The sequence below is a fragment of the Mobula birostris genome, chromosome 4, assembly GCF_030028105.1.
Source record: "Mobula birostris isolate sMobBir1 chromosome 4, sMobBir1.hap1, whole genome shotgun sequence".
NCBI classification, from domain to species: Eukaryota; Metazoa; Chordata; class Chondrichthyes; order Myliobatiformes; family Myliobatidae; genus Mobula; species Mobula birostris.
Window position 1 is genome coordinate 74,966,621 of NC_092373.1, and position 72,089 is coordinate 75,038,709.

The 72,089-nt window shown below is 40.7% G+C and overlaps 1 protein-coding gene across 4 annotated transcripts; it reads right to left on the reverse strand.

The window, feature by feature from the left end:
- Positions 1–20,631: 20,631 nt before the first annotated feature.
- Positions 20,632–29,891, reverse strand: LOC140195951 (solute carrier family 35 member G2-like). 4 transcript variants are annotated; one of them, XM_072254645.1, is made up of 3 exons: positions 29,802–29,891; positions 29,017–29,113; positions 20,632–22,065 (listed from the first exon to the last, which is right to left on the reverse strand). In XM_072254645.1, the coding sequence occupies exon 3, from the start codon at positions 22,040–22,042 to the stop codon at positions 20,795–20,797; it is 1,248 nt and encodes a 415-aa protein (XP_072110746.1). In that variant the 5' UTR covers positions 22,043–22,065; positions 29,017–29,113; positions 29,802–29,891; the 3' UTR covers positions 20,632–20,794. The 4 variants fall into 4 exon arrangements, with proteins under 4 accessions (XP_072110746.1, XP_072110743.1, XP_072110745.1 ...); XM_072254642.1 differs by having other exon boundaries at positions 29,703–29,891; XM_072254644.1 differs by lacking the exon at positions 29,802–29,891 and adding an exon at positions 29,563–29,690.
- Positions 29,892–72,089: the final 42,198 nt, after the last annotated feature.

Genomic DNA, 72,089 nt, shown 5'->3' on the forward strand with positions numbered 1-72,089 from the left:
CTCTCGTATCCCCTTTTGCCAATCACCTGTCCAGCTCTTGGCTCCATCCCTCCCCCTCCTGTCTTCTCCTATCATTTTGGATCTCCCCCTCCCCCTCCAACTTTCAAATCCCTTACTCACTCTTCCTTCAGTTAGTCCTGACGAAGGGTCTCGGCCTGAAACGTCGACTGCACCTCTTCCTAGAGATGCTGCCTGGCCTGCTGCGTTCACCAGCAACTTTGATGTGTGTTGCTTGAACTTCCAGCATCTGCAGAATTCCTGTTGTTTGCTGGATTATGCTATTCAGTCCCATGTGTCTGCTCCTTCTTTCAATAAGATCATGGCTAACTTTGGTTTTACTTCAGCGCTGTGTCCATGAATTAACCACAAATGCTCTTACTATTCAAAAATGTACCAATCACTGCCTTGAATATATTCAAAGATTGAGCCTCCACAACCCTCTTAGGCAGAGAATTGCAAGGGTTCATTAACCTTTGAGAAAAGAAATCACCTCCAACCTCTGTCCTGACTTTGAGACTGTGACACCCTAGTTCTTGACACCAACTGCATGTCAGAGTAATCTATCAAAAACTAAGATTATTTATATGTTTCAATGAAATTGCCCTTCATTCTTCTCATCTTCTCGAGAGTATAAAGCAGCTGGTTTAAACACCTCTAAAATCTTCATCCCAGCAATCAAGCTGGAAAACCTCTGTTGCTCTTCATTAATCACAAGAATGTCCTTCATAAGGTTGGGAGATCAGAATGATGGGCAATATTCCAGGTGAAGTCTCTCTAAGGCCTTACAAATGATTTACCATCTTTACTCTTACATTCAAATCCTCTTACAGTAGAGCTCAAAACACCATTAATTTCCTGAAGGACATTAGAGGAGGAACCCTGCCGTGCACACCTGCTCTGGCCTATCTGTGACTCCAGACCCACAGGAATGTGGTTGACTCTTAAATGCCCTCTGAAATGGCCTAGCAAGCCATTCAGTTGTACCCAACTGCTAAAATTAAAATAAGGTGGTTGTGGTGGTTGGAGGTCAATCATCTCATCCTCGGGACATCACTGCAGGAGTTCCTCAGACCAACCATCTTCAGCTGCTTCATCAATGACCTTTCTTCCATCATAAGGTTAGAAGTGGGGATGTTCACAGATGATTGCATGATATTCTGCACCATTCATGACTTCTCAAATGAGGCAGTTCCTACCCAAATGCAGCAGGACCTGGACAATCTCGAGGCTTGGGCTGACAAGAGGCAAGTAACATTCGAGCCATGCAAGTGCCAGGCAATGACCATCTCCAACAAGAGAGGCTCTAACCATTGCTCCTTGACATTCAGTGGCATCACCATCACTGACTCCCCTACTATCAACATCCTGGTGGCTACATTTGACAGGAAACTGAACTGGTCTAGTCATATAAACACCGTGGCTAGCAGAGCAGGTCAAAGGCTAGGAATTCTGTGGTGTGTAACTCACTTCCTGACCCCAAAGCCTGTCCTCCATCTACAAGGTTCAGGTCAGGAGTGTAATAGAATACTCGTCACTCGCCAGGATGAGTGCAGCTCCATCAACACTCAAGAAGCTTGACACCATCCAGTACAAGGCAGCCGACTTGATTGGTACCCCTTCCAATCCTCCACCATCAATGAACAGTTGCAGCAGTGTGTACTGTCAACAAGATGCACTGGAACAACACACCAAAGTTCCTAAGGCAGCACCTTTCAGACCCATGACCACTCCCATCTAGAAGGATGAGAACAGCAGATACCTGAGAAAACCACCAACTGGAAATCACTCTCCAAGTGACTCACCATCCTGACCTGGAAATATATCGCTATTCCTTCATTGTTGCTGGGTCAAAATCATGGAATTCCCTCCCTAACCGCACTGTGGGTGCACCTCCTCCTCAGGGGCTGCTGCGGTTCAAGAAGGCAGCTCATCACCACCTTCTCAAGGTTATCTAGGGATGGGCAATAAATGTTGGTTTAACTGAGGACACCCACATCCTGTAAATGAATAAATAAAAAAATTCAAATCATAAATTCCGTTCTTTCTCCAGAGGTACTAGCTGTCTTGCTGAATATTGATAGCATGTAGTTTACTTTTTAACCTCCTATAGAACTGATCAGCAATATCAATAAATATCACAATACAAAAGTAAAAACATTTGAAATTGTTCAGATCTTACATAGTCAAAGGACGTAAACTTTGTTTCACTATACCTGCCAAAGGAAAACACAGTGAAATGAACAAAGACATCAAAGACAGCGGGTAGTAAGACACAACTGTTGCTACCTGCTATCTTTGATGTCTTTGTTCATTTCATTGTATGCAAAGGGAAAATCCAACACAGAGATATAATATACCAGTTAGGAAATTTGTCTCAGCCACTTAGCGGTGCGTAAGTGCAGAAGGTGGTGAAAAATATAAATGCTTCATGCCAGTGCGTTCAGCACACCTTCACTGATAACTTGTTGTGTCTGACGTAATTTGCGAATATCAAAAATGAATAACTGAGCAAGGTTTGACTTGGAAGTTACTTTCACCAAATACCATCAACATTTTTGTTCAGGCCAACAAATTAAGACAATACAATTCTAAACTATGATGCAGTTTCATATCTCACTAATATCTACAGGAAGGAAGATGAGAACAGGAAAAGACCATTAATCCTTTTTGGCCTATTTTACTATTCATATACAAAGACTGCAGTCTAACTTCCTTCCATGTACCCAGTTTGTCTTCTGATTCTGAAGATACCGTCAAGCAGAAAGCTATCAATCACTTTTTCCAAACTTCCAATTGATCCAGCCTTAGCAGATTTTTGTGAGGTAATTCTAAAGTTGCTCTTCCCTTAGCAGAAAGAAATTATTTGGGATATTCTTCAAAATACTTTTATTTAGAGATATAATGCAGTAATAGTCCCTTTTAGCCCAAAGAGCCCACACCACCAAATTACACCCGTGTAACCACACATCCTAATAACTTGCATGTCTTCAGAAGGTGGGAGAAGATGTGGTCATGGGGAGAATGCATTTTATAGATAGTGGTGGAATTGAACCAGATCTCTGGCGCTATAATAACATCATGACAACCACTATGCTTTGTGCTGCCCTATCGCATTGCTTGTCACAGTAGAGCTGCAGGCACTATCTATCATTTCTTCAGTTATTCACATTTATAGCTCTAGAAAAATATGCATTAATTTATTTGTCTGTCTAGGTACCATATCCGATGCGGACTTTGGTGTCCATGGTTTTCCATATAGATCTATCCTTCATTTTTTGGATGACTTTTATTTCCTCGATGTGTAGCCACCTGGCTATGCTTTTGATGTACATAAGCCAAGGCCTTCCTCTAGGTTTGGTCCCCTCAATCTTTCCAGAGAGTATGAGTTTTTCTAGTTCATTCCGCATGATGTGTCCCAGGAATCTGAGTTGTCTTTCTCTTATTGTTGGTATGAGTGATTGAACTGCTTGTGCTCTTCTGAGAACTTCTTTATTTGATGTGTGTGTGGTCCATGATATTTTTAACGTTCTCCTGTAGAACCATAATTCAGCTGCTTCTAGTCTCTTTTCCACTGCTGGAGAAATGGTCCAGCATTCACTTCCATAAGTCAGGATAGAATAAATGTAGCACTGAAGTATTCTGTTTTTAGTGTGCGTGCTCATCTTTCTGTCTGTTAATATGGTCTTCATTTTTTGGAAAGCTTCTTTCGCCATTGCTATTCTGTATTTGACATCTGTGTCACACCTGCCATTACTTGTTATCAGCCTGCCAAGATATTTGAATTTGTTGCCTGGTTTGATGTTTGTATTTCCGATCTTGATCACGCATTGTGGGATGTTTGTCTTTCTGGAGATAACCATGCTTTCTGTCTTCTTGATGTTGATTGAGAGGCCTCTGTGATTACTTTCTGCTGCCATTATAGTGAGTAGTTCTTGAAGTTTTGTTTCTGAGTCAGCTATTTAGTACGTCATCAGCATATCTGATGTTATTTATATTATGGCCTCCAATTGTGAATCCTTTGATGTCTTTGATACTTCTCAAGATATTTTCACTATGCAGGTTGAATAAGTCTGGCGAAAAGACACAACCTTGCCTGACTCCTCTCATGATATTCACATACTCACTCACTTCTCCTTCTATTCTGATGGATGCTGTGTAAGTATAAGTATAAGTTTCTTAAGAAATGTATATCTTTCCCATCTATGTCAAGATCTTGAAGCATTTCCAGAAGATCTTGCTGTCTGACAGTGTCAAAAGCTTTTGTATAGTCAATGAAACATAGGTAGATGTCTTTTTGTACCTGGATGGCTCGTTCACAGATCAATTAATTATTTACATGTTCATTAAATATTGCTTGTCTTCTGTCCTTTTCCTTAAAGTATGTCATGAGCTTGTCTCATAGCTCCAGTGACCTGGGGTGAGTCGTGTCTTCCATTGCTGTCTGTATGGAGCTTGAACATTCCTCAGATGCTCCATTTCCCTTCCACACCCCAAAGAGGTGCTGTTAGATTAATTGAGCACTGTTAATTGCCTCTAGTGCAGACAGCTGGTGTGTGAATCAGGGAAGTTTTGACGGCAATGTGTGAGAGAAGAGTTAGGAGGAAATGGGTGGGGTATAATATTGATAGACAGGCTGTGAAAACCGACAAGGGCTGGAAAGGATGCAATGAAATTTGAGATTTACATCACTTTGTTCTGAACTCTACCCAAGCAGAAAAGCAATCACACCCTCCACCACCACGATCAAATCACATTGTCTAGAGTTTAGAGTAAAAGAAATCACTAAAACAATGTCAAGCAGCTGATTGCATTAGTGCAGATATTGCTTCAAAGAACCAGATGAATGCCCATCTAAATATATATGAGCTGCACCCTATCTTTGCTATGCAAGATAGTGAAAGTTTAACTCTTGTGTAACTGCTGGACCATTCCTTAGATGTTTTATACATAGGTTCCGTGAAAGCAGATGGAAGTTAATCCAGCTGTGTGAGCCCAATCTATAGGGTTACCCAGTCTGTATTATGGAGCCTGGCAGCAGAGAGCTAGTAATACTGCCAATGGTAGCCTGATATTCTTGTCTTTCCCTTCTGTTTGATGATTTACTGGATAAATTGACCAATGGATTATGTTGACTGACCATAAAAGCAAAGTTTTCTCAGAATTGCAGTATAAAATGATGATATAAGGCATCTAATGCAATAAACAGCGATTCTTCAGGTAAATTAAGATGCCTTTAGAAATTGAGGATGTCCCTAATTTTGTGGCAAAACTGCAATAACGCAATTAATGTGGCAACAAGGAAAATGGGACAAAAATCTTTCAAGGAATATCAAGAACAAAACAAGTTTGTATACTTTGTGACTCATTCTTTACTTTCTCAAACCCATTGCCAAAATCAATTACATCATGGGCAAGATTAACTGAGTGTTACATTCATCTTAGTTTTTAAAGTTCCACTCATGAGTACATCAGTACCTTGTTCTAATTGTATTACATAGACTGTTACTACAGTTCTCAGTTCAGTAGCTAAGAGAAGTATGGTAGTTGTAACTCAGTGTTGTTTACAAATTTTGTATTCAATCTCAGCTGACTGATCGACTTCATTTCTCATAGGCTGCTAATGAAGACCATATCTTAATACAGACTGAACAGTGTTTAGATTATAATCTGATAATATTACTTTATCTAACAATTTATGGGTTTTCTGTGGTCATGGAACGTGCAACTAGTGGAGCACAATAATAAGAAGAGATTGATGTCAGCATTTCATTTTGTATCATTCACAAATGCTGCAAGAATATATGTTCAAGTATATCATGAATTATTTTTCTGAGTTGCTACATTTTGCCTTTAACTGTGGAATTTTGAGATTTCCAGTAGGTACTGAAATCATTATTTTGGAGAAGCTCTTGACCCACAACACCACACAGTGGGCCTCCTCATTGCAGGACCTATCCCATGTCTTGCACTTGCTTCTCATTAACCTTTGGCAGCTGCGTGACCCTCAATGTCCTGATGTTTGTGCTGTTCCAGAAGTGGAAGAATTCACAAGTAGCTATGAGGGTGCAGGTGGAAGCCAAGGCCTTATAACAGTGTATTTCCTCTGATTCTAAATATTTCTGATTATCAGAGACATGTAGAAACAGTTCAACTATATAGAAATAATTTATATCAACTTAAGTGGGAGCGCCGTGACAGCGTAGCGGTTAGCTTGACGCTATTACAGCTCGGGCCATTCTGGAGTTCCGAGTTCAAATCCAGTGCCGCTCTGTAAGGAGTCTATGTATGTCCTCCCCATGGAATGCATAGGTTTTCTCCATGTTCTATGGGTTTCTCCTTCAGTCTAAAGATGTACTTGTTATCTTAATTGGTTATTGTCCAGTGATTAAGTTAAGCTGATGAATTGGTCGGGGTTTGCTGGGGCAGTGTGGCTTGAGGGGCTGAAAGGGCCTACTCCATGCTTTATCATGAAATAAATAAGTAAAACATATAAATAGTAAGTTTATTTAAATACACATGAATTAATTGGAAATAGTCATATTAATTAAAGTAAAGCAAGATCTTAAATTGAGTACATTCACTTACCTTCTCAGTCAAAACTGAAGAGGGCAGCAGCAGATATGGCCGTGATAGCTGTTGTGAATCTGAGGAGCCAGACAGGAAGTTTATCCTACTCTTCGGCGATCTATGGACAGAGTGGGAAACCAGATGTCTCCTGCATGTGCATATTTCCTCACTGCAGTTTGCTGACAGGGCGCTACATAAATTCTGGCTTGCCAAGTAGGAACTGAAGGTATTTTTCCCTCTTCGCCTACATTACCGCATTTGGTCACCATCAGCTTTTTTTGGTTTTACATTTTCATTTCAACCTCTTGGAAATACCCTTCAGAATTTGTTGGTCTGTTTTAAGAAAGACTGTACAAGAACTACTGCTTCAAACAAAAGTGTAATCTTTCCCAGCAAATATCAGTTCTACTGAAAACCAAAGAAGAGCCTGGTAATTCTTTGCAGACTTCACTGGAGGCTCATGATTCTCCTTATCTGCTTCCCATTGGTTAAACAAATTCCCACCAGACGCACCATGCTTACATCCGTGACCAAAAAAAGGATACAAAGTTCAAAGGAAGTTGGGAGTAACACTTGCAACATGACAAGTATTGACTCTTTCATGTAAACCACATGCTGAATGGCCATTCAAAGATTTGACTCTGCTCAATATGTACTTTAAATCTCCATACGTTTCATTCCAACCTGCTGAACGATTTCCAATATGGGTGCATTTCAGGCACAATTCACAAATTTTAGACGTGTCTAGTCATGGTAGCTCCACAGCAGGGCAAGAGCAGCAGGTCAAACAATTCAGGAGGATCCAGCTGTGAGTTAATAAATTGTAGATGGTATGGATTTGAAACAAACAGAGATAATGTTGAAACACTCAAGTTGGTCTGTCTGTGGGAAGAACTGCTGACTTTCTGTTTCGTATTTAGGTCATCAGTCATATGGCTGAAGTGAAATTCCTCTTGAAGATAGCAAGGTCCCGAGAGCAGGTACAGGGATAGACAAAATGCAGAATTTCCCATTAGCTCAAGCTAATGTAATGGCCACATGAAAGCAAACTCATATGATGTGCTTTGTTTCCAGCTGCATGCCCATCTAGGTCCCACAAGAAACATCTCAAATCCGGAGCTGTGTATCTCCAAACACAAAGGCCTGCTAAAAATGTTTCTGTGCATTGCCCTTCCCACAGGCACTGTGCAATAATATAAATTTACTCCTCTGAGATATGGTTAATCTCTTCAAAAAAAAATTAAAATGAAGGTGGTGTGCATCTTTGGCTTAAAATTGGTAGTTAGCTAGCTAATATCTAACTAAGTACCTGAACGTCTAGGAATCCCGAGTGCAGTTTCCCCAGAGCTGATCACAGCTCCAGAGACACCTGCAGCCTACTACTGGACACCCCAAGAAATGCAAGCCTCCACTAATTTGTCTGCACTAATGCAGGGAGATCTACCCAATGAATTTGTGCCAGGGTCCAGAGTGCCCATTGATTTCAATGGGAACAAATGGTTGCTATTCCTAAAGTAAGTACAAGAAAATTCTCTTTGATTTGGTTTGCTTTTTATAATTAAGTATAGTTAATTGATTTTAAATATATATTATATTTTAAAGAAATTCACAATATTAAAATTAAAGTATTTCTGTAATATTTACATTTTGAATTCAGAGTATTTTTCTAAGTGAATGTCAAAGATATATATATAGTCATTCAAACAATTGGACACTCTGACAGCCAGTAAGTCTGATAACTTATCTTCAGTTGCTCTTAGGACATCTCTGGGAGTTGATCAACCTGGCTGGCGTCCCAGCTGAAGACTGCACCCTGTAGACCTTTGTTAGAAAGCTGTAGACTCTGTGGGCAGTTGAGCAGAGGGCTCAAGAAGGTGGGGCTGGGATGGTCTGTGACAGAGTCTCCCTTTGAAACATTTATTATCTGTGCATCTGTGCATCAATATCACGGAAATTGCCATTTATTCTGCTTCTGCATATTGTTGCTATAGATCCTTCATTAAAGGATGATTCCACTTTCCATTCTCAGTGTACAGGTCGATGATGGTTTATATAAATTTGCAAATGTAGTTGGGGCCAATTTTCTTTACTAATTTACATTTCATCAGTGTTTCATAAATTATGCGTGGGTATATTTATTGAATATACATCTTAAAATGAGAAAGCTGCTTCAAAATGAATTAAAGTTATATCTCCTATTTCAAATTTGTTAGTTCGGCATTTGTAGAATGAGAGAATAAGTTGTGAGATAACAGGGAAATGAAGGAGGACATACTGTAGGAATAATGAGATTAATTTCTTGGGAGCTGGCACTGGTCTAATGGGCTGAATGGCCTCCTTTGTCTTTTTAAGTATGAGAAGTATATTACAGGGATGATTCCAAAATAACTTGATCTCACGAAACAGTTTGTGGTTTATCTGTAATGAATGACACAGCACTTTAGCAGTAGACTGGTAGAGTTTCTGACCAAACTTTTTTGGGCTGTGAAATGGCTGGACTCTCGACACACTTGTGACTTTCTGATCAAATAAAGTCATTTTATGGCTGCTAATTGACCACAAAATAATCACAAGCTCTTCGATGATTGGCTTTTGTGCTTTTTTGCCATTGCTAATAATCTATACTTGGTTCTATATTTAAGCCCAGGTTTGTTTTGCACTGAGTGTGGTTCAATCACAAACTACTTTACTATTTGTTGGTATGATGTAGAAAAGGGCAGGCCCATACAAAGTTCTGCAGTTCATTTCCTGGTCCCTAAAACTAAATGTCCCTATGTGTTCAAACATTTTCCACAAAGGTTTCATGTACAAAATGGGTAGCTTCATTATTTCTGATGCGTATGACATAAGCATCTGCTTGTTATAGGAACTTCAATCACTTGAGTCAGACTTAGTTGAGATTTCTTTGTGTAATTTTGGTTTTGTCAGTAATGCTGTATGTGGCTTGTGACAGTTAACAGCTTACAAAATAAAACTGCAGCACCATCTGGGGATTTGCTTTGGTAAAGCACACTCTCGAGAATACATTTAATCTGATTTATGAGGATACTGTAGCTATTAAACATAGTAGTTCATTCGCTACTGATAGTTCTTTAAGGTATATTAAATAGAACCAGCTTCCATTTACAGAAGATTTTGGAACACAAAAATAGAACTGTGTGTACATCAAATGTAAAATGGTCACCAGATCTTTTTTTTTTGCTGTGATGATATTCTAGGATGGCATATATTAAGTTTTTCAAACTCAGAATCTGCTAACGACAGAAAAAGAAACTTATAAAATACATTACTGAGAAACGTTCTGATGTCAAGGAATGAAGACTTTCATTTTAAAATGAAGAAACATTTACAGAAGTGATTCAATCTCAAGCCGCCATAGAAATTCAAGCTGCAATATTTCTCAGGTCTTATTTCAAGCTCTTGTAATGATCTGATGCAGGCACAAATTGTTGGTTAAAAACATTTCATATTCAGAGTAGCCTCAAGCTCAGTATTTCACAGTTAGCCAAAGTCCAAAGTCCGCACCAAATGACTGGAAAGATAAAAACATACACATTAGACAAATCGGCATTATAAATACACACAAGCTGACAGACACATCCAGGAAATTGTCTCACATTATTTCAACTTTCTTATAATTGATAGAAAAAGGTAGCACATTTTTTAATTTATTCATTTATAGGATGTGGGCATCACCAGCTAAGCTAGTATTTATTGCCCAAAACAAGTTGCCCTTGAGAAGTTGGTGAGAAGCTGCCTTCTTGAACCACTGCAGTTCCTGAAGTGTAGATACACCCATAGTGCTGCTAAGGAGGATATTCCATAATTTTGACCCAGCGACAATGAAGGAATGGCCGCAATATGTTTCCAAGTCAAGATGGTGAGTGATTTGGAGGGGGATTTCCAAGTGGTGGTGTTCCCAGGTATCTGCTGTTCTCATCCTAGCATGTTCTCATGCTAGCTCTGGAAAGTTCTTAAATGATTTTGTTTGAAGTAATTGAATGCTAAGATTGACCGAACAATTCTATAGTATCTTTTAAGCAAACTTTAGCCTGTATTTGAATTTTGTTGAAAAGACTATAATTGTACTCCCACAAAGATCAATTCATATCCACACCTCTGTAAATTCAAAGCAGTCTGAGCACATTTGATTACAAGTAAACTAGTAAATGAACCAGTAACATAAAGCAACCTGATTCAATGACCTCTCCCTCAAGAGTACCATCAAAGACAAATCAATCCAACTTCAAAAATTGACGGTAGACCCACTTAAGCAATTCACTATATGTCATCATGCTCAATTTATTTCTGTGATTAGATTCCAAAATTGTGATTCCGTATGGTTAGAATATGTTTTTGCTGAAATTATGTCAGCAGCTGACCAACTATTACCAAAATTAAATCTATTAACTTGTGAACTTTTCCATAATCATGAACAGCAATGAATTTTGAAGGAATATTACTTCACTAGTTGCAACATACTTAAAAAGTGATTTATTTTTTGCTAAAATACAAGCATGCTATAAATAAGACTATTATTTATTGTATGATTTTAGTGAAAGGGGTTCATTAATTCAGAACAGAATATATGAAAGGTAATAGCTTATTTATTACTTATTGCTTGAATGAAAAACAGTCAAGGACTTTGTTAAGTCCTTGTACAATTTTAATTCCTTTGAGACATCCAAGTGTGTAGGCTATTATGGGTTAGTTTCCAAGCACGGTTCCAAATTCCTGGTATGCAATGAGTCAAAGCAGCCTGTTGAACTCACTTGGAACTGAGATATGTTTTTTCCCTTTGCAATGATTTCACATTTCTAGTCTGCGTTTGTTGTTTCAAAGTTTATCTAAGCAATTTCACTTGTTTATTTTTTTGTTGCCCATAGTAATTTACTTTGTTTTAGCGCAAAAACTTTTGCACTCTTAAATAGCTGGTGATGGTTGGTTAGTGAGGCTGAACCAAAAGAATTGTGAAAGATACTGGGGAAATTTGGGATGATCGCTTTTACCAGGAGAAGGAAGACAATTCTGAGATTTGAGTGGGAGAAATAGTTGTTAAATTTCATTTTTGTTTTCCTTCTTTAACAACTGTTGTTCAAAGCAAGTAGCAGAGTGGTATGGGGCGTAGGGAATGGTCGTATTGGAGGTGAGTAGGGATGAGATGAAAGTCAGCAGTCCGCATTTGAGAGTACTTTTTGCCTGAGTGTTTCATTCCTCTGGGATTTAACCTTTTATAAAGCTTGAGCCGTTTTCTTGGCTACCATGAACTCCCGAGGATGAAGCTATTTCTTGAATACGTCCGCTCAGGATGATGACATTATTTTCCTTTCCGCTTAGATCTTGAAGGGAGTAGATTTCCTGTAACAAAGTCTGATCTTTTGCTTAAGATTTTAGTTTACTGTTTAAATAGCTGATTAAATCTCTTGTTACTTCTGGATATGTCACAAGCTCAGTCATTGTGGAGGAAAGTTTGGTATTCGTGGGGAAAATAAATCTTCCAACCCTATCTGCTTCTCCAGCTCCACTTCCCTGACATCCCTACTCCTGAACCAGCTGTCGTTCAAATGCTTCTCCATTCCCTTGTTGCCTCCTGACCAGTCTCCCACCTTCATCATCCATTGGCCTGATCTTGACAAAATCCCAGCTCTTATACTCTATCTTCCACCAAGTTCCATTCACCTTGTTGTGCCCACTATATACATGTCCTCAGCTCCACACAATATTCTCATCTTTGTTTCAAAACTTTCCACAATCTTACCACTCCTTTTTATTTTAAACTTCTCCAGCTTTACAGCCCTCTGAAGTTTTTGAGGATTCGATTCCCATTAGCTCTGTGATTCGTCCCCCAAAACTTTTTGCCCCCTCTTCTTCTCCTTTAAGATGATTTTAAAATCTATTGCTTTAATCAACTCCTGTCAAATTTCCTAATATGGCTTGATGTGAAATTAAGATCAATCACATTCTCTGAAGCACCTTATAATTTCTGATTGTGTGCTGTGCTGTATCTTCCTGAATGTTGGTCAGATCCTGGCTTCAAAATATCTCCATCTACTTGTCTTCATTCTGAATTCACATACATAGACACATTGATCATGAGGCTGGCCTCTCAAAGTGGCTTGCAGGAGTGTATCACTGTCAGTGAATTTGAACTGGTGTTTCCCCACAGAAGTACAACCTTAAAGTTATTATTGTTCACATTCACTCATGATGACAGGTACCAAAACTTATGTAACCACCTATGACATGAAGGATGTTGGCGTTGTGGATACATAGAATTACAATGGGACATAGACAGGATGCAGAGCTGGACTGAGAATTGGCAGATGGCATTCAATCAGGAAAAGTGTGAAGCAATATGCTTTGGAAGGTCAAACTTGAAGGGAAAATACATTGTTGATGGCAGGATTCTGCAGTGAAGAAGGAGAAAGGAATTTTGGGGTTCAAGTCCATGAATCCCTCAACATTGCTGCAAAAGTTGATAGGATCATTAAAAAGGCCTGTAGTGTGCTGGCCTTCAAGAGTCAGGGGACTAAGTGCCCGAGCTGTGAGGTAATGTTGCAGCAAGAGGACAAAAGAAGATATTGTTATGATCCCCGAGAAGGGAGTACTAAGTGATTGCAACAACTGGCGTGGCATCACACTTTGGTTAGTGCCCAGCAAGATTCTCGCCAAGGACATTGTCCAATGGATTACAGATGCTGTCAATGTGTGCTTGAGGAAAGAGCAAGCTGGCTTCAGGAGAAACAGAGGCTGTATTGACCAGATTTTCACACTGCGTACCATCATAGAACAGTGCACAGAGTGGCAGTGGCTATAATGTGTGAATTTTGTGGACTTTGAAAGAGCTATTGAAAGCTTCAGATCACATGAGATCCCTTCCAAAATGGTCCAGCTTATCCAGAGCTTCTATGCTAATTTCACCTGTACAATTGGGGACTGCAATTTGAGCTTTGAAGTCAAGACAGGAGTCAGGCAAGGCTGTGTGATGTTGGTGATATTATTTAACCTGGTGATTGACTGGGTTATGAGGCAAACAACGAAAGATAAGCAGAGAGGTATTAGATTGACTCTATTCTCCACTTGGAAGACCTTGACTTTGTGGATGAACTCACACTTACATACCAGCACATGCAATAGAACACTTGTGTACCTTTGCTGGACAGGTTGGACTCAGAGTCAGTCAGAAAAAGACTGAGACCATGACACACAATGTAGAGTCTCCTCCTCCCATCAAGGCACATGGCGTCGACTTACCCAGTACTGGCAGATTCACCTACTTGGGCAGCAGATTCAGCAGGATGGAGGGACCAAGGACAGCAAAGATAGAGATGTCTTCAGAACAATGAGCAATATATGGGGATCAACCAAGTACAGCGTCCACACCAAGGTGAGGCTGTACCAGAGATGTGTTCTGTCCACACTCTTGTACGGGTCAGAATGCTGGCACGTGATAGAGAATGGCCTTGCCAAGCTGTCGTCATTTCAGACCAGGAGTCTCTGGAAAGTCCTCTGTATTTTCTAGCCAAGAAAGATCTCCAACCACGCCCTACTCATTCAGTGTCACAAAGAGGACATGGCCACCATCATCTTGAGGAAACGCTGGAGGTGGATTGGGCATGTGATGAGAAGAGGGGCCAATTCCATCATCGAGACAACACATCACTGGACCCCTGAAGGGCAGAGAAAATGCAGGACACCAAAGACATCTCGGCACCATACCATAAGGCAGAAATGACAACTCTGAACCACACCTGGGGCACAATAGAGAAGATGGACAAGGACCATCAGAGATGGAGGACCTTCACTGATGCCCTAAATGCCAGTGGCGAAATAGGCTTGGAATGAATGAATACAGAGGAGATTTACCAGTATGCACGTCTGTTGAGGAAAAGCTGAGCAAGATAGGGCTTTTCTCTTTGGAGCAGGTGGTTGAGAGGCAGCTTGATAGAAGTGTATAAGATTATAAGATAGAGTGGTCAACCAGTTCCTTTTTTGCAGGGTGGCTATGGCTAGTGTGAGAGGACATCCTTTTAAGGTGAGCGGAGTAAAGTTTAGAAGAGATGTAAAAGGTAGATTATTTACACAGGAAGTGGTAGGTTTATGCAATGTACTGCCGAGGATGGTGGTAGAAGCTGATACCTTAGGGACACTTAGGCACATGGATGAATATAAAATGGACAGTTATGAACTGTGTAGGAGGGAATGGTGCAGCACAACATTGTGATTTAAAGCATCATTCTATGCAATACTATTCTATGTTTTATGTTCACACCTCAGGAAAGATGGAGAAATGGGAAGAAAAACAGTTGTAGACAAGGCAAAACCATGAGCCTGAAACATTTTGTTACTGTTAATAAAAATATTACAGAATCAATTGTTATTATTATGCCAAATCTGTGTGTGTTTTAAAAAGGAGATAATAAGCCTGCCATCAAAATAAGATAGATGTAAGATATTGTCTATGTGCCTGGAATTTGATCCAGCTTTAAAATTTCTAAACTTCATGCAAGACTAATGCTTGGAAAAAGAATTCCCTCACATAGCACGCAGTGTGAGAAGCAGACTTTTATCTGTGTTGATTAACTGTTTATTTGAAACCCTGAGGTGGAAGCTAATGCAACATTTAAGAGAAGGTTGGATAACTACATAGATGAGAAGAATGTGGAAGGCCTATGGTCTACTTGCAGTTTGATGAGTCTAGACAGAATAATACTTCGTGCTGAAGGGCGTGTTTCTGTGCTCATGACTCTAATTATCAATGGGAATTACAGTGCTATATGGAGAAGTGATGATTCGGAAACAATATGTTAATTATTTTCTGTTGCTTTTATCAGATATGAGCGGCTTAGCTTTTCTGTTTAAAAGCTTCTCATTAGGCTTTCTTCCCAGTTAGGAATATTCAATTCCTTAGAAACCATAAATATACTGAATTCTTAATCAATATTTGGATTTTGATTTATTACATAGTAAAAGAGTGAATCTGTTGCTTCTGAAATTTGGCAACTTTTAATTTTTTAATATTTTATATTTTCCAAGGCATAATAATTTCTAATGATAGCATTCATTGGTGGAATACAATGTAACAAGGTTGGTTGTTTATTTTTATGCTGTGAAAATAAGTATTAAAATTATACCTTAACTATGAGATTGTATATGTTGTAAAAGTTGAAGCAATCAGTCCTAGACATGGCAAGCTTACTCAGAGCATTTGAAAAGACAAGCTAATGAGCATAAGTAGATTTGACAGGGACAATTGCTAAGTCTACACATGTAGCATACATGCCTGTCAGGAATTTGCATACAAATATACCACAACAGCTGGATGATGCCTTTTTCCAATGACAACACATGTAGCATACGTGCCTATCTGAAATTTTTCATCCAAATATGCCACAACTGCTGAATGAGAAATTTTAGCACTTGCCAAATCTGTACATCTTCCACTAGAATGACAGGGCCACAGGCACATGGAAACATCAACATCTGCAAGTTCTCCTCATAGTTACGTAGCACCGTGACTTGAAAATATATATCACCTTCTCACTTCTGGTGGAATTATATTCTAATATCTCTTGATACATTATTTTTGCATTGGTAGAAGAGCTTTGCTGATTGATTACCTCTCTGGTCTCTTCATCATACTCTTAGCTCCCGCCTCCCATTTTTCCCCCTTAATCAGGGTATGACAACCGTTGAACAAGAACACTCAAGACTTACCACTTTTCCCAGAAACAATACTGATTGCTGCCTCCGTATTTCTGAGTAGCTCACTCATCATAATTCAAACAGTTTGTCCCTCCTATCTTCCCTCAGCTGATGAATCATTGAGCACCACCCAGAAGAAGTGCCGATTCCAGCAAGGGCATGTTTCCTGAGAGGGGATTTCAGCGCAGGGTTTGATGGCATCCCCACTGGCTGAGTAGGCCAAGTTCAGAAAAATATGGTGACGTGGTTTGGTGACAGATTGTGAGAAGACCAGCTTAATAAAAACTGATTTTAACTTGCCCTTCCTAATTTACCTGTTGCAGCATTCATGGTTGGAATGGCAGAGTAACCAGTGCCAGCTTTTTCCCACATCCTAAAGACATGCTGGTCAGACGTGCTGCCTCCTATAAATCAACTCTACAGTGCATGGTTGATAGTTAAATAAAGGGGGGAATTGATAGAGAATAGGTCACAGGGAAATAAATGGGTAAATAGGACTGATTGAATGTTTTATAAGCCGCAATAGGGAAGTATAAAATATAAATATATAGAACTAAATACATTAACATAGTGGCAAAGAAATGGAAATAAGTTGAGCAAAAGAACAAAAGATGTCTGGGTCACTATTTAGGACAAATTAAGGGGTGGTAGTAGCTCAAGTCTTTTTTTTTGCAGCTTAGAAGAACACAAATTTGAGCCCAATACTCTATTCTACCAAAAAGGTTATCACTAAATGAGAAATATCAGCTTGTTCAGTTAATGGGTGAAATTGCATCTACAGTATGTTTTACGAAACTGAAAGGACCTCCAATCATGAGGCTCAAGCAAGAGTCCCAAACAAAACAGCATGTTAAAGGAGCTAAGGGACAAAATGACCTGTCAAATTTAATGCCTGAGTTTTAGCCCTTATTTTCCCATGTTTCTTCCTAGTAAATGGAGTAAGTCTTTTTTTATTTTATGGTAGGTTAGCATGGAAGCTGTAAACATTAGGAGAATCTTCTCAATGTGTCTAAACCAAACATGAATTATGAACTACTTCTCACTAACCAATTCATATCATAGATTTTAATTGTTAAAAAGAAAAAAAGCATTTAGAAAAGTGCTTGCAATCTGACCCCTTAAATTATTAAGGATGATCTAGCCTAGTGTAATATAAGGTACGTGCCTTTAATTTAAATAATATTTTAAAGTTGTATAAATTTTTTATTTACTTCCATCCATAAAAAAAGTAACTGGAATACTGCCATTTTCATACATTTTGGAATAGGCCCCATCTTGAACATTGTTATTTTTATCTAAATTTCCAACAACTTTCCCATATCAATTTCTCCACTACCATTTCTGTTCCGTGAGTATTAACTCTAATTGGCATCTCTCTTTGATGGTGATTATTCATGTGCTGAGCTTGCCAATGAATATCGGGTGGCTATTTTACTGTGCAGGAAACCTGTTTTTATTTATGTTTAAAATACGTATTGCCATAGAAACTAATTGCATTCAAAAGCAGGGCCCAGGTATTTTTTGGAATTGAATTCAATGACTGTGCCTTTATTATCGTCCATCAGTAGCTTCAACACAGACGAGAATCCAGCATAGGATTCTGCACCACCCCACTGCCCCCACCTTCATGGCTTGGCTACTTATCATTTTTTTCTGGCGAAGAGATCAGATGTGAAATATTAGTAACTGTGCAATGATCCCATGCCAGATCTAAGATGAAAATGTAAGGTATTTATACCTCCATTTTAATTTTTCTTGGAAAAATTACATAGCACACTGATGCAAAGCTGCAGAGTAAAGTAAGACCATTGTGCAGGATACTTTGAATATCAGTTCATTAAACCTCAGCTTATTGAGTGTAATGATTGTAAAGGAGTCTTTTGAAAGAAGACAATGCATTATTCTTGATCTTTGTCACATGATTTTATCTTCCCTGCCAAACATTGTAGTTATTTTCTGCCAGACCTTCCCTTTGTCCCTTGAAGCAGGAGAGTGGAAGTAAATGTTGAGGTTAAATAGATGTCCAGAACTTTGCTGACATTAACCAAAAACATCCTCAAGAAATTTGCCGTATTGGTATAAGCAAAGTTTTTTTTTGTTCTTCTTCTCAGAGAAAAGCATTGCATTCAAATTATCACTTCTAATGTTGGTTGAGGTTAAGAAAGTACATGATACAGAATCAATATCCATTAATATACTCACAAATAGCATAATATATCATGCCCATTCAGTTTGCATTTGTTCAATGCAAATGAGAATTCCAGGGTAATCACAACATGAAGACAAATCCTTCATCAACATCCTTACTTAATAAATTAAATTTAAAAGGAATGAAAATGTTTAAAACATAACAAGAGGTCCACATCAGAAAAATAATCAACAGAATGAAATGCTTTACATGGATATCCGTTTGTCCACCCATTCGCTTATTACGTTTATGAGGATTACATGGATAATTGTATCAAACAATCAGAAAGCATAGTGAGTAACAGGAGGCTTTTGACTGAAGTGTTCACAGTATTGTGCATAGCATTTTCATCTACAATCGGTTTATTTGAAACATGAGTGGGAATAGTGCAGCTGGACCATGAGGCACATGCCACACTCATGATGAGCGAGGGATCACGATTAGATATTTCCTCAACTCTACCCCCACTGCCACCCCCTCAGTCTCATATTAGTAGCCATGCTATCTGCTGACAAAAATTAAAACACTCCTGTGTTATGTTCAGGGTAATAAAGGCAATAAACACTCTGGAAAATCAGGTGATCATACGTAACCTGTAGATCTGACTACATTAAGAGGAGGACATCAAGTGTTGTGCAATAATAGGCTTGGAAGACGTTTAGTATATTCTAATCATCAATATTATCTCATCTTTTCCTCATGAATTAACATAGCCTAAAATCCAAATGTGTGATTTTCCAATATGTTGACTTGATGGACTATGCTCATATAGGACCCTCAGCAGAGCAGATTGATTGTAATTATTTAAGTTAATGGGACATACCTTATATTACACTAGGCTAAATATGATTTGAATCTATACATCATGACTTAATCTGGTACCAGCATGGAGAGTCATCAGCTTTGTTCTCTAGTTGAATAACTGAAGTTTGTATGCTATGTTGAATGTAGCATTTTATGGAGGTGGCCAAGAAATAAAATAGTACTAGAGTTATTGAACTCATTCACAGATGATTGATGCTGCTAACAAAGCCAATATTTAATGTCCTCCCTGATGTCCTGTGTAGTTGTTGGGCTAATAGGCTATTCTAGAGACAGATATCAATCAGCCAGATGGGTGAACAGATTGGATAAGAATGACCGATTTCCTTCACTGAAGTACATTCGTGAATCAGATGGCTTCATAATAATCCAGAGGTTTCAAGGACATCATTAATGGGAAAGAGATTTATTATGGATTTAGTTCATTTGGTGGGATTCAAACTTACATATGTCTTTGCATCAGTAGCCAAGGTCATTTAATATCTACTTCAGTAATGTAATAATTATGTTATCAATCAACATCTGTTAGATGTTGGTTCTTAAGTTGCTGTCCACTTGAAATGTGATTTTAAAGTAGACAGCGATATGATCTCATTGTATGAACCAAATTCATTTCAGATGACGGTCAAGGAAGATGCCACAACTGGACTCAATATCTTCTGTCAGCGTGAGATAACATTGTTCCAGATTGTTTCACAGTGACACTTGCTCTGAAAAGACTAGGACACCCATATAATTGAACATTCTGTTGGCTTTCACTCCTATGGTTCAAACATGGATACCAAATATTTCCAGAACTCCTGCATACATTGAATAGAAAGGGAGAAAAAAATAGCTTTCTGAAGAAATGTTTTAGTTAATCGTTTCAAAAAATGCTGCTGAAAGAGGCAATTGTCCATTCATAAGACACCATATTCAATGAAGAATGAATGAAATTGAAATTTTGTACTTTTCATCAAAAGTGAGCCATATGTGCATTGTTGAATTTTGGTGCAACCAGAGGGATTGATGCTCCAAAATTATGCTCCAGTTTGCAGGAAGCTTACCCAGTGTTTATTCAACCTGATATAATGGGAAGCACAGGGATTAAGAATTCTTCATTGATTCTATCTGCAGATTCTTTTTACATTTTCTGTACATGCAAAAATAGAATTAGAGCTGCAGTATTAAACAAACCCATGAACAAAGAATTTATCATACCTACAGTACTTCTGAGTTAAAACAGATGTGATGATTCCAAATAGTGGGTTAACATAATCTTTTATTATGAAATATCCATGGCATTCGTTTCCTAGTCTAAGATAATAAAAGATTTATCCTCTCAGCTCTGCATATACAATAAGTTATTTTCATTAATAAATACAAACACTTGGTATTATCTGCGGCACATTTTATTCCACAAAACACTGAGACGTAACACCATCTTCTGACATCACAATACCAAAGAACATTGCACACTTGACACTCATAAAGTAGCTTGCTCACATTTAATTCCCCAATATTTCACAACAGTCATTTGATGGGGGAATTAATTATCTCTAAGTAATCCTTCCTCTTATTCCAATTCACCCAGTATAGCTTGTAACCAGTCAATGCAAAGACACTGAAGATGATTATTGATCCACCAATAAGATCATACACAGATGGAAACATATGGAGAACAAGCAACTGAAGAATCATGGCCACTACAATTTCTAAGTGTTGAACTGTACTAACTAATGCTGGGTGGAATTGATTCAATGCATAATAGACACCTAAGAATGCCACAGTAGAACAAATACAAATCCCCAATAGATATCCCCAGGTTTCCCCATCTAACGGTATAATAGGCTCTTGCAAGATAAACATTGTAGATACACCCCACACTGTACCTGTCCATCCAAAGGTGAAAAGGGCAGTCCACATACTAACCTTCTCCTTGATAGCTCTGTAAATAATCATGGCCAGAGCTGTTGTCAATCCCGCCATGACTGTCATGGTATAGCCAAAGGCTTCCTTCCATCTGCCCATCAATGAATCATCTTCATCAACGATATTGGGGATCATTACTAGACAAAGACCAAACACGCTGCAGACCACTGTTACAACATCAGTGTAGTCCAAACGTTCGTCCACCAGTAGAAAGGCCAGAATAGCACTGAAGACCGTAGTGGTGGCCCTCCACATGATGGTCCCATTGCTTGGGGGTACAATTGAAAATGATGTGTAAGCACAGGTGATGGAAATGACATTGCACACCCCATAAAGAAACAGACGCATCCTGTATCCTTTGGGTCCAAGAGGATGCTCACTGCCATAGCACACAACCACAACAGCAAATACCTGGAGTACAGAACGAATGAACAACAGTTCCAGAGACGGCACTTTGGACCGATCAGCGGCAAGTCTAGTTATTAATGCAACACAACCATGAGCCAACGCAGCCCCAAACAAAGCCACCCAGGTTATTCTTGGAGCTGAAACTATATTCTCTCCAACATTTTCTGTCTGCTGTACCATGCCTTTATCTTTCTGCTCATCTGAAAAACTCCGATGAACATTAATTGTCCCAAAGAATGATCGTCCTCGTTTTTTGGTGTCACTCAGAAGTTTTTTTTGGGGGTTGTCTTCGACATAATTTTCCATATCTTGATAGGAGTCTTCGTAGCCGTCTTCATCAGGTTGCGGATAATGTGCTGTATATTTCACAGTCACTGTGTTTGGGTGAATCTTCACTCGCTTTTTCGAGGGGCATGTTGACTTAGAGGGCGAAGCTGCCATTTCTCTGCAGCAGAACCTCTGTCCTGCATCAAATTTTACAGAAAAGTTAAACTTTTACTTTATGCATAATTGGTATGTTCATGCCTTAACAAATACTGTTTATACTTATTTGATAGTGGCACATCAACTGGTGTATATACTTGCACATCCCTGCAATCTACTTGTAAAGTCTTTAAATTTACTTAGAATCCTTCCATGCATTGATGCAACCCACACTTTATTCAACAATGTTTTAGGGTATTTTTAAAAAGCATAGTATTTAAGTGTATCCATTTACCATTACCCCGAAGACTAAATACCAAAGGTACTAGAAACTTGGAATAAAAATAGAAAATGCTAGAAATATTTGGCACTCCGAATTTTTAAAATGTGCTTCAGATGAATGACTGTTTCATTGGACATTAAAAACAGCGATAAAGATGTGGTGGAAGAGTTGAGGGGAGAAGGAGCAAAACATGTCTGTAGAACTTTAATAAGGAGAAGAATGGGAAAAATAGGAAGTAAAAAAAGTTCAAAATGAACAGATAATTAGCCTCAAGCAAGTATAGAGAAAAAAAAAACTGAATCATTGTTTGAACTTGGAATTTGGGCCAGAAGGCAGTAATATATCTATGTGAAGGAAGAGCTAATCATCAAACTCACTGAGCTGTGTTGAGGCATGGCTAATGGTCGAGGATAGAGAGGTTACAAGGGGAGTGGGAAGAAGAATTACAGTGACAGCTGACTGATAGCTTAGAATCATAGCTGCAGGAGAAGATTTTTTAAAAAAAACAAAAGACAGAGAATTACACTGATCCAAAAAAAAAAATCCTGTCTTACACAACAGTTCTTTGTTCAGCAAGATGTCTTTCATAGAGTGCAGAAGTAGAAATTGCCATGGCGTTCAGGAGCTTCAAAATTAATTCCCAAGCCATATTCTCTATTCACAACAGAGATTTTATGAAAACCTACTTGTCAACAATATGCAAAAAGTCATGTTCTTTTAATGTGTTCAACCTGAAAAATTCAGTCTAAATGATGACTGCTCAGTGATGTGTTAAGTGATGTATATGTGACAAAAAAGTTTATATGCTTTTCACTGGGCATGAGGCGAAACTATTGGCTACCCAGGCGCATATCAAATGATAGTACATTTGTGCAGTGTGATAAATGAATTTGAGGCCTACAAAGGACTAATGTGACTTGCATTATCAAATGAGCAAACAACAATATTTTTAATCATCCGCTGGGATAAAATTAAGTCCTTGGCTTCAATAAGGCAAAACAGGTTAGTACATTAACAATCAGTGCACTGCCATTTGCAGGAGAGAATAGAATGTTGATACATTTCAACCAAAAAAGTGATGATGTGAGGAGCATCTCACCCAGACTCCTGTACATCAACATGCTTGGTTTTGAGCATGCAACTTCAAAAAATCTCATGGACTAAACAACCACCGATTTCAAATGGACTTAGAATAAAATGAATGCTGAGTAGAGAGTGATTTATTTTGTTGCATAAAGGTACAATGCTCTGTAAATGTGAAGTTTTGACGAAGTTTGTTGCACTGATACCGAAGAGCAAATCTTTTTTACTGTAAAAGAAATGTCCCTGAGCTTTCTGGATGATGCTGATTGGCTTTGTGATATTTCCTTAGTTTGCTGTCCAAATCAATATTTTGAATGCTCAACTTCAGCAAAAGGAACAACTTGTCTACAACATTGCCATCCAAATCAAGTCTTTTCAATCAAATTGGAAGGAGTTTTGTCTATAACTGCAAAAAGATAACTTCCCTCACTTTATCTGTAAGCACATATTTTTCTGAGCCCTGATTTTATGTCCTGTTTTGGGGAAGCTTGGGTATTCATTTGAAGAGCAGTCCCTAAGTCATGGTAGAGCTTCAGCAGAGCTGCTGTCATTTGATGACTCGTTTTCAGCTGATCCAGAAGCTGTGGGGTCAATTATTCAACATGAATTTATTGACTTATGACATTTTGCCCTGCCTTGCAGAAACTACAACAAAGGAAATATCACACATCAAAGTTGCTGGTGAATGCAGCAGGCCAGGCAGCATCCCTAGGAGGAGGTACAGTGGACATTTCAGGCCGAGACCCTTCGCCAGGACTAACTGAAGGAAGAGTGAGTAAGAGTCCTTCAGTTAGTCCTGACGAAGGGTCTCTGCCTGAAACGTCGACTGTACCTCTTCCTACAGATGCTGCCTGGCCTGCTGCGTTCACCAGCAACTTTGATGTGTGTTGCTTGAATTTCTAGCATCTGCAGAATTCCTGTTGTTTGCATTTTCACAAAGGAAATATGCTTGGTTTCTTTAGTTGTTGTCATTTGAAAATGGTTGCAAAATTATGGGAAGGAATTAGGACATTTATTACATCGGTAAGCATGTCATTTCTCTGCTTGGTCTCATAAATCAAAACAGGGCAATTGATCACAGATAATAATTTTAGAGCATTTTTTGCCTGGTAAAATCAAAAATTAAAATGTGGACATACTCAGAAAGGTTTCCACAATGTACTTCATATTTTTTCTGGAAAGCATCCATAAGTTTTTAAAAATTATTTTAGAAATTAAGATTCAATAAAATTTGTTTTAAAATCAATTGTTTTGATAGTTGGTTCCGTAATGGTTAAGAGAAACAAAAACAGTTTCAAGCAAATTATTCTGTTAACAACAATTAAGCACCAATCACAATTACTTGCATTTTAAGTAAGGAAACTATTACCAACTTGTTAAGTATGAACAGAAACTGTTTACAAACTGACATTTGTGTCTTCATATAGGTACCTGGTTCTGCATGGCTAAAATAAAAATGTTCCATTTCAGTGGCCCCAGAAGCATTTGAAACAAAAAGATATGAAAACAGAAGCAACACACATAAAAATTGCTGGTGATTGCAGCAGGCCAGGCAGCATCTATAGGAAGAAGTAAAGTCGACGTTTCGGGCCGAAACCCGAACGGCCCGAAACGTCGACTGTACCTCTTCCCATAGATGCTGTCTGGCCTGCTGCGTTCACCAGCAATTTTTTTGTGTGTTGCTTGAAATTCCAGCATCTGCAGATTTCCTCGTGTTTGTGTTTTTAAAAACAGATGCATTTGACTTCTCATGCTAGTTGTCCCTGCAAAATTGTTCTACGATGTATTTTGTATTGGCTTTGGGGGAGGGCTGTGTGGGTGAGGAGGGACGAGATTTCCAGTACCTAACCACTGAAAGCTTCATTAATTTCACTTCACTTTTAATTTCAAAATTGATGCTGTTCCTCTTGATAAACCTTCGGTATTCATCCCGATTCAGAACTGAAATGCACTATTAAGGTTGCTGGTTAAAGAGCCAAATACTGTTCGCAATAGAAGATATAGCGCCGACGTGCACGGCTCATTCGATTGGTTAATGTCTTTGTAGATAAGGAATCATTTTATGTGCCGACACTTGGATGAAAAACTGGAATCATGGCGTGGGTTGCCGGCGTGTAAAATGCCCTGAACATCATTTCTAATCGCGCCCCCCCCGACCCCACAAAGCTCTAAAAGCTTTGCGTCTTTACCCTGTCCGCTTACTGTGATCCAATAAAAGAACGTAATCATTCGAAAACAAAAAAGAAAACACAAAAATAAATTGTTTACTAGAATTTGGGTTATTTCACCTGATAGCCAGCTCAAGGAACACATGAATGCTTTGAGGCTCTCTGTTGGTCGGGGGCCGACCATGGATCTTAAATCCTAGCTCCCTACGTGATACACTGGCGAGGACAGTTCGATATGGAGAGCAGGCTCCTCCTCCCCACGCAGCTACTGAATCCAAAGGAACGGCAGAAAGCCGTGCAGTTTGGCACCAACAGCATCGCAGGAGCTGCCGTTCAGCGTTGAACCCAACGTAGAGACTCCAGATCCGGACTTCTCCCCCACGGGATTTACTCCCGGAGCCTTCCCCGTGAGTGGTTGAGATCACCTTCCCTTCACCTAGATGGGCCGACGAGCCCCATCTGCCCAAAGCGTGAATACTTGAATATTAAACTTAAACATTATGGGGGAGGGGAGTTTAAGGAGTTCCTTAATATTTATGGAAGGTCTCACACTCTGAAAATAAAATCAGTAAGTGAAAGAGAACCTATTTCTTAATATTTTATTATGGTGTATATAAATAATGTTAAAGTTTTTTTGTTTTTCGTTATCTGACCATTGTTTATAGACAAAGTCAACAAGTCTTTGGGCGGGTATCTACTACCTAGAATCATAAACAAGAGAACATCTGCAGATGCTGGAAATCAAAGCAAAACACACAAAATGCTGGAGGAACTCAGCAGGCCAGGCAGCATCTGTGGAAAAGAGTAAACAGTCGAAGTTTCGGGCCGAGACCTTTCAACTGGGATGGGGGGGGGGGAATAAGAAGTCAGCGTGAGAAGGTGAGGACAGGGGAGGAGGAAGTACAAGATCGTACGTGAGAGGTGAAACTGGGAGGGGGTGAAGGACAGAACTGGGAAGCCTATTGGTGAAAGAGATAAAGGGTTGGAAATGTGCGAGAGTGGGTTGCTGATAGGAGAGGACAGAAGGCCATGGAAGAAAAGGAAAGGGAGATGATGGGCAGGTAGGGAGATAAGGTGAGAGAGGGAGATGGGAATGGGGAATGGTGAAGGAGGTGTGGGGGCAATTATGGAAGTTTGAGAAATTGATGTTCATGCCATCAGGCTGGAGGCTACCCAGATGGAATATAAGGTGCTGCCCCTCCAACCTGAATGTGGCCTTATGGCAGCAAACATGTGACCTCCTCCGCTGCTGCAATGAGGCCGCACTTAAGTTGGCCTAATATTACCTCATATTTCCCCTTCCTTTTCTGACATGGCTACTTGTCCTCACCCAGCAGATTCCCCTGATCTCCAGCCCTTTATCCCAGCTCTTTACTTCATACCCCCGCCCTCCCGGTTTCACCCATCACCTACTAACTTTGTAATTCTTCGTCCCTTCCCCATCTTCCTACTCTGACTCCCCATCTTTTTTTGTCCAGTCCTAACGAAAGGTCTCAGCCCGAAACGTCAACTGTTTACTCTTTTTCATAGATAGCGTGGGAGACTCATAGTAATCGAATTGCTCCAATAAATGTTGTCTTAAAATTATTTTCTCCCACCTAACTGGTCGAATGGAACCAAATAGGATAAATTTTATTTTAACGTTTCGCTCTTGCAGAGAGCAATAAGGTCGTTTTCATGTTATTGCAGGGGCGCACGCAAGAGTGAGGGGAAAGTGATTCCTACGGCACTGTGGGGTTATTCTGGATGAAGTTTCACATAATCCATGAATCTAATGGATACCAACTATAATAAATTGTTTGTGTTATACGCTTAAGGAAGTAAAATGAATAAAACTATTTATAAATGTAATGTTTCCGAGCAGTAATTTTACAACGGTGCAGGTGTGAGGGAATCTGGCGAGACGAACGCAAAGAGATTTGTTTGTCTCCGGTTTTGCCTGAAATATCGTCGGCCAACGAATCTGAGTGATCGGTACTTTATGTGTCTTTTGTCTCCCCCCCCCCCCCCCCCACACACACACATTCAAACTGAGATTTCTTGTCCTTTTGCACGTTGCCGACCTGCGCATTTCGGACTACAGACTTGAAATCAACAAGGAAGGGGATGATTCATGGCATTAAATGCAGCACAAATGCAACTTTTCCCGCAGCGACAAATGTGACCGCTATATCTAGTACAATAACCTGTACGGAAGAATCGACTGGATATTTCGTGGACTATTAATCGGCGTGCTCCGAGTTTGCCTGTGGTGATCTCTTAAATCTCCACTGTTTGATGCATCACTACCTTAAGATCGTCCAGTGACTTGGAGGGAGAGCTGTTTGCCGAATTCCTTCGTTCATTTGCAGATGCAACGTATTTAATGCTAGCACCCATGTGCATTCTTTTAACATAGATGCAATTTCTCTAATGTCTTAAATTAGCACAGTTATGGGGAAATTGAATGTTTATACTGCCATCGAATTGTTGTGATTTAAAATTCCCGAAACAAGAACCTCTATGCTCCATTCAACGTCTTTGGTCAAGGTGGTTCAGGTGAAAGGAAGAGCTGCGTATCTCGAGCGCTTTGAGTCCGACATTTAAAAATGTATTAACTTGGAGAAACATTCTCATAGGCTTCTAGCGGTTTGATAAAAGGACATCCATTGAAACATTGCAAAAGGTCTAAAGCAAAGGGCGGGAATACGCAGTAAATCAGGCAGTGAAAGGCCGAGCAGGGTCAGTGGCAATGACATTTCATCAGAGCTAACAAGTCAACAGACTCGTTTTCCCAGAGAATCCCTGATGTGCCCAGTGCATCTCGCATGTCTGTTGCTTTTCTCCCCCCCCCAGATTTCGAGCATCCAGAGTTTTTGTTTGTATTCCCTCACAACCAGGTGCTGGTAAGGAATTTAAGGCCGGGCTTTTACAAATTCACAGCAGAATGAACCCCGGGACCTTCCCCTCCGCCCCGCTCTCTGCCATGGACACAACCGCACCGGAGGCTGAAATGTTCATGTTCCACTGCATTCCCCCAGCTGCACCACCGCGGGGCAGCAGAACAGTTTAATGGCACAGTACCGATTAATATGCGTACGAAAGAATATCCTGCAATCGTGTTGACCAAATTTAAAACGAGTTAGCCGGAAAATGCTTATGATAACAAGAACGTTTTAGCAAATCCCGTTCGAAGTACTACCATTCATTTTAGTCCGGCTATGCATGTTGGGTAGGTGTCAGCAATCACTGGTAGATTTAATTGTATTTCCCTTGAGTGTCATTTAGAAAATCAGAACTAGGCAATAGGTGAGGAACCGGCAGGTATTGTTAAATCTACCAAAAAAAAAGTCAGCACCCAGTTAGAACCGTTGATCTTTCTTAAAAATAAAAGCAAATGGTTAATGACAATTGTTTTCAGTTAAACTCAATTACATGTATGTACATAAAATAATAACGTTAAATATGTGGAAAGTCACCTTTAAATAAGTGCAGGAATATCCCAGAATCTTGAGGCGGAATCTGACACTGTTCTCCGGTTGCAAATGTGCATTACGCTGACATTAATATCTCCTTCTGCGGTCCAAATGAACAGAAACACGTAAAAGCGAAGAGAAACGACGCACCTCTGCGAGCAGGTTTCGGTTAAACGTACTAATCACTCTACATCTTACAACTGCCTGCGACTGGCAACGCTAACAGCGAGGCTGGGAACGCGCACCGTTCCCGAGCCCAGCACTATTCCCGCACGGATCCGACGTCAGCGTTGCCCGTCTGGACCTCGAAGTGCAAATAATTCGGTCCTCCTTTCCCGTTATAGAGCAATCTATACTGATCAGATACTATCCTATATAGGAACGATGAATAGGAACCTGCCTTAAGCGAAGTAACCAGGTGGAGGGAACAGTTATTAAAAAAGGCATTAAGAAACCGTAAGTATTACATCCCGTACGTTAAATCGAATACAGCTAACCCACACCAGGGTAAGTGCTACTGCTACCCACAGCCAGAAGACAAATGCTTACGGTAACCCTGAGAGCGAGAACGAACCCCTGTTCTCTGGGTACCCCATCAGTGTTCGGACTCCATCACAGAGGAACATCTTCCCTGGTCTGCCAGGCTGGAAGTAGCCGGCTAGCACGGCGGATGGAGCTCGGCGACTCACCGGGTACTAGCTCTGTCTGCAGAAGTTCTGGTGACACGGAGAGAGAGCAGCGGTCCCCCCCGGAGAGGAAGAGCGACCCGCCGCCGGTTTGTAGGTTACCTGAGCTGAAGGCGCTCAGGATGATGCCGCAAACCCGTAGTTCCAAAGCTCCAACCTCTCTCCTTATCCACACCCAGAAGCCAACCAGCTGCTGGAGAAAGTGGAGAGGTCCAAACAGCAGTACATGCGCACAGGAGTCTGTTGTTGTTTCATTGAGGAAGCCACAGGTGACTCTCAAGAGAAGGCAGCCAGATATCCAGCAACTTACATTGCAGTCGGCGCCGTGTATATAAAAAAGATACCTGATACTGCTTATGCAATTCTGCCACACTCACGCCTTTCCGGACAACATCTTTCCTATGCCTGGGAGCACAGACAGCTTCCACGTCCGAACCTCTTCCCAGCTGCAAAAGTTCGGGAACTGCTCGGAGCGCTAACGTCAATGCGAACGGACATATATCTCATTACACTCAAGTAGAAATCAACATAAAATTCCTTAAAATTCAGCTCTTAGGCATTCTACCGGGATGCAGCAATGCTTGGCATGGCAACTGCTTTGCGCAGGACCGCAAGCAATTGCAAAGTTGTGAATATCACCCTCTCCATCACGCAGACCAGAATCCGCTCCATTGATTCGTGCCTCGGAGGACACCTCACTCAGCTTCGGCAAAGCAGGCAACAAACTCAAGGGTCTTCCCATTCCGTTCGTTCTTCCGGCGAGCAGAAAGTACAAGAGCTTTGGAACGGGTATCACCAGGGTCAAGGACTGCTTCTCATGCCGTTATCAGACTCTTGAAAAGACCTGGTATAGCTAAAAGGTAAACTCCTGGTCGCTCAATCAACTTCGTCCTGGCCCATGCACTTTATTTGTCTCCTTTCACTGCCCTTCAGTTGTAACTGTAACATACATTCTGCATTTTGTACTTTTTTACGACTTTATATACAGAATAAGTACTTGGGTATGAAAGGATGCTAGTACAAACAAAAAGCTTTCACCTGTATTCAGTACACCTGATAATAATAAACTAATTCCTAGTCAATTTATTGCCTCTCCAGTCTTATCTCAATATAAATGCATCACTGAAGTGTGTCACCCGAAGGTACCATTGGTTTGGTAGATGAATTCTACATAGATTTCTCGGATGCCAACAAATACTGCATCTGGATAGTTCAGCTGTACATGGTCACTTTTCTCAGGACCTGATCTAATGCCAATAGACCTTGACTAAAAAGAACTAAGAAAAATACTCAATAGGCAGGGCAGCACTTGTGCAGAGTGGAACTGGTTGCAATCATGTTTTACTTCAGGTAAAGTCAGTTTTCCCGGTCTGCACAGAAGAAGCAAGGTTATGTGACTAAGTTTCATTGTGTTTCTTTTGGCAAAGCCTTAGTTCGGTTGGACCTTTTCAGACACATATTGAGAGACTGGGAGAATGGAAATACATCATTATATCAAACAAGTTCAATGTACATTTAGTTATCATTCAACCATTCATGAATATAGTCAAATGAAACAGCGTTTCTTCAGGTCAAGGTGAAGCGCACATAACCAATCACACATAGCACAGAGCACAAAGAGCACATATGGTTACGATTTTAGAAAAACATTGCCACAAAAAGAAAAAAAATGTAGCACAAGTCCCTGGGTGGCATGGCTAGTCTTAGTCCAGCTTGTTCTTCCATTGAGCGAACACTGGAGGGCAGCACTGATAGGGGGGAGCCAGCCCCCAACAGAACTACAGTTTCCACCATGCACCGCAGAGGCTCTCCCACACTGCCTTGGCATCTCCTCTCCCGGGCAGCTGCAACAGGTGAGCCTGTGGCTTTGGCCTTGACCTCGCCACATCCGAGGAAATGCAACTCCCCCCACTACCTGTCTTGCCAATGAACCAGTGAACTGGACTTGCAGTACACTACATTACCAATCTCCAACAGAGTCTTGCGATCCCGGTAAAAATGCCTAGGACAATCCCTCACACCGTGCACTGTCACGGCACAGTGGTATGCAAAAAAGGGGTGCCACGGTAATGTGGTGGTTAGCACAACGCTTTACATTACCAGCAACCCAGGCTCAATTCCCACCACTGCTGTAAGGAGATTATATGTTCTCCCTGTCCTCCAGGTGCTTCAGTTTCCTCCCATGGTCCAAAGATGTACCAGTTGGTAGGTTAATTGGTCGTTGTTATTATTCCGTGATTAGGCTTGCATTAAATTGGGGAATTACTGGGCGGCACAACTTGAAGGGCCAGAAGGCCCTATTCCGCACTGTATCTCAATAAATAAGTAAATAATTAACATCCAGGTGACAACACGACAACGAAACGCATTAAGTCTTGCTCCATCGCTAGTGAGCTACTCGCTAATGCAGTAGTCCTGCTGCAGTTGATGCTCTTAGTATCCAGCAGTGACTTGCAATCATAAAAAAGACTTACAGGCCAAGCAAGATTGGAACCAGAGCAGCTGCTGCGTCTGAGGATACCATCATCTTACTGGATGTTATATGGAAGTTATATGGGGTGAAGAATGATTGAGGTAGGTGAGGTAGTCGGTAAGTTTGTAATAGATGTTAGTCCTGAGACAGAGACAAAAATCCAGAAAAGGAAGAGTCAGAAATTGACCTCATATAGGCGAGGGCAGTGTGGAAATTTGTGACAAAAGTAATAAACTTGTTGAGATCAACATGAGTCAAGGAGCAGCACCAATGCAGAAAACCACAGGCAAGTTCATTTGACATCAGTTATTGGGAAAGGTGCTGGCATTCATTATTACGGAAATGGTAACAGGGTACTTAAGGAATCATAATATAATTGGGGATAAGGAACATGGTCTTATGCAAGGGAAATCATGTTTGATTAATCTATTAGAATTTTTCTATAAATGGAGCAGAATAGATCAGAAGAAGCAGAGGAAATAGCTTAGATGGATTTTCAAATGTATTTCAGCAGTTGGCAAACAAATGGTTATTACACAGAATGAGAGCTTATGTGCTTAGAGGTAACATGTTAGCATAAGTAAATAATTAATTTATGAGCATTATGCAGATGGTAAACTTCTTGTTGCCTTTTTGCTACGATTGTGTCTCAAGGATTGATTCATTTTATAGCTTTATTTTTATGATGGATGAAGAAAAGAGGAGAGTGCAGTGTATCCATGTTTTCTGGATGTAAAAGGGAGCTTACAGAAGGATGCAAACAACTTGTACAGTGATCAAGGTAGGCAAAATAATCGGATTAAGGGCGCTACATAGGGGAAGCTATGCAGGAATTCTTTGGAAGGAGAAATAGCAAAACTATATACAGTGGATTCCAGTTAATCAGGACACATCAGGACCAGTACATTTTGGCCCAATTAAGCGGCTGCCCCAATTAGTCAAAGTTCCATGGAAATAGTTGAAAGGTATAAAAAGACAAACTATCATTTAGCTAAGTAATATTTTATGTATTTAAATGAAATACACAACAAATTAGAAGACTACCAATACCTTCACAATGCTATAAAACTGTGTAATAGGTCCTAATAGGTAGCGATAGAGGAATTCATCCGTTGCATTTTTTTGATTGACTGTAAATGAATAAAATCAGCGTGGACACCTAGCACGGATAACGGACTGCCTTCATACATTGCTTTAGATGATTGCACCACTGCATCCTCCAAATCTTCACTTTCATTGAGCTTTTACAGGTATATTAAGAGCAAAAGGATTGTAAGGGATAAAATTGGTCCTCTTGAAGATCAGAGTGGTCGGCTATGTGCGGAACCAAATGAAATGGGGGAGATCTTAAATAGGTTTTTTGCATCTGTATTTACTAAGGAAACGCATGAAGTCTATGGAATTGAGGGAATCAAGTAATGAGATCATGGAAACTGTACAGATTGAAAAGGAGGAGGTGCTTGCTGCCTTGAGGAAAATTAAAGTGGATAAATCCCCGGGACCTGACAGAGTGTTCCCTCGGACCTTAAAGGAGACTGGTGTTGAAATTGCGGGGGCCCTGGCAAAAATATTTAAAATGTCGCTGTCTACGGGTGAGGTGCCGGAGGATTGGAGAGTGGCTCATGTTGTTCCGTTGTTTAAAAAAGGATCGAAAAGTAATCTGGGAAATTATAGGCCAGTGAGTTTAACGTCGGTAGTAGGTAAGTTATTGGAGGGAGTACTAAGAGACAGGATCTACAAGCATTTGGATAGACAGGGACTTATTAGGGAGAGTCAACATGGCTTTGTGCGTGGTAGGTCATGTTTGACCAATCTATTGGAGTTTTTCAAGGAGGTTACCAGGAAAGTGGATGAAGGGAAGGCAGTGGATATTGTCTACATGAATTTCAGTAAGGCCTTTGACAAGGTCCCGCATGGGAGGTTAGTTAGGAAAATTCAGTCGCTAGGTATACATAGAGAGGTGGTAAATTGGATTAGACATTGGCTCAATGGAAGAAGCCAAAGAGTGGTGGTAGAGAATTGCTTCTCTGAGTGGAGGCCTGTGACTAGTGGTGTGCCACAGGGATCAGTGCTGGGTCCATTGTTATTTGTCATCTATATCAATGATCTGGATGATAATGTGGTAAATTGGATCAGCAAATTTGCTGATGATACAAAGATTGGAGGTGTAGTAGACAGTGAGGAAGGTTTTCAGAGCCTGCAGAGGGACTTGGACCAGCTGGAAAAATGGGCTGAAAAATGGCAGATGGAGTTTAATACAGACAAGTGTGAGGTATTGCACGTTGGAAGGACAAACCAACGTAGAACATACAGGGTTAATGGTAAGGCACTGAGGAGTGCAGTAGAACAGAGGGATCTGGGAATACAGATACAAAATTCCCTAAAAGTGGCGTCACAAGTAGATAGGGTCATAAAGAGAACTTTTGGTACATTGGCCTTTATTAATCAAAGTATTGAGTATAACAGCTGGAATGTTATGATGAGGTTGTATAAGGCATTGGTGAGGCCGAGTCTGGAGTATTATGTTCAGTTTTGGTCACCAAATTACAGGAAGGATATAAATAAGGTTGAAAGAGTGCAGAGAAGGTTTACAAGGATGTTGCCAGGACTTGAGAAACTCAGTTACAGAGAAAGGTTGAATAGGTTGGGACTTTATTCCCTGGAGCGTAGAATGAGGGGAGATTTGAAAGAGGTATATAAAATTATGATGGGTATAGATAGAGTGAATGCAAGCAGGCTTTTTCCACTGAGGCAAGGGGAGAAAAAAACCAGAGGACATGGGTTAAGGTGAGGGGGGAAAAGTTTAAAGGGAACATTAGGGGGGGCTTCTTCACACAGAGAGTGGTGGGAGTATGGAATGAGCTGCCAGATGAGGTGGTAAATGCAGGTTCTTTATTAACATTTAAGAATAAATTGGACAGATGCACGGATGGGAGGTGTATGGAGGGATATGGTCCATGTGCAGGTCAGTGGGACTAGGCAGAAAATGGTTCGGCACAGCCAAGAAGGGCCAAAAGGCCTGTTTCTGTGCTGTAGTTTCTATGGTAATCATTGTGATATTTAAGATGATTGTCAACACCTGCATATTTCCTAACTTGTTGAAAAAGTGAAATTGTTTCATTTTCACTCCTGGCCATTTCTGACAGCTACAAGCCTGAACACTTGAAAGTGCAGTGAGCAAAACTGTTCCAAATTGTCTTACTGCTTACTTTTCACCAACTATCAGTGACAAAAATCACTGCTTTTTGAAGGCAAACGTAACTGATGATTTTTAAAAACTGATCACTCTAAGTACGGCGTAGTGACTAATGGCCACGCAAGTGCAAGCAACTGAAGCAAGATAGGAACTGTTCGGCAACGGTCTTCTGCCCCAGTTAGGCGGCATAGTGTCCAAAGTAAATGAAGGAAATCCTGGCTATTTTCTCAATTTAGTTATTGTTCTTTAAGAGTTGTCCCAAATAAATGCCTAACCCGATTAACCGTTGGCCCAGTTAACTGAAATCCACCATATTCTTTATTTGTACACAGGGACCCAGACAGCTGGCAGATGAAAGGCAAAAGATTTTAAAACGACTATATCAAGAGATTAGGAAGGCAAAAAATAAGTTGGGTTTTATTGCAAGGGAGGGATGGAGAATAAGTGGAAGAGTCTTGCCAAATGTTTATAGTGCTTCATCAGATTACATCTGGAATACGATATTCCCAGAATATTACATAGTCCCTAGCAAAACACATAAAAGTTGCTGGTGAACACAGCAGGCCAGGCAGCATCTATAGGAAGAGGTACCGTCGACATTTCGGGCCGAGACCCTTTGTCAGGACTAACTGAAAGAAGAGCTAGTAAGAGATTTGAAAGTGGGAAGGGGAGAGGGAGATCTGAAATGATAGGAGAAGACAGGAGGGGAAGGGATGGAGCCAAGAGCTGGATAGTTGATTGGCAAAAGGGATATGAGAGGATCATGGGACAGGAGGCCTAGGGAGAAAGAAAGGGGGAGGGGGAAAGCCCAGAGGATGGGCAAGGGGTATAGTGAGAGGAACAGAGGGAGAAAAAGTAGAGAGAGAAAAATAATGTGTGTATATAAATAAATAACGGATGGGGTACGAAGGGGAGGTGGGGCATTAGCGAAGTTTGAGAAGTCAATGTTCATGCCTGACGAAGGGTCTTGGCCTGAAACGTCGACTGCACCTCTTTCTATAGATGCTGCCTGGCCTGATGCGTTCACCAGCAACTTTTATGTGTGTTGCTTGAGATTCCAGCATCTGCGGATTTCCTTATGTTTACATAGTCCCTGCACAGATTAGGGGGTCAATTTGTGGAGCACCTTTGTTCCATTCACTGTAACAGCTAGGATCTCCTGGTGGCCAGCCATTTAAATTCCATATCCTTTTTCCATGCTGACATGTTTGTCCTCAGCCTCCTCCATTGGCACATTGAGGCCAGATACAGATTTGAAGAACAGGACCTCATTTTCCATCTTGGTAGTCTTCACCATGACAGCATGAACAGTAATTCCTCTAACTTCTGGAAATCACACCCCTCTGTCTCCAATCTACTCCTTTTTGTTTTCCCTCATTGCTCTGGCCACCTTTCACTCTTCTCTTTCCCCTCCCCTGCCCTCATTACCTACCTCTTCCTCCCTCTGGTTTCCAGCCTTATTCCCTTTATTCCCTGGTCTACTCTCCTCTACTATAACCCTTTGCCTCTCTCACCTATTACCTCCTACCTTCTCACATCATTCCCTTTTACACTACTCCCCCCAACTAGACTCACTTATCACCCACCAGCACATATTACTACCCGTCCCCCTATCATTTTATCCAGACTTGAGGAAGGGTCTGCCTGAATCATCAACTGTCTATTGATGTTGCTAATCCTGTTGAATTCCTTCTAAATTTTGTGCACGTCGCATCAGCACCTACGATCTCTCTTGTACCTTCAGTACAATATTTCGTTTTGTTTTTCAAACTTAAGGACAGCTATGCATACCAGAGTGGCAGAACAGAGAGATAGAGTAACCTCTTTCCAAGAATGAGAGTTCTTTTCTTAAGGAGTGATTGAGTAGGATGTGTCTGTATCTATTGATGTTTAGAATAAGTGGTGATCATATGAAACATTTGAGATTCAGAGAGGCATTGACAGGGTAGAAACTGAAAGCCTATTTTCTTTACTGAAGTCTTCTGGACTAGGGGGTGCTGAAGGAGAGGACAATTTAGGAAGGAAGTAAAAAGATTAGATTAGATTAGATTATGAAGACATGCAGTCCTCTTTTATTGTCATTTAGTAATGCATGCATTAAGAAATGATACAATATTTCCTCCGGTGTGATACCACAAAACACAGGACAGACCAAGACTGAAAAAAAAATGAACAAAACCACATAATTATAACATATAGTTACAACAGTGCAACAATACCATAACTTGATGAAGAAGTCCATGAGCATAGTAAAAGTTCAAAGTCTTTCAAATATCCCACATCTCACACAGACGGAGAGAAGGAAGAAAAACTCTCCCTGCCATACCTGACCATGGTCCGACTCTGAGTCATCCGAAAACGTCGAGCTCTGATCAGCTCTCCGACACCAAGTACTGAGCGCCATCTCTATCCAAACGATGCAACCTCCTTCTCGCTCGCCAGCAGCAGGCAAAACTGAGGATTTTGAGGCCTTCCCTCCGAAAGATTCCCGACCGCGCAGTAACGACAGCGAACGAGCGTTTCAGAAACTTTTCCAGACGTTCCTCTGTGCTTTCACGTCCATCTCCATCAAATCAGAATTGTCCACAGCCCCTATTTAACAGATACGATATCATCTTTCATCGGAGGGCTGCGCACGCGAGGCGCACCGCTTCTCTCTCCTCCCGCCGGAAGCAGAGTTTTCATCTTTCAGGGATTTGTAAATCTCTGGACTTCTACATCTCAGAGGGATAACAACAATTTAATATGTTGAAGACTAGGATTAATAGATGTTGGAATCAAGTGATGTAAGGATAAAAGAAAGGGTGGACTAAATGAATGGATCACCAATCATCACATTCAATAGTATCACTCTCTTGATATTTTACCATCCATATGGTCAATATTCGTCCTTGATAGAGTGAATTCTGTATAAATAAGCTTTTTTGGGAGCAGTGGCTGGAATGATTGGTAGATTGTGTTGTGCTCCCTTAAAAATATTGATTGAGTTTAAATGTTGTTTTGAAAATATTTAATGGTGTGGTCACCAACACGGCTTCTTATGACCTGGTCCCCAACATGGCTTGCCACTGTTTCTTTATTCATGGTGATTAGTGTATAGAATGAAAGTAATTACGTCATAACAATAGCATTTCATATTTCCTCACAAGGTAGGAGGCTACTCAACCTCATCTATCCTACTGTCCTTACAAATACCCATCCCTTCCTTCATTTCTTCTACTAATATTCTAGAGCAGGGATAATGTGCATTAGCCAATTAACTACCAGCTAGCATGTCTTTGGGATGTGGGAGAAAAGCAAAGTACCAAATTGAAAACTATGCAGTTACATGGAGACATGCAGAGTTTGTATACTTAGCACCAGAGGACCGAATGGAACCCAATTACTGGAGAAGTGAAGCAATAGTTCTACCTCTAAAATGAATTGCATAACATGGAAACAGGCTCTTCAGACCAGTTCATCTATGACGACTAAGTTACTAACTTGAGCTAGTCCTACTTGCCTGCATTTGACCCATATCCACTGACTATTCCTCTTCATATACCTGTCTAACTATTTTTTAAATGCTGTAATTGTACCAGCCTCTACCACTTCCTCTGGAAGCTCATTCCATAAACACAACATTCTCTTTGTGAAAAACTTGTCCCTCAGGTCACCTTTAAATCTTATCCTTCTCACCTAGATTTCACCACCTGAGGTAAATGACTGTAACAGTTCACCTTACCTAGGCTCCTCATGTTTTTATGCACCTCTATAAAGATATTCCTTATCCTGCTACCCTCCAGGAAAGTAAACTCAGCCTATCTGGTCTCTCCTAACCAGAGACACTCGGTCATAATAACAACTCTGTGAACCTTTTCTGCAACCTTTCCAGTTTAATGACATCTTTTTGTTAGCTAGGCAAACAGAACCATATAGAATATTCCAAGTGTAGTCTCTCCAATGTCTTGTACAGCTGTAACATGACATCCCATTAATGGAGCTAAATTTAGATCTATTGATGCTATCACAATGCAAAAATGTTCTGTTTCCTATTTCACTGATGTCAGCTACTTCGGTGAGACATGTTTGTACAAACAAAGCATGGCAAATAACAATTTCAGACAAGCATATTGCTACATGAAATATGCAATGGGGACAGAGCCATAAACATAACTATGTTATTCTAATTCACCATTCACTAAGCCACCTACTGAGGCACTAATATTGAATATATCATCTATATTTATGTCAGAGGATATTTCATGTTAGCTGTGCCCAAACTTGTACATTTCTTTCTCAAAGGGATTTGCTGTCTATAAAGCACTTTTCAATTATCTGAGAGTGGCATCTTGTCTTCTTTTCTTTGTACTCTGATCTTGCACCAAAATATTCTCCAATGTTGAATAGCTGGGTGCAAATTTCTGTACTTTGATAGGAAGTTAAGATTACTTGCTCACTCAAAGTTTTTGAACAGTGCCTTTCAGGAAAAACATGTAATCCATTGGCTCTTTCAACTCTACAACTCTTAATTTTACCGTTCTAATTCAGAGCAATGTCATACCAGGTTGAGATGCAGAAATACTCCAGACTTTAGTTGCGACTTTATAAATGTGGATTTGGGACAATTATAGAGGCTTAACCTCTGGTGTGAAATATCAGGAGAAAATCTGAATCCTGCATTATACTGTTTATTGACAAAAGATTCCATTCTTTATCCTAGCATTGATCCTGTCTCTTGAAATAATTATTACCTAAAATCAATAGTTTTGGTTCTAACTGCTGCTGCAATAATGTCTTCTGTAATATTCGTATGACTGCCCAATGTGATCAAACAAACTCCCTTAAGATATCAATTTAGAGTCAGCAGCTTTAACAAGCTACATAATTATTCTACAGTTCTTAACTAAATTATAACTGCAGGAAAAAAGAGCTGTTGAGTGCCAAATGACACATTGAAATATCCTGTCGCTTGGCAATAACGTGGGCAAATAATGATCAGAGGCTCCTTCCATATTAAAGTTGCTGTTGTGTCCTTTACATCAGTGAACTGAGTTTCTCTGCTTTTGTAGTCCTACATGTTTTTCCATTGTACACATGAGTCATCACAGAAAGATAACCAACCATTCCCAATAAAATAAATGACACAGAAAGTCAGCATTTGATTTGATAATAAGAAGCAAAGGTAAATTGATTAAGTTATGCTTGACAAAGCAGGGGCTTTAATCAGAAATGGGAATTCAAATCTCAGCCTGACAATATCAGGGACTAAAGTTCAAATAATTAAGTAAATGTTAACTATTGTGCTGTCATCAGTCACGGCAATTATTAACCTTCAAGATTGGCATACAAACTTGACCTTGTTCTTTAGGTTGTCATCCATGTGTGGTCTGGCTTTTATTGTGCTCACATATCCAGCAATGCTGGATCTTTAATCATCCTATAGAATGACCCTTTTCAGTTCAGGGGGCAATTTGGGATAGACATTAAATTCTGGTTATGCAAGTGTTCCTCACATCCTGAAGAAGAAGCAAAAAGGTCTGGAATGTTTCTCTTCTTTACTAATGTACTGCTTTCTTTGCAGCTGATGAATTATTTTTTGTGTTACTGGTGAGCAATGCTGGGTATTGGTGACAAGAAGAAACAATTTTCAGTACCGACCATTGAAGCTGCTCAAATTCTTTTGAATATTCTCCCAGAGTTGAACTTTGTTCGACCAGAAAACCTGTTTGATTGCTCATTGCCACCCAACATGTGATTGAAATGAACCCATTTCCAAGATGATTGGGGGAAAGCTGGAATATGGCAGTAAACCAGCCATGATGAAATGGCGGAGAAAACTCGATGGGACAAATGTCCTAATTCTGCTCCTATATCTTATGGTTTTATGGTCTTTAACCACTCAAATAAAGGAGGAGGAGAAGATGGCGACGCGACGCAGTGCGCGCGGCCTCTCCGGTGATGATATCTGTTATCTGTCAAGTAGGATGCTGTGCACAATTCTGATTTGATGGAGGCAGACGTGAGAGCACGGAGGAACATCTGGTGAAACTTCTTTAATGCCTGTTTCGCTGCTGCCGCTACTATGTGATCCGAAATCTCCGGAGGGGAAGGCCCCGAGTCCTCGGCTTTGCCTGTTGTTTGGCGGCCGGGGCAGGGTCGAAGCGCTCGGCAGAGATGGTGCTCAGTGCTCGGTGTCAGAGGGCTGGTCGGAGGCTCGAAGTTTTTGGACGGACTCAGAGTCGGACTGTGGTTGGGTGCTTCCAGGATGCTGCATCAGTAAGTTTGCAGCACTGGAAACTCATGGCAGGGAGATTTTCTCCCTTCTACCGCCCGCATGAGATGTTGGGGCTATCGGGACTTGGAGACTTTTTTTTACCATGCCCATGGTCTGCTCTTATCAAATTATGGTATTGCTTTGCACTGTTGTAACCATATGTTATAATTATGTGGTCTTTGTCAGTTTTAGTCTTGGTCTGTCTTGTGTCTCTGTGATATCATATCGGTGGAACATTGTATCATTTTTTAATGCATGCATTTCTAAATGACAATAAACGAGGACTGAGTGTACTCATAATCTAAATAAAAACTCTTCCACATCAACAGCATGGACAAAAGGGACCAAATTACCTCTTTCTGTGTTTTATGAATCAGTGATACTATTTGTCATTCGGGGTGTTGGGGTAGTGGGGTCAGATTGTGTTTGATCTGGGTCTTCTCTCTTGCTCCACTCTTGCCTGTGCTATTCTTGCTTCAGCATTGGTTTTTGTGACCCTATGGTTCTTCATTCTCCTTGACACATCTGCCCTGGAAAGTAGAATAGCCCTTGACTGGAAATTTGACCCTCAATTGGTGCACTCCTGAAGCCCTGTCTCCAGATTATTATTTATATGGTAAAAAATTGCAGCATGCTGCTGTGCAGAGGGACCTGGGAGTGCTCGTGCATGAATCACAAAAGATTGGTTTGCAGGTTTAGCAGGTTATCAAGAAGGCAAGTGGAATGTTGGCCTTCATTGCTGGGGGGATTGAATCTAAGAGCAGGGAGGTTAAGCTGCAACTGTACAGGATTCTGGAGAGGCTGCACCTGGAGTACTGCTTGCAGTTCTGGTCTCTTTACTTGAGGAAGGATATACTGGCTTTGGAGGCAGTGCAGAGGAAGTTCACCAGGTTGATTCCAGAAATGAGGGGGTGAGAGTATGAGGAGAGATTGAGTTGCCTGGGTGTACTCACTGGAATTCAGAAGAATGAGAGGAGATCTTATAGAAACATATCAAATTATGAAAGGGATAGATAAGGTAGAGGCAGGAAAGTTGTTTCCACTGGTAGGTGAGACTAGAACCAGGGGACGAAACTCAAGATTCGGAGGAGTAGATTTAGGGCGGAGATGAGGAGGAACTGCTTTTTCCAGAGACTGGTGAATCTATGGAATTCTCTGCCCAATGAAGCAGTGAAGGCTACCTCAGTAAATATATTTAAGACAAAGTCGGATAGATTTTTGCACAGTAGGGGAATTAGGGTTATGAGGAAAGAGCAGGTAGGTGGAGATGAGTCGATGGCCAGATCAGCCATGATCTTATTGAATGATGGAGCAGGCTCGATGGGCCAGATGGCTCCTATTTCTTATGTTCTAATGACCTCTCAAATGGCCTTTCACAGCTCATTGCACATGAGCAGGTATTATAAAGCAATTAATGCAGATCTAAAAAAGACAGTACAAGCTATTACAAAATGAAAATAAAAGTTTTCCCATGACACATATAACTGCAAGAAATTAATAAAACAATCAATTTAAGAGATATAAAAACAAAGCAACTCTAATGAAATGAATGAAATCACATGCAAACACTTGCTGTGGGTAGAATAAAGCTGTGTGGAATTCCCCAGAACAGTCAGTGCTGTGCAGTGCCCTGGGGTTGAAGGGCTGTCCGTGTGTGTGGGTAGGTGAGGGGAAGGAAGGGGCTTGTTTTGCTTTATTGTTTAGTCACCTGTTTTGTTCTACATTGTTCTGATGAGCGTTGCAAGCGTGCTATGTCGGTGCCAGAACGTGTGGCGACACCTATGGGCTGCCCCAGCCCATCCTTAGGCTGAGTGGTACATTTCAATGTATGTTTCAATATAAAAGTGATGAATACAATGAAACTTTCCCTTACAAATGATTTCAAGCAACATACATATAACACTGCTCCATCTGTTTTCCAAACTAACTTCTCAACTAAACTTTCATAATTTAAAACTTTATACTGGTACTTTGACATCATGTGTATAAAATCTGTGACATTATCCTTCCTTATAACCCACAGTTTTGCATCCTGCCTAACCTGTTTTGGTAATTGTTCACTTGGTAATGGTAATTACACATCTTTTCATTGTGATCTCTGCTAATTCACCTCAAGGGTCTCACGTAAGTATTCTCAGCTCTTAAATCATGACAAAGTACCTTTCAAAATAGGCATCTGCTCTAAAGTAGCTGAATTGATTGGAATTGCAAAAAAAGAATCTGCGAGCTGTGACAATGCGCAAAAGTCAAATCTGTCAAACTTCAGACTGGGTTAAAAAATGTAATGCTCTGTATATTAATCCCACTGATTGCGTGATGATATATCCAAGGTGTTAACACAATATCAGTTTCAAATATAATTCTTTGTGTCATATTATTGAAAATGATTTATTTCAAATGTGACCCACATTCCAAAGACATGCTGGTTAACCAGCTACAGTGAATTACACAGTCATGTCTGTACAGTGAGTAGATCAGTGGGCTAGGAACATATATCTTAGAGGTGAGAAGGAGATGTTACTTCTGATATACACTGACTGTGGTCTCTCGATGAAGAGGTCAAGGATCCAGTTACAGAAGCCCAGGTTTTAGAACTTGCTGATTAGTCCTGAGAGGATGATGGTGTTGAATACTTTAATTAACACATCAGCAGCCTGGCATAAATTTTGCTGTTGTCCGGGTGATCCACCGCCAAGTGGAGAGTCAATGAGATTGTATCCGCTGTAGATTGTATGTGGCCTATCAGTGGCGTCAACAGAGCTCTACCAAGAGATGCTTCTTGCAGTTCGGCAGCGGTTATTTAAAAAAGGAGCTTCGAGAGCGTTTGTCCATTGTAAGTGGCCTATCAATGGCGTCAACAGAATTTTACCAAGAGGGATATCTCGCAGGTCGGCGGTGGTTATTTAAAAAGGGAGCTTCAAGAGCGTTTGTTCATTGTAGGTGGTCTATCAGCAGAGTCAACAGAGCTCTGCGAAATAAATTAAAGTACAGAAGAGATAAGCGAAGCGGCCATTGTCAGGGCGACCATTGTACAGAAGTAGGCCAGTGCTGAGAGAAGAAGCAACAGGCTTTTGCTCAAAGGAGGCTTCAGCTTGGAAGAGGCGTCAGCTCTGTGTGAAGCGTCTGTGAAGGTTTCCTTTTTGTTTTTTTTCCCCCCTTCTCTTACTGTAACATTTAAGTGGCTGTGGTGTGCTCTTCGTGCAGGATGTTAGAGAACTGGGAGACTCAGAATCTCCCGGGGAACTACATCTGCGTGAAGTGCATCTGGCTACAGCTCCTTGAAGACCGTCTTAGGGATCTGGAGCAGCAAATAGATGACCTTCGGCTTGTACTGGAGAGTGAAGAGATAATTTATCAAAGTTACAGGGAAGTAGTCATCTCGAATTTGCAGGCGAGTAGCTGGGTGACCGCCTGGAGAAATGGAAATAGGCAGTTAGAGCTGAGAACCCTTGTGGCCATTCCCCTCAAAAACAAATATACTACTTTGGATACTTTTGTGGAGGATGACCTCCTGGGAGACCGAGTTACAGGCACTGAGCATGGGTCCGTGGTGCAGAAGGGAAAGAAAGAGAAGAAGGGTGCGATAGTGATAAAGGACTCAATAGTGAGGGGAACAGACAGGAAATTCTGTGGACATCAACAGGACACCTTGATGGTATGTTGCCTCCCAGGTGCCATGGCCAGGGATGTCTCAGATCGCATCCACAACATTTTAGAGAGGGAGGGGGAACAGCCAGATGTCTTGGTACATGTTGGTACCAATGACATAGGAAGGAAAAGCAATGAGGTCCTGAAAAGAGAATTTTGAGAGCTAGGTAGAAAGCTGAGAAGCAGGGCCTCCCAGGTACTAATTTCTGGATTGCAGCCTGTTCCATGTGCCAGTGAGGGTAGAAACAGGAGGATTTGGCAGATAAGTGCATCGCTGAGAAGCTGGTGCAGAGGGCAAGGGCTGCAGGTTCTTGAATAACCGTGATCTCTTCAGGGGGAGGTACGACCTGTTCAAAAGTGACAGGTTGCACCTGAACCCAAAGGAAACCAATATTCTCGGGGGCAGGTTTGTTAGGGCTGCTGGGAAGGGTTTAAACTAACTTGGCAGCGGGGTGGGAACCAGAGTGAAAGGACTCAGGAAAGGATGTTTGGTAAAAAAATTAAAATAGTGTGCAGTCAGATTGTCAGGAAGGGCAGGCAGGTGATCAGACTTAGTTGCAGCCAACAGGCTAAGTATCAAATCATTAGGGATGCAAATACGGTACTCAAGGTGTTGTATCTAAATGCACGTAGTTTAAGAAATAAGGTGGATGATCTTGTTGCAATAGTACAGATCGCCAGGTATGATGTTGTGGCCATCAATGAATCGTGGCTGAAGGATGGTTGTAGTTAGATGTCCAAGGTTACACGTTATATCAGAGGGGTAGGAAGGTAGGCAGAGGGGGTGGTGTGGCTCTACTGGAAAAGAGTGGCATCAAATCAGTAGGAACTTGTGACATAGATTCGGAAGATGTTGAATCCTTGTGGGTTGAGTTAAGAAACTGCAAGGGTAAAAGGACCCTGATGGGCATTATATACAGGCCTCCCAACAGTGGCTGGGAGGTGGACCACAGATTACAACAGGAAATAGAAAAAGGCGAGTCAAAAGACAATGTTATGGTAGTCATGGGAGATTTCAACATGCAGGTCGATTGGGAAAACCAGGTTGGTAATGGATCTCGAGAGAGTGAGTTTATTGAATACCCAAGAGATAGCTTTTTAGAGCAGCACACATAAAAGTTGCTGGTGAACGCAGCAGGCCAGGCAGCATCTATAGGAAGAGGTACAGTCGACGTTTCAGGCCAAGACCCTTCATCAGGACTATTGAAAGAAGAGCTAGTAAGAGATTTGAAAGTGAGAGGGGGAGGGGGAGATCCGAAATGATAGGAGAAGACAGGAGGAGGAGGGATGGAGCCAAGAGCTGGACAGTTGATTGACAAAAGGGATATGAGAGGGTCATGGGACAGGAAGCTCAGGGAGAAAGGAAGGGGGAGGGGGGAAGCCCGGAGGATGGGCAAAGGGTATAGTGAGAAGGACAGAGGGAGAAAAAGGAGAGAGAGAAAAAGAATGTGTGTGTATAAATAAATAAATAACGGATGGTAACCCAGCTGTTATTTATTTATTTATATACAGCCCCCATCCGTTATTTATTTATATACAGTACCCGCATCTGTTATTTATTTATTTATATACACACATTCTTTTTCTCTCTCTCCTTTTTCTCCCTTTGTCCCTCTGACTATACCCCTTGCCCATCCTCTGGGCTTCCCCCCCACTTTCTTTCTCCCTAGGCCTCCTGTCCCATGATCCTCTCATATCACTTTTGCCAATCAACAGAACAACAACACCTTGACCTTCAGGCTGACGAGAGTTTGGAAGAACAGTGTTTGTGTCTGCTGGGTCCATGTTTGGCGAGAGCGTTCTGTCACAATGGGGGGGCATAGGGAACAAGGGTGGACCCAAAAGCAAAACACATCTTGTGAGGTTAACTTAATTGAGTTTATTGCTCGAAACAAGGAGAGCAAAGCAGAAGCAGGAATAGCATAATGGACAAGGACTCAGGCCTTGGACTAGGCTGGGACTAAGGGTCTGGGCTAGGACTTGGAATCACGAGCCGCCAGGGCCAGGACTTGGTACTTGGAGCCTCCAGAGCCAGGAACTCTTCTTATTCACAGGACAGACTTAGACACAGCACATGAAACACTGAGCCGGGAATCCTCCTTAGACACAGGACGGAGTTGGGACTCTTCTTGACACAGGGTCAGGACCCTTCCAGGGTACAGGGCCTGGACCCCTTTTAGACTCATGACATGGATTCGGAGACCACACAACAACGGACAGAACTATAACTGGGCACTAGTACGCTCCAAGCAGCGGCGAGCTCTTGACTCACCCTGGCTGGTTAACTTTGACTGACCCACTCTGGCAAGGGAAGGCGGCTTGCTGGCACTTGCTTTGGGAGGAGACTAGGCTTGCTGCAGCCAGATGACATTGGCTCGCAGTAGCTACGATGACTTTGTTAACATTCTCGCCCCGAACGGCTGAAAGCCAGAGACTTATAAACTGCCGGTTCAGCCGAGAGTAAATTGCCAAGCCCGAGGGACATGGGAAAACAGGGGACCAAAGGGAAACAGGGAGTCAACGGTCTGGATCATAACATAAACAAAGTAAATTTAAAGGGACCCCGATCGGGACCATGACATTTTGGGCCCCTCATCTTAGAAAAGATGTTCTAGCATTGGAGAAGGTCCAGAGGAGTTTCACAAGGATGATTCCATGAATGAAAGGGTTATCATACAAGGAACGTTTGATGGCTCTGGGTCTGTACTTGCTGGAATTGAGAAGGATGGGGAGGGGATCTCATTGAAACCTTTCGAATGTTGAAAGGCCTAGACAGTGTAGATGTGGAAAGGATGTTTGCCATGGTGGGAGAGTCTAGGACAAGAGGGCCCAGCCTCAGGATAGAGGGGTGCCCTTTCAAAACAGAGATGTGGAGAGATTTCTTTAGCCAAAAGGTGGTGAATTTGTGGAATTTGTTGCCATGTGCAGCTGTGGAGGTCAGGTCCTTGGGTGTATTTAAGGCAGAGACTGATAGGTTCTTGATTGGACATGGCATCAAAGGTTACAGGAAGAAGGCCAGGAACTGGGGTTGGGGAAGAGATAGAAAAAAGGATCAGCCATGATTGAATGGCAGAGCAGACTTGATGGGCCAGATGACCTAATTCTGCTCCTATGTCTTATGGTCTTATTGATCTGTTGTGGTAGTAGGCAAATTGACTGAGTTCCAGTTCCTTGATCAGACAAGTGTTAATTCTAGCCATGACCAACCTCTCAAAGCACGTCATCACAGTATATATATATATTGCTGTAACAACCACTGAGTGTTAACTGCCTTCAATAAAAGATGCTCTGCAGCTGTATTGCCATTACTGCTGATCAGCAGACTGCACGAGCTTGAAATAAGGTCATTACTGCATTTATCATGTCAGCATGTAGTAACATCATCAGCATGGATGAGGGTGGTTTGGACTGGTTCAACAGTTTATGGCAGTAGATGAGCAGGAGCTGGGAGTTCTGACATGAGTTAATCTGGCAGAGTGAATGTGACCAATAGACCATGACCCATCTGTTGGTATTGCAACCCCGCATCGCCCTTTGGGAAGCCTGGTTTAGATTGTCCTGGAAGAGGGCAATATTTATAACAGCTTCCTGATGTCTATGTCTAACTGCTCATGTGCAAGCATCACAAATTGCTGTGTGATTTATTGCTAATAGTATCAATGTTATTGTTAACAGATTATCTACTCATACTTTGTTGAAATCAAGCAGGTTCATTGTAAAATATGTTCTTAAAAACATTGATCTTTTTTTGTCAACTGTACCTCTTCCTAGAGATGCTGCCTGGCCTGCTGCCTTCACCAGCAACTTTGATGTGTGTTGCAATCTTTTTTTGTGTTCAGCAATGATGTCAGAATCAGAATCAGCTTTATTATGCCCGGCATGTGTTATGAAATTTGTTAACTTAGCAGCAGCAGTTCAATGCAATACATAATATAGAAAAAAGAAAAATAAAATAATTATAATTATAATAAATAAATGGAAGTATATGTATATTGAATAGATTAAAAATCATGCAAAAAACAGAAATAATATATATTAAATAAGTGAGGTAGTGTTCAAGGGTTCAATGTCCATTCAGGAATCGGATGGCAGAGGGGAAGAAGCTGTTCCTGAGTCGCTTGAGTGTGTGCCTTCAGGCTTCTGTACCTCCTATCTGATGGTAACAATGAGAAAAGGGCATGCCCTGGGTGCTGGAGGTCCTTAAAAATGGACGATGCCTTTCTGAAACACTGCTTCTTGAAGAAGTCCTGGGTACTTTGTAGGCTAGTACCCAAGATGGAGCCAACTCCCTAAATTTACAACCTTCTCCAGCTTCTTTCGGACTTAGGCAGTAGTCCCCCCAATACCAGACAGTGATGTTGGACTTTTCCTATTGCTATAGCCTTTTAATGGATTAAAGTTGTAAGTCTGAGTTTTTCTAGGTTGCATTGGTACCATAGCAGGTGCCATAGCTTGAGGCTGTCTGTCCAGCATTGTCAAAATATTTCCAGATGACCAATCTTAACAATATAGCTATGAGCAAGCTGGAATTAAAATCACAGACTTTGAAGAATGTTTTTTTCTCTCTCAATTGTTCAAAGCATTTTCGTCTAACTGTTTTAAAGATGTTGCAAGTGAAAGAACTAGACTGTAGGAACTGGAGAGAGATAGTTTTGTTGCTAAATCTACTGTATTATGTCCAACTGGAGCTGATAGCTCAGTGTTGCAATGTTACAGCCTCCTTGCTAGTGGAAGCATTCTCACATTGTTCCTTCGTGATTGCAGGGATGAATTTCTGAGCATGGATGTATATGTGAGGAAATGCTTTCTGCAAACTCTTCCCTTCATCGTTCTGCAGCTTCCTGGACTCTTGCATGTTCCTGCTCCTCCTTTTCTAATCACTGAAGAATGGCAGCAAGCATATTGGCTTGAAACCAGGCAGATCTTGGCCAGAAGTTCATCATCACCAATTCTCTATTGGATTGTCAAATTAGTTCGAGAAGCAATTAGTATCAATTCCAGCAGCCAATTTTTCAAAAGAATCAATAGTGGCATGTGAACAGTTGAAAGTATTTTACTTAGCAGCATTTGATAGCCCTGCTATATATTGTCCTAAGTGTTCCAGCAGTACATCCTGTTTGCCAATGTTGAGTAAGACAGAACGGGGTCCCGGTGTTAAACAAGTGAATACATGACATCCCTGGGTTGGCTCTCTCAACCTCACAGTCTAACTCATTATGATCTAGCACCTTATTGTTTACCTGCACTGCACTCTCTCTGTAGCTGTTACACTTTATTTTTCATTCTGTTATTTTTTTACCTTGTTCTCCCTCAATGCACTGCGTACTGATTTGATCTGTACAAGCAGTATGCAAGACAAGCTTTTCACTGTATCTCGGTAGAAGTGACAATAATAAGCCAATTCCAATTCCAATGGTTGGGTTCCATTTTCACAGACATCCATAAGTAAATATTGCTCATAAGTCAGAAAATATGCAAAAATCATTTGAAATGTGAACCATACCTCCATAGTTTTGTAATGACTGGTGTCAAATGCACACAAGATTGATAAAAAGAACAGTTACTAAAAGTGAAGAGTGAGAGGAAATTAGTTCTATTTGTAGGAACACATTTATGTATTTATGTGGATTGTTAAATTTAGGCTTATAATGGGAGCTTGTTCATATGCTGGATGTCCACAAGTTGGGTATTTATAACCCAGGGTGGGCCTGTATTCATAAATACATATCCACTGTCAGCAGCGTGCACCTAAATGAAAATCCAGAATTAGAGGCAAACAAACTAGATAACAAATAGAATTTGATTGTTTATTACCTCATTAAATGAAATTCCGATGGAACAAACAATGCAAATCTGGGAACAACTTCAAACTGAATCATACCTGTGTCAGACCCATCTACCAATCACTAATAGACTTGAAGAAGATGGCTGTTTTACCTTCTGCAACTACTGCAGTCTACGGGTTGGAGGAGCACCAATCATGCTAGGTGATTGGGACTTCTACTCCAGTTATATCTGAATTGAATTGAATTGAATTGATTTTATTACTTATATCCTTCATATACATGAGGAGTAAAAATCTTTACGTTATGTCGCTGAATAAAGTGCAATGTGCAGTTTAGAGTAATTATAATGAGTCCTTTCATTACAATCTTCTACGTATGTCTCTCACACAGAGAGTGGTGGGTGCATAGAATGCCAGTGATGGTGGTACAGGCAGATACAATAGGATCTTTTAAGAGACTCTTAGATAGGTACGTGGAGCTTAGAAAAATAGAGGGCTACGCAGTAGGGAAATTCTAGGCAATTTCTAGAGTAGGTAACATGGTCGGCACAACATTGTGGGCCGAAGAACCTGCAATGTGCTGTAGATGTCTATGTTCTATGGTCTATGTATAGATGAAAAATGAGACTATTTAAGAAAAACAATATGAGCTCATAACAATGTGATACAACTTTACTCAGAGCTTTAAAATTTTTACATATGAAAATACTGGTATCTTTAATTAGGACCATCGTTGGCACAGGCTGTATGGTAGCTGAGCTTCCATGTGATGGACACTATAGACATGGCGGGGCTCACCTTCACCTCCACCTCATCTATGGAACCTCTGCCCTTGTACCAAATACCCCTTCCAGGTAGGGATGCAAATGTTAAATTTAGTGAAAATAGAGGACCTGCAGGCTTACCTGGCTGACATTTCTGGACGTCAGAAACACTACGGCGAGCAGCTAAGCATCATATGTGGCACATTGCGGCAGAGGCAACCTGTAAGCGCTCATGTTTAACATTTGTATTATTTGTTCGTCTGGCCAACAATAATAGAAGTGCCTTATTTGTTCTTAGAGCCAAGGCGAGCTTCTCCTCAATCTTGGAAACCGATCCTTTCAGACTGTTACTAACTGAGATACGGCGAGCATGGCACTTGCTGCTCGCTGCTGCATTACAGGCACCAAGTAAAGCTTTTCTGGCATAGTGGATAATCTATTTTTGAATAATGTAGCATTTGCATTCACACTTGGAACCAGTATTCAGCTGCCAAGCAGGTAGTGGTACTCAAGGGTCACATCCATCTTGCCATAATTGTATTTTGCATAATGAGACTGCCTCTCACTTGAACTGATCTTCAGAAGCCTGTGATCATTTCTTTCTCCTCACCTGTCCTTTCATCATTGTAAAATGCACTAATTCCTTGTCTATAGTCCCCATTAGATGAAAGAATGCTGGTTAATTTTGCAACATGCTTTTATTGTCTAATCTTTGTACTTATAACTCTGAAGAGAAGAAATTCAGACTCTATTGCTTACTATTTCTGGACCAGAATGCTGTTGTATCAGAGAGAGTGGTGCCATTTCGGGACTGACTTGACAAATTTCAATACCTTTTAGAGCTCTATTAGGGAGATTACCAATGCAACAGACAATTTTCTAGGCCACAGCGTCAGCTGTATCCGTGTGGTGTAATTTCGCAGGAAGCGCATCAAATCAGAATTACACACTGATTGCAATCAGGAACTGCCAACTTTGCTCATGTCCGCCCTGTGTGAGCACCCCATGTGCCTTCTCATTATGGTGGATGATGCAAGTCCTGCCAGATACGTGCACAAATCTATGATGCAGCAAATCAACACCTGTAGAGAGCAAAGAAAAAAGCAGTACTGAATCAGATTTCACATCTCCAGTTTCATTAGCACACAGGAATTAAATTTATAAAATGTTATGGAAAAATGTCTTGTCACAAACATATAGGCAGCATATTTTTTGCAAAAATTTGGCTTATTTAAATGTTATCTTCTAATTTTAATTTTATTTTGACATTGAACCAGGGAAGTCTGGGTTCTATTGAATTTGTAGAACTTTATAAAGGAAGAAATCAATGTGGGTTTTATCATTAACTGCTAACCCCTCTCGTTCTTACTGTGTTATGCGTTAAAATAGCAGGATAGAGATAACTTACACAGAACACTCTTGATGTGCTGTTGAGCTGGCAGTCCAGTTCATTTTTATCAAAGACCTGAAGAGTAACATAATGATACATCAGGCAATTCTGCAAAGGATATCTGTCCAAGAAGCAGTTTAAAATCATAGAGCAGAGTTTGGAATGGGCAAGGCAAACAGTTCAGTAGGAGATCTCAGTTAAAATTATTTAAGTAGAATACAGTTATACTATAATGTTGCAGCTGCTCTGGCTCCAGTTAATTCATTTTTAGCATTAAAAATACACCACCCATGTCAGCTAATCATGAAGATATTTAGTTTGAGGATGATCACCCAGGACAGTGTGTTGTGAACTACACAACTCACATTCTATAAAAAATGCAGTTGAAAAGGAAAGATCGTTTTGTGTAGATTCCTTTCAAGCTTATCTTTGACTTAATACATGAAAACCTGGTGAAAACCTGGCCAACACAATAATATTCAAGGCACATCTGGAAGCATTTCTGTAGTTTTTATTGATGCAGATGTGGCTCATGACATCCCCAAACTACACAAGCTGATTGTGGATTTTGTTGCACCTGTGATGACTAACTCATCATTAATTAAATAGAACCAGTGCCATATTTGCACGGTCTCATTCTGCCTCAATGCTCACCCGAAACTCCCCATCAATCAATCTGTCGGCTCAACTTGACTGCCGGTCTGTCGACTCAGTCTCTATTCGGTACCCTTCCAACTAACTGGATCACCCCAACCCAACTAATGACATCCCAGCCCCTGAACTCAACCTCATACAAAGCTCAATGGTAAATGAACACCAGCAATCCTTGATCCTATCCCTCTTCAGGGCCCCAGACCCAACCTCAGACTTATCCAATTGTCTTCTGGGTATAATGAAATGGCAAAACATGCAATGGGGAGGGCTTTCTTAGTGCAGAGTTTGGAGCCTTTGCTGTGCAATCTCCAAAAACTGGCCCACAAGCAAAGCATTTATTGGTCCACCATGCAATGACTGTTTAACAAGTCCTTACAGGCACAAGGCAGCTTTTGAAGCAAATGTCAAAACTTTTCAAAATGTCATTTATCACCTTTGCATTCATGCAGCATGGTAATGGAGTTGTTAGAACAATGCACAGACAACCTCGGTTCATTTCCTGACACCACCTGTAAGGAGTTTGTACGTCCTCCCCGTGACCACGTGGGTTTCCTTTGGGTGCACAGGTTTCCTCTCATAGTCTAAAGACGTACTGGTTCGTAGGTTAATTGGTCATTGTAAATTGTCCCATGATTAGCTAAGGTTAAGTTAGTGGGCACGGCTCGAAGCGCCAGAAGGCCTACACCACACTGTATCTCAATAAAGAATAAACAATTGCATTTCACAATACCAGAGGATTGCTTGCCCAATGTTTGCATCACATTTCTATTAAATGTCAGGAAAATACAGACTTAGAGAAGTGACGTGACAAATTAATAAAGACAGAGGGTATTAATGACAATGCAGAAGGGTTTCTTGACCCACTATGTAATAATAGTAATAATAATAATAATAACAATATTAATAACTTATTTATAGAGCTCTTTTCAGACAAACGTAGTTCAACGTGCTTCATAAAGGGAATTATAGAGGCATGAGAAAGGGCAAGCAAAGTTGGTTGGAAGGGCACTCTAGCAGGGATGACAGCAAAACAGCATTGGCTGGAGTTTCTGGGGGCAATTCGGAAGGTGCAGGATAAATACATCCCAAAGATGCAAGAAGTATCCTAAAGGGAGGATGAGGCAACTGTGGCTGACAAGGGAAGTCAAAACATTAAAGCAAAAGGGAGGGGACAAAATTATAGAAAAAATTAATGGGAAGCTTGAGGATTCTGAAGCTTTTAAAAACCAACAGAAAGCAACTAAAAAGGAATAAGGACAGAAAAGATGAAATATGAATGGAAGCTACCCAATAGCAAACTGCCAGGGGAAGTGTTGGAAGTTATGAAGGCAACATTTAAGAGGCATTTAGGCAGACAGATGAACAGACGGGGAATGGAGGGATACAGATTCCGTGAGGTAAATATGGAGTTTAAATTCGCTTCATGGTCTTTACTGACATCATGAGCTGAAGAATCTCGTCCTGTGCCGTACTGTTCTATGTTCCATGTAATGAGCTGGTCAGGATTAAGTGATGAAGAGCAATGTACATGTAAAATGAAATACAAGCAGGTGCTGAGAAAATGGATGTGAGATTCTAGTTTAACTTTCAGTCAGATTTCTTGATTACTTTCAGAAAATCAATTGCCTACCTTTTCTGTGAAGTTATTCAGATTGTTGCTACACACTGATGTGGGGACTTACAGTTTGAAATGGCAAATTAGAAGCAAAATTAATCTTTTTTTTCTAATGATATCCAGACAAATTCATATTCTGCTCAAAAGTAACAATGGCTTTTTTCCTCATCAGGACAATTGAACACCATCAGCGCAATAAATTAGGCATTGAATGGAAATCAAAGTGAAATCCAAAGTAATGTCCTGCAATGATTTCAAATATTTTCACGTAAAATGGTGTAGACTATAATTCATCCTAGATTCGCTTCCAGCTAATCTCCTCAGTCCGGTGGCCATTTTAAGCATTTTGAAGGATAGGCATGCAACTACTTTAAAGCAGTCCCAAGCTGTGCCCTGAGAGAACAGTATTCTCAAATTAATTCAGAGAAGCTTAAACATGCTGATAGCAGCTGATTTGCAAGAGTAAGGATGACCTGCTGCTCTTCTGATTAACAATACTTTAGGCACACAGATGCAGAAGAAACTTCATTTTGCTATTGGTTACTTTGACAACCACAGTACAAGGTAATTGGTCCTTCAGCAACAACCTCGGGGTGATTTTAAACGATAATGTTGATGCAGCTAGTTTAACTCTTACATATTTGCAAAGATGGCAATGGTCTCCATTTCTTCCTTCTCTTTCCAAGATGCCTAAAAATGCACAATAATGCTAAAAAACCATGACTAGCATTGGTCCAAACCATGTTGTTAAAATATTCTAATGTAACAGTGTGCTGTGGAATATTTTTGGAATGCATATTTAACAGAAGTCACTGATAAATATGATGCCTGTAACAGGTAAGAGGAAAGAAAGGAGCTGGCCCATGAATCCATGCAGTATTACACTGAGTGCATTATAAGATCGTTGCTGTGGTGACACTGGTCATAAATGGACAATGGGAATTGAGAGAACAGAGTTTGGCTTTCAACTGAGAGTTGAGAGATTATAATGGCAGTCCATGAACCATTATGCCTGATCAGGAAATGGGTGAATGCTCACACACAATAATATCAGGTCCTGACAAATCAAATGCTGTTGTATTTAGTGTCCAACTTATTTTTGGGGGGATGTAAAAGGTACAGAAACATAACAGGACGGCCTAGAACTGGGAATGTGAAATTCTTTATTGTTCTATTGCACCAGTTTGCTGAGGTATCCTTTTGAAATATAACTTAGGAAATATATATAAAATAGATTCTCTCAGGATTTATCTGACTTTTCAGAAGAAGATTGAAATTTGATCATATTGGCCCTTTTGGCTCAAGACAGACTACTGGTGCCTGGCAAGGAGCAGGAAGGAAGTGAAGTTGTTGAAAACTGACAACTGAATCACCACATTACCACTATTGGAGTCGTCAGGGCAACAATGACAGCAATCACAAATAATGACAGAGTAAATACACACAGAGTTTAATAGTCGGTTACACTGTGTAGCTTCCACTGGTAGAGATGTCATTTTGAGGTCGTTATGTTATGATAACTGAGTTACAAAGGCACATTTAACAGTTTTATGCTAGTTGCTGCCTCCCGGCTGGTGCCTCATACTTTTTTCTGCTCCACAGCAGCTGCAATCTAACTGCAAACAGCATTAATCAACGTTAATAGAAGCTGACTGAACAATCGGATGCAGATTTTTATCTGTGAGCTTTATATAGATGTAAAATCTAACTGGGATTTGAATGTTAGTTTTTAGAAGGAGTGGTTGGGACAAACTTTCTCTGGAGTAGCAAGGGCTGGGGAGAGATCTGATCATGAGCAGGCATAGGTAGAATAGACAGTCAGTAACTTTTTCCCTCGGGTTGGAATGTCTAATTCAGAGGGCATGCATTTAAGGTGAGAGTTGTTCAGTTCAAAGGCAATATGTGGGGCAAGTTTTCTACTCAGAGAGTGGTGGGTGCCTCGAATATGCTGCCAGGAGTGGTATTGGAGGCCGTTCATAGATGAATACATGAATGTTCAAGAAGTGGAAGGTTATGGACATTGTGTAGGCAGAAGGGATTAGTTTAGTTGAGATTAGATTACTAATTTAATTAGTTAAATTAAATTGAATTAGTTTTGGGCTGAAGTGCCTACTGCCATACTGTACTGTTCAATGATCTATTTCTAATTATCTTGAGCAAAGATCACATACAAACGACAGTATAACCTAAGCATCTTGCCATGTGCCACACTAGCCAAGAAATAAAAACATAGATTAGGCAATTCGGTCCCTTCATTACTATTCAACAAAACCATGACTGATTGGTGACTCCATGCAAATTACCCGCTTTAACCCCATATACCTTAATTCCAATATATTCAAAAATACAGTATATTGATCCCTGTCTCTTGATGAAGAAATTTCTTTTTAGCTTTGTCTTGACTTGTCAACTCATTAATTTGACACTGTGCCCCTTAGTTCTGGACACACCAAGTGGAGGAAACATCATCTCTGCATCCCCCCAGGAAGATCCAAAAGAACTTTGAGATCATGACTTTTTCTTCTGACTGCTGGAGAAAATGGTCCAGTTTGGTTAATCTATACTCATAGGACAACATTTTTCTCTCCAATCTCCACTTTTCACTCCTTTCCAGGAATCAATGTGGTGAACTTTTATTGCACTCCCTCAATTGAAAGCATATTCTTCCACAGGTATGGAGTTTGAACCAGGACCTTTACACTTCCAGTAAACCATTTTTATTCTTGTACTCAGATTATCTTACAATGTAAGACAACTACCACTTGCTTTCTTAATAGATTGTTGTGGCTACATAAATAAGAACGTTCAGATCCTTCTCAACACCAAGGCCTTCAGTATCGCAACTTCTAAGAAATACACACTTATTCAATTTTTCTACAAAATAAGTGACATTGCATTTATCCATAGCATATTCCATTTGTAATGTCCTTGACAATTCACTAAATTTGTTTATATCCCCTTAAAAACCTCCTCATATCTTCCTCATAGCCCACTCTGCCACCCAACTTAGAAAAATTAAATTTGGAAATATTATTTTTGGATAATTCATTCAAATCTTTAAAGACTGTGAACATCCGGGACCCTGTACTGGTTTATAGATGTTACAGAACCTGGGCCTCTGTACCTCCCTCTGCAATTGGATCTTCAACTTCCTAACCAGAAGACCACAATCCGTGTGAATTGGTGATAACATCTATTCCATGCTGACGATCAACACTGGCACACCTCAGGGGTGTGTGCTTAGCCCACTGCTCTACTTTCCCTATACCATCTATAAATTTGCTGATGATACAACCATTGTTGATCGAATCTCAGATGGTGACGAGAGGGCGTACAGGAGCGAGATATGCCAACTAGTGGAGTAACAACTGGCACTCAACGTCAGTAAGATGAAAGAGATGATTGTGGGCTTCAGGAAGGATAAGATGAAGGAACCCATACCAATCTTCATAGAGGGATTAGAAGTAGAGAGAGTGAGCAGTTTCAAGTTCCTGGGTGTCAAGATCTGAGGACCTAACTGGTCCCAACATATCAATGCAGTTATAAAGAAGTCAAGACATCAACCTCATTAGAAGTTTGAAGAGATTTGGTATGTCAACAAGTACACTCAAAAACTTCCACAGATGTACCGTGGAGAGCATTCGGACAGGCTCCTTCACTGTCTGGTATTGGGTGGGGGGTGGGGGTGCTACTGCACAGGACTGAAAGAAGCTGCAGAGGGTTGTAAATTTAGTTGGCTCAATCTTGGGTACTAGCCTACAAGGTACCCAGGACATCTTCAAGGAGTGGTGTCTCAGAAGGGCAGCGTCCATTATTAAGGACCTCCAGCACCCAGGGCATGCCCTTTTCTCACTGTTACCATTGGGTAGGAGGTACAGAAGCCTGAAGGCACACACTCAGTGATTCAGGAACAGCTTCTTCCCCTCTGTCATCCAATTCCTAAATGGACATTGATCCCTTCAACACCACCTCACTTATTAATATATTTCTCTTTTCTACATGATTTTAAATCTATTCAATATATGTACTGTATACTGTAATTTATTTATTTATTTTTATTATTTTATTTTTTTCCTTCAATATTATTTATTGCATTGAACTGCTGCTGCTAAGTTAACAAATTTCACAACATATGCCGGTGATAATAAACCTGATTCTGATTCTCTAATGACAGTCTCCCAAAATCAGAATTAATCCCTTTATTTCTATTCTGTTTTCTTTGTATTAACAAATTCTTAGTCCATTCCAGAGACCAACAGCATGTTGTAATTCTGTTTAATAACCCATTGTATGCGACCTTAACCAAAGGCTTTGACAGGTTCAAATATGCCTCATTTGCTGGTTCCTCTCATCCCACAAGTTAGAAACTGAATAACTGTGAGAGATTTTCAAACATGGTTTACTTTTCATAAACATTCTGGGTCAGGCCAGTTCTGCTCACTGTTCTGCAATGTTTACTCAGCTCTGCACTGAACTGAGGCTGAGGTTGTGCTCTGCTCCGGCTGCTCTGGGCTTCGTGTCTATGGACTCACTTTTGTTCTGAGTGCTATTTGCTTACTTCTTTTGTTTGCGTAATTTGTATTTTTTTCACTCTGCTCATTGGGTGTTAGATGGTCTTTTTTTAATGGGTTCTTTTAGGTTTCTTTGTTTTATGACTGCCTGTAAGGAGACAAATTTCAGGGTTGTATAATGTATACATACTTTGATAATGAATGTACTTTGAACTTTGATAACGGGACTATCTTGATCAGCGTGGACAAGCTGGACAAAAGGACTCATTTCTGTGCTGTATGACTTCATGATTCTAAAATACAGAGGTGAAAAGAAGCACTAATGCACCAAAAAAAAAAGTAAAACTCACCCACAGAAAGCAGGAGTTGTTTCACTCAAATGAGAGGTAGGTCAATAGATTGGTCTGATCGACAGAAACCTGAAATCTATCAAAGTACTGTCTCATACAAAGCTCTTTGAATTTTGAAAAGTGGGAACAGTTCTTGAACTTATGGGCAACTATGCATTAGTTACCTTTACAGCTACCTCTTTCAAAACACTTAGGATGCAGCTTGATCTGTGTGATAATGCGAACCACTGAAGAGAGCAAGTCTCGTTGTGTATGAGTTTCATCCGGGCAAATAAAAAGAAGTGAGGCTGAAGTGGTGCACCCATTGTGGAAGCAGCCATTCTTAAAGTGGGGCGGAGTTAAATGGGAACCGAGGCTTTGGCTCAAGAGGTTTCAACAAGGAAAGCCAGAAGCCAAGGTCGTGAGGCCATTCTGGATTGCCATTTCACAAGTGACCACATCTGCATCAAATGTAGGTTGCTTGAGGAACTCAGGCTCGAACTTGATGACCTGGAATTTGAGCTTCAAAGATTGTGATGCATCAGAGAGGGAGAGAGTTACCTGGACACTGTTTCAGGAGGCAGTCATACCCACTAGATTAACTATTTCAAATTCAGTCTGTGGCCATGGACAGGAGGGTCTGACTGCGATTAAGGCAGGTAGGGATTTCAAGAGGATACTCAACCCTTGAGCTTGCCCATTGGGTCTGAGGTTGTTGCGCCCTGTGGGGGTGAGACTGAGGGCTGAAGGAAGGATAAGCAATCTAACCATGGCACTGTGGTTCAAAGAGCCATCGAGAGGGAGCAGAGAAGAGAAATATAGTTGGACAGATTAGAAGAACGGCAAAGAAATGGCAGATGGAATACAGGGTAGGAAAGTGTATGGTCATGCAATTTGGTAAAAGGAATAAAGGTGTAGACTATTTTCTAAATGGGTTGCAAATTCAGAAATCATAGTTACAGGGAGTCCTGAGTGCAGGATTCCATAAAAGTTAATTTGCAGGTTGAATTGGTAGTAAGGAGGGCAAATGCAATGTCAGCATTTATTTTTGAGAGGGCTAGAGTAAGGGCTAGAGCGAGGGTGTAAAGCTGAGCATTATATTTTTGATCAGACCACACTTGCAATCTTGTGAGCAGGGCTGGTCACCTTATCTAAGAAAGGATGTACTGGCATTTGAGAGAGCCCGGAGGAGCTTTACGAGAATAATCCTGGCAATGAGAAGTTTTACAGATGAGAAGTATTTGATGGTTCTGGGCTTGTACTTGCTGGAGTACAAAAAAATGAGGGTGTGTCTCATTGAAACCAGCCAAATGTTTTAATGGCCAAAATAGAGTGGAGGTGAAGGGGATGTTTCCATTAGTGGGAGAGTCTAGGACCAGAGCGTATAGCCTCAGAATAGACGGACCTTCCTTCAGAAGTGAGATAAGAAGAAATTACTTTTGCCAGAAGGTGGTGAATCTGTGAACTGTAGTTCCTTGCCACAGGTGGTTGAGAAGGCGATGTCATTGGTTATATTTAAAATGGTGGTTGATAGGTTCTTGATTTGTAAAGGCATCAAAGATCACCGGAAGAAGGCAGGAAAATGAGGTTGAAAGGGGAAACAAATTAGCCATGATCAAATGGTTGAACAGACCTGATGCATCAAATGACCTAAATCTGCTCATATATCTTATGGTCTTATTGGGTTTCAGCCCAAACAATTTCACTAATGAAAGCTCCTTCCATATATTGATTTTGTTCCAATCCTTTTTCCCTCCAGACCCATTTTTCACATTTTTGGGGAGGCTTTTTGTTTTCTTCCAGGAAGACAAACACAAAATATTTATCTGATTTACCAGCATAATTTCTCATGTTTCCACCTGTAAGGGAAACAAATCAAATTTTGCTTATAGTTTCCTTTTTTAAAGGCTTTTTTCTTTCTTGCTTTTATCATATTATCTTCTTTCCTTATGAATTTCTTAATATCTTTTGCTGGATTTTGCCATTTCCCCAATTTGCCATTAATTCATCTATACTATCATGAACGTATTTAGATGGAGCCTTCAGTTTGTCATTGTACTATTTTCCCTGTCATAATTGCAGAATCCCATTTGCATCCTCTTTTCCTTCCTGCCAGAGTCTGATTACTATTATTCATTTCACTAGCCCGAACTTTCCATGACTATAATCCTCACCCTCAACCTCCCATCTCTCTCGCGTCTATCCAGTCGGTTGTAATTTCTCTGTATTTATGCCTATACCATTTCTCCCATACTAATCTTTGAGCCTTGAAATCAACCCAGTAATATTATTGATCCTATGCCAATTTACATGTAACTCAGGTTATAATCTAGAAATAATATAAGGTAGCATTAGAAGCAAAATAAACAGCTGATAGCATTGAGAAATGTTTCATTAATCCTTGATATAACTTTGGAGTGTTAATTTTGTTTGTGTTTATGAAAAAAATTCCATCTAAGGAAATATTCTGTACAATATGAAATGGAATAACGTGTTGTGGTGGTTTGCAGTTGGTGTGTTCGTGAGTGGCACATTGATGACATTACCATGGCAACAATGTTCACTTTCCTGAGCCGTCAGAGTGACTCAGCCTTCTGAGGTCATTTTCCACCATTTTAAAGCAAGTGAGTCAGTGTCCATGTTAGACTTAATCGTAGGATTACTTGATATAACTTGCACTTTTCACTCACCTTTCATCTAAAGACAATCTCTTAATTACTAATTATTTGAACAAAAGTTCTCTTCCTTACACATCTGTATCATTTAAGAGCACGTATTTAACTCACCTACCTGAGCCACAGGTCAACGGCAGATGCCATCCCTCTGGCCATACATTCCTCCTTAGACCACCTGGAGAATAAAGACGCATATGTAAGGCTCCTTTTCATTGACTTTAATACCATCATTCCAAATAACCTGATTCCTAAGCTCCAGAACCTGGGCCTTAGCACTCAGATCTGCAGCTGGATCTTCAACTTCCTCACAGACAGGACCCAGGCTCAACAAATAGGGGACAAGCTCTCCTCTACAATCACTCTGAGCACCGGTGTCCCCCAAGGCTGTGTACTTAGCCCCCTGCTGTACTCACTGTACACCCATGATTATGTAGCCAAGTTTCCATCAAACTCAATATACAAGTTTGCTGATGACACCACAATTGTAGGCCGTATCTCGGGTAATGATGAGTTTGAGTACAGAGAGGAAATTAGGAACCTGGTGGCATGGTGCAAAGACAATAACCTATCCCTCAACGTCAGCAAGATGAAGGAATTGGTTGTTGACTTCAGAAGGAGTAGCGGACCGTATGACCCCATTTACATCAGTGGTGCGCAAGTAACAGGTCAAAAGCTTTAAGTTCCTCGGGGTCAATATCACAAATGACCTGACTTGGTCCAACCAAGCAGAGTCCACTACCAAGAAGGCCCACCAGCGCCTTTACTTCCTGAGAAAGCTAAAGAAATTTGGCCTGTCCCCTAAAACCCTCACTAATTTTTATAGATGCACCGTAGAAAGCATTCTTCTAAGGTGCATCACAACCTGGTACGGAAGTTGTCCTGTCCAAGACCAAAAGAAGCTGCAGAAGATCGTGAACACAGCCCAGCACACAAACCAATCTTCCGTCCTTGGACTCACTTTACACCGCACGCTGTTGGAGCAGTGCTGCCAGGATAATCAAGGACACGACCCACCCAGCCAACACACTTTTCGTCCCTCCGGGAGAAGGTTCAGGAGCTTGAAGACTCATATGGCCAGATTTGGGAACAGCTTCTTTCCAACTGTGATAAGACTGCTGAACGGATCCTGACCCGGATCTGGGCCGTACCGTCCAAATATCCGGACCTGCCTCTCGGTTTTATTTGCACTACCTTACTTTCAATTTTCTCTTTTCTATTTATGATTTATAATTTAAATTTTTAATATTTACTATCAATTTGTACTCCAGGGAGCGCGAAGCGCAGAATCAAATATCACTATGATGATTGTACATTCTAGTATCAATTGTTTGGCGACAATAAAGTATGAAGTATAAATTATAAGTATAAATCAGAAGATGGTAATGAAAAAATAATAGTTGAGTTTTTACTTCTGGGTGTCAATAGGGTTTTGTCTTCATAAATCCTCCGTTCATCAATTGCAGGACACATAAGCTATATAGAATATTACAGAGGAAATCGCAACAAATGTGGCCAAATAAGACCTTGGTCAGACCCCACGTGGAGTACTGTGTTCATTTCTGTTCACCTCACTACAGGTAGGATGTGGATACCATAGAGAAAGTGCAGAGGAGATTTATAAGGATGTTGCCTGGATTGGAGGGCGTACCTTATGAGAATAGGTTGAGTGAACTTGGCCTTTTCTCCTTGAAGTGACAGAGGATGAGAGGTGACCTGACAGAGGTATATAAGGTGAAGGGGATTGATCGTGTGGATAGCCAGGAGCTTTTTCCTAGGGCTGAAATGGCTAACACGAGGAAGCATAGTCTTAAGGTGCTTGGAAAAAGGTACTGAGGGGATGAAAGGGGTAAGTTTTTCACACAGAGTTGTGGGTGCAAGGAATGCATTGCCAGCGAAGGCGGTAGAGGCAGATACTATAAAGTCTTTTAAGATAGGTACATGGAGCTTAGAAAAATAGAGGGCTATGCACTAGGGAAATTCTAGGCAGTCTCCAGCGTAGGTTACATGGTCAGCATAACATTGTGGGCCAAAGAACCTGAAATGCACTGTAAATTTCTATTTTCTATGTTCTACATATTTCTTAAAAATGAAGAGAGACAGAAAACAAAGAACCACAGACAAATTACCCTGAAATCAGTGGCAGAGAAAATGCTGGAATGTATTATTAAGGAAGTAATCAAGTTGCATAGAGTCAACACGAATTAGTGGAAGGGATAACATGTTTGCAAATCTATTAGACTTCCTTGAAATTGTAATTAGACATTTGTATGCTGGAATTTGAACCTTTGGAAGGTCTTTGATAAGGTGCCACACAAGGAGATTATAAGATAAACTAAAATCAACTGATACTGATGTAATACTGTGGTGTGGATTGAGAATTGATTAATGGATGTGGAGCCTCAATGATTGGCATTGATTAGGAAGGCTGTGATTAGTAGGGTTCTACAGTGATCTGTGTTGGACCAAGATGTCACGATCAATATCAATAATTGGGAAGAGGGGCCTGAGATAGTTGATTATTCTGAGCTGAGTGCATTCTGGGGGAGGAACAAAAATGGATAGAAAGGTTTATAAACAGGCTAAGTGAGTGGGCAAAAACAAGGCAGATGAAATGTAATGTGAAAAAACGTGGGAACAAGTCCTTGGTAGAAAAATGAAAATGTGGAATGCTTTTTAAAATCAAAAAGTGTTAGCAGTGAGATAGATCAAGGTGTCATTGTATAAAATAAAACCTTTGAATGTTAATGTGCAGATACAGCAAGCAATTTGGTTGCTATGATGACATTTATGCTGAAAGCATCAGAGAACAAGAATAAGGAAGTCTTACCACTATTACATGGAACTTTTGTGACACTTGGGAATATTGTGTGCAGATCCAATCTCCCTGTCTAAGCAGTCAGAATCAGAATGAGGCTTAACATCACTGGCATAAGCCGTGAAATTTGATGTTTTGTGATAGCAGTACACTGTAATACATATTAATAAAAACTATAAATTACAATAAGTATATATAAAAAGTAAGTAAGTAGTGCAGAAAGACAGAAAAGAATAGCGTGATGGCATTCATGAGCTCATTGTCCACTCAGAAATCTGATGGTGTAAGGGAAGAAACTGTTCCTGAAATGTTGAGTAAGTGTCTCCAGGCTCCTCCTTGATAGAAACATAGAAACATAGAAAATAGGTGCAGGAGTAGGCCATTCGGCCCTTCGAGCCCGCATCGCCATTCAGTATGATAATGGCTGATCACCCAACTCAGAACCCTGTACCAGCCTTCCCTCCATACCCCCGATCCCTTTAGTAACAAGGGTCATATCTAACTCCCTCTTCAATATAGCCAATGAACTGGCCTCAACTGTTTCCTGTGGCAGAGAATTCCACAGATTCACCACTCTCTGTGTGAAGAAGTTTCTCCTAATCTCGGTCCTAAAAGGCTTCCCCTTTATCCTCAAACTGTGACCCCTCGTTCTGGACTTCCCCAACATCGGGAACAATCTTCCTGCATCTGGCCTGTCCAATCCCTTTAGGATTTTATACATTTCAATAAGATCCCCCCTCAATCTTCTAAATCCCAACGAGTATAAGCCTAGTTGATCCAGTCTTTCATCATATGAAAGTCCTGCCATCCCAGGAATCAATCTGGTGAACCTTCTTTGTACTCCCTCTATGGCAAGGATGTCTTTCCTCAGATTAGGGGACCAAAACTGCACACAATACTCCAGGTGTGGTCTCACCAAGGCCTGTACAACTGCAGTAGTACCTCCCTACTCCTGTACTTGAATCCTTTTGCTATGAATGCCAGCATACCATTCGCCTTTTTCACCGCCTGCTGTACCTGCATGCCCACTTTCAATGACTGGTGTATAATGACACCCAGGTCTCGTTGCGCCTCCCCTTTTCCTAATCGGCCACCATTCAGATAATAATCTGTTTTCCTGTTTTTGCCAACAAAGTGGAAAACCTCACATTTATCCACATTAAATTGCATCTGCCATGAATTTGCCCACTCACCTAACCTATCCAAGTCATCTTGCATTTTCTTAGCATCCTCCTCACAGCTAACACTGCCGCCCAGCTTCGTGTCATCCGCAAACTTGGAGATGCTGCATTTAATTCCCTCATCTGTCATTAATATATATTGTAAGCAACTGGGGTCCCAGCACTGAGCCTTGCGGTACCCCACTAGTCACTGCCTGCCATTCTGAAAAGGTCTCATTTATTCCCACTCTTTGCTTCCTGTCTGCCAACCAATTCTCTATCCACATCAATACCATATCCCTAATACCGTGTGCTTTAAGTTTGCACACTAATCTCCTGTGTGGGACCTTGTCAAAAGCCTTTTGAAAATCCAAATATACCACATCCACTGGTTCTCCCCTATCCACTCTACTAGTTAGATCCTCAAAAAATTCTATGAGATTCGTCAGACATGATTTTCCTTTCATAAGTCCATGCTGACTTTGTCCGATGATTTCACCGCTTTCCAAATGTGCTGTTATCACATCTTTGATAACTGACTCTAGCATTTTCCCCACCACTGATGTTAGGCTAAATGGTCTATAATTCCCCAGTTTCTTTCTCCCTCCGTTTTTAAAAAGTGGGGTTACATTAGCCTCAGGAACTAGTCCAGAATCTAAAGAGTTTTGAAAAATTATCACTAATGCATCCACTATTTCTTGGGCTACTTCCTTAAGCACTCTGGGATGCAGACCATCTGGCCCTGGGGATTTATCTGCCTTTAATCCCTTCAATTTACCTAACACCACTTCCTTACTAACTTGTATTTCCCTCAGTTCCTCCATCTCACTGGACCCTCTGTTCCCTACTATTTCCAGAAGATTATTTATGTCCTCTTTAGTGAAGACAGAACCAAAGTAGTTATTCAATTGGTCTGCCATGTCCTTGCTCCCCATAATCAATTCACCTGTTTCTGTCTGTAGGGGACCTACATTTGTCTTAACCAATCTCTTAATGAAATCTTCAAACTCTTAATGAAATATATTCACTGCCGTGACTTCTTTATAATTGCATCAATATGTCAGGCTCAGGATAGATCTTCAGAGATGTTGACACCCAGGAACTTGAAACTGCTCACTCTTTCTACTGCTGAACCCTTGTGAACTTGATGGTAGCAATGAGAAGAGGGCAGGTTCTGGATGAAGGTGGTCCTTAATGATGGATGTCACCTTTTTGAGGCTTTGCCTTTTGAAGATGTCCTTGATGCTGGAGAGGTTAGTGCCCATGATGGAACTGGCTGAGTTTGCAATTTTCTGCAGCTTCTTCTGATCCTGAGCAGTGACTCCTCCATACCCGACAGTGAATCAATTGGTTAGAATGCTCTCCGTGGTACATCGGTAGAAATTTGCAAGAATCTTTGGTGACATACCAATTTTCTTCAAACTCTTCATGAAATATATTCACTGCCGTGACTTCTTTATAATTGCATCAATATGTCAGGCTCAGGATAAGATCTTCAGAGATGTTGACACCCAGGAATTTGAAACTGCTCCCTCTTTCTACTGCTGAACCCTTGTGAAGACCGGTGTGTGTTCCCTCAACTTCCCCCTCCTGAAATCCACAAACAATTCCTTGGTTTAGGATGTATTTGGAACTGAGAGAGTGCAATGAAGGTTCACCGGTTTTAATCCTGGGAAGGAGAAAGAAAAAGGATTAACCAATGGGGAGAGATTAAGCAGACTGGATTTAAACTCTTTAGAGTTTAGAAGAAAGAGAGTTGACCTCAAAGAAAAACAAAGATCTAAGAGGATTGACAAGGTAGATACAGAAATTAAGTTTTATGTTACTAGTGTATCTTGAACCACGGATTCAACAGCAAGATAAAAAGAAATTTCTTCACCAAGAGATTACAGACTTTCAAATTCTTTACGTGAGTGTCGTGAAAGTTCAAAAAAAAGGTTCAAAGGTTCATTTTAATTGTCAAAGTACAATACAACTCTGATATTAATCTTCTCCAGATACCCATGAAATACAGAAAAGAGAAATGTCATCAACCCCCTCCCCACATGAAAAGGAAAGAGAAACAACACTTGCAGCACCCAAACCCGCAACCCCTCCCTCACAAAAAACAGCGACAATAACATCAAACCCCCAACTCACTCCCTCGCAGAAAAGAACAGCAACAACAGCACCAAATTCCTAACTCCCTCCCTCACACACAAAAAACCTAACAGATCGCCCACACAGAAAGATCAACAAGGACATCAGACCCCAAATCCCCAACCCCTCCCTCAGTTACTGAATATATTTATGATAAAAGGCAGATAAACAGTTGCATATTTAAGGACATCAATGGATATGAGATAGTTCAAGAAAGAGGCACTGAGGTAAAGTATCAGCCATCTTAGAGAAAGCCAGAACTAGCATTAGGCTGAATGCCCTATTCCTGCATATACAATGTTTCTGATGTTATGCTATCTGATTAAATCATTGTATTAATAGACATCATGGCAGAAGCAGAGATTCTATCCTCTTGGTTTGACAATTAATAAAACAATCATTCTTTGTGTACACCAAAAATTGCCATGTCAAAATCAGATATGTAAGAGCTGCTTTCATTAATAGTGTAGAAACCTGCAATCAAATCGCAATCACTTAAGTGCAGCAATTACCTCATTATGCGAGATATTTATACAGGGCATTATAATGGCACAGTCTTTCATGTCATCAAGTAACCTACAATAAAAGGGACGAGCATTCTCGCCGGAGTGATCTTTATACATCTAAAGCATTCACGGAGAAATTCTGCCTCTTGCAACTCAGCAAGAAACAGAGTAAAAAAATCTTTTTTCCCCTGAAAAGTATTTTGAAAATTTTAGCAACACAAGCAAAATGCTGGAGGAAATCAGCAGGGCAGGCAGCATCAATGGAAAAAAGTACAATCGACGTTTCGAGTGGAAACCCTTCGGCAGGACTCAATTTTGTATGTTTGTATGATTTAACACATTGCATTATCTACATGCACATTACTGAGCACATTGTAATAACCACTTACAGAATGTCAATATGTTCTCAATTTTGCAGTCCTGAACATTCTGACAGTAAAAATTTTGATCTAACCCCTTGTATCTGATGTGACCTTTACTCACAAGGTCTTGGGATCCCTGACCACAGTCATGTACCTTGCAATGTACCACCCTGCAACATTCAACTGCAGACGATATATTACACTGGAAGACAAGTGAGCTTTGGACAGACCAAAATGTGCCTTTTTGCCAAACTGATGACTTTCCAACACTAGTTGACATTTGGCTCCGTATGTGATTTTGAAAACAGCCCAGAGAGCACAGAGTACTGTGTTAGAGAGCTGCTTGGGATGACCACAGCACCACTTTGCAGATCTTTCTGTCCAAAAGGAGGTGGATAATGCTCCGATTCAGCCTGCTACTTAGTTAGGAACAGTGTGTAGCGAGGATCCATGGAACCATCTCCTTCATGTTGCAACCTCAGAGAGACTCTGTGCCATTCACTTGTAGTCATTTAGTGCTATTTTCTACAGAAGAGTTTCAACAAGAGACAGTTTCTATGGCACAGTCCAATGGACAGAAATTTTCTGCTTCAGAAAAGGACCTTACCTGCAGAAAGGAATCCTCAGTAAAATGCACATAACCTCTCGCCATAGAGCAGGATAACCATATAACAATTACAGCACGGAAACAGGCCATCTTGGCCCTTCTAGTCTGTGCTGAACTCTTACTCTCACCTAGTCCCACTGACCTGCACTCAGCCCATAACCCTCCATTCCTTTCCTGTCCATATAGCTATCCAATTTAACCTTAAATGACAACATCGAACCTGCCTCAACCACTTCTGCTAGAAGCTCGTTCCACACAGCTACCACTCTGAGTAAAGAAGTTCCCCCTCATGTTACCCCTAAACTTCTGCCCTTTAACTCTCGTCATGTCCTCTTGTTTGAATCTCCCCCACTCTCAATGGAAAAAGCCTACCCACGTCAACTCTATCTATCCCCCTCATAATTTTAAATACTTCTATCAAGTACTCCCCCCAACCTTCTACGCTCCAAAGAATAAAGACCCAACTTGTTCAACCTTTCTCTGTAACTTAGGAGTTGAAACCCGGGTAACATTCTAGTAAATCTTCTCTGTACTCTCTCAATTTTGTTGACATCTTTCCTATAATTCGGTGACCAGAACTGTACACAATACTCCAAATTTGGCCTTACCAATGCCTTGTACAATTTCAACATTACAACCCAACTCCTATACTCAATGCTCTGATTTATAAAGGCCAGCATACCGAAAGCTTTCTTCACCACCCTATCCATATGAGATTCCACCTTCGGGGAACTATGCACCAATATTCTTAAATCCCTCTGTTCTACTGCATTCTTCAATGCCCTATCATTTATCATGAATGTCCTATTTTGATTAGTCCTACCAAAATGTAGTACCTCACATTTATCAGCATTAAACTCCATCTGTCATCTTTCAGCCCACTCTTCTAACGGGCCTAAATCTCTCTGTAAACTTTGAAAACCTAATTCATTATCCACAATGCCACCTATCTTAGTATCATCTGTATACTTACTAATCCAATTTACCACCCCATCATCCAGATCATTAATGTATATGACAAACAACGTTGGACCCAGTACAGATCCCTGAGCCACACCATTAGTCTTCAATCTGACAAACAGTTATCCACCACTACTCTCTGGTATCTCCCATCCAGCCACTGCTGAATCCATTTTACTACTTCAATAGTAATACCTAACAATTGAAACTTCCTAACTAACCTTCCGTGTGGAACCTTGTCAAAGGCCTTACTGAAGTCCATATAGATAACATCTACCGTTTTACCCTCGTCAACTTTCCTAGTACCCTCTTCAAAAAATTGAACCCACTTTACCAACGTCTGTCAAGTTCACATGCTTATGAAATTTTACAGGTAGTCTTCTATCTATGTTTGAAAAAATAAGGTCAGTGAGTGTCATAATGGGGACACTGGGAGCAGACCTAAATGCAAGACAAGACACTGACGTACTAGGAACAGGACTAGGACTAGAGTTAGGGACGTGACTGGATGCAGGCAAGGAGCAGGGACAAGAACACAGACATGG

Excerpts from the sequence above, each read along its gene's own strand:
- LOC140195951 (XM_072254645.1), bottom strand. The coding sequence starts at position 22,042 with ATGGCAGCTTCGCCCTCTAAGTCAACATGCCCCTCGAAAAAGCGAGTG.